Source organism: Alosa sapidissima, chromosome 23, assembly GCF_018492685.1.
Source record: "Alosa sapidissima isolate fAloSap1 chromosome 23, fAloSap1.pri, whole genome shotgun sequence".
NCBI classification, from domain to species: Eukaryota; Metazoa; Chordata; class Actinopteri; order Clupeiformes; family Clupeidae; genus Alosa; species Alosa sapidissima.
The window spans coordinates 3,927,932-3,978,564 of NC_055979.1; the positions used below are offsets into that span (position 1 = coordinate 3,927,932).

The 50,633-nt window shown below is 42.0% G+C and overlaps 1 protein-coding gene across 2 annotated transcripts; it reads right to left on the reverse strand.

Annotated features, from left to right (window-relative positions):
• Window positions 1–6,324: 6,324 nt before the first annotated feature.
• LOC121698998 (cholecystokinin receptor-like) lies at window positions 6,325–41,326 on the reverse strand. Of its 2 annotated transcripts, none has more exons than XM_042081583.1 (5): window positions 41,288–41,326; window positions 32,676–32,924; window positions 26,985–27,246; window positions 20,306–20,433; window positions 6,325–11,377 (listed from the first exon to the last, which is right to left on the reverse strand). In XM_042081583.1, exons 2-5 carry the CDS (start codon window positions 32,920–32,922, stop codon window positions 10,788–10,790), a joined length of 1,227 nt encoding a protein of 408 aa, XP_041937517.1. In that variant the 5' UTR covers window positions 32,923–32,924; window positions 41,288–41,326; the 3' UTR covers window positions 6,325–10,787. The 2 variants fall into 2 exon arrangements, with proteins under 2 accessions (XP_041937517.1, XP_041937516.1); XM_042081582.1 differs by lacking the exon at window positions 41,288–41,326 and adding an exon at window positions 37,471–37,909.
• Window positions 41,327–50,633: the final 9,307 nt, after the last annotated feature.

Sequence of the window (50,633 nt, forward strand, 5' to 3'; positions counted from 1 at the left end):
GCCTCAAGAGTGCTGCTGGCATGCGATCTAGTAGCCTGGGCTTTTAGCTCAATTGTCAGCATTTTGAGATTGTTGTTTTCGGTTGTTACTTTTGTATGCTCTTGGCTTTGAGACTGCTTAAAAGGTACACAATGCAAAATTTTCACCTTAATATAACCTTAAAGAGGCCAATTTTATGGTAAACAAACGTGTAATAGCATAGCTATACAGTATAGCCGTAGTGAGTCACTAACGAGAGATCCAGCCATGCAACTTCAAGAATAGTCAACCCTAGACATCATGAAACATTACCTTCTCAGTAGATATAGGTCTTTGGAGATAGTTTTTCACTGTTCGCCTCCACAATAAAAGCATTTCCATTGTGTACAGGGTGAACAAGCCAGGAGAAGTAGGCTATTTACAACAGCAGAATATAAATAATAATTAAATATAAATATATTGCGACTCTAGGGCAAGCTCTACAGTCGCCAAAAATACCTGAAACTGCATAGTATACATTTAAAGATTTTCAGTTGACTGGTGTGAAGACACAAATACAGAAACCCTGCATCTAGCTCCAACATTAGGGAAGATTTATTACACATCCAGAACAGGCAAAGTTAGAGAATTAAACTGGACATTCTCTGCAAACCATTACCCTGGGGAAAAAAACTGAAGGAGCAGCATCGGAGGATTCAAGAACATTGCTGTAAAAAAAAAAAGATGCTATTAAAGGAATGTTTGGTCTAACAACAACTTGGGGTCTATTTTTAGATCATAGCAAGTAGGGATGGGCATCGTAAGAAATTATCGATATTGATTCCAATGGATCGGAACGTTTTGGAACCGGTTCCCAAGCCTAATAGCAAGTGTAAACTGTTGTTGTGGATGTTAACAACGTTGATCGGAGTAGTTTTGAGTATGACTAGAATATTCCTTTGCAATGAAATAGCATGTAGCGAGCATTGGGGGCAAGCTCACTGTGCCAAAGTATGCATACCGCACAAACTATCCTATTTGTTAATGAATGCAAATAGGAGGAGAGTTCATAGAAATAGCCAGTTACTTAGCTAGTATGACATTATCATCGGGGGCAGCCGTGGCCTACTGGTTAGCACTTCAGACCTGTAACCGGAGGGTTGCCGGTTCGCACCCTGACCAGTAGGCACGGCCGAAGTGCCCTTGAGCAAGGCACCGAACCCCTCACTGCTCCCTGAGCGCCGCTGTTGATGCAGGCAGCTCACTGTGCCGGGATTAGTGTGTGCTTCACCTCACTGTGTGTACACTGTGTGCTGTGTGTGTTTCACTAATTCATGGATTGGGATAGACTAAATTTCCCTCACGGGATCAAAAGAGTATACTTACTTATACTTATAGGTGAGAGTGACATGGAATATGAAAAAGTGCCCCGAACACTCAAAACCCATAATCTAACGGTGTCACACTGAAATCACGTGTGGTTAGCCTGGCTAACGCCAAACCTCATCTCATTGACGTGGTTTACGAATGCCCAGAGCCATTTATTGGGCGCTATGAATGTCTATCAAATGCGTCTGTACGTAGCTCATAACAGCTTTGATGTGTCGTCATTGTCTTGCTGTCCCCCCTCCATTCTGTGATTGGTTCCTTCGTTGAGGTGAAAACGAAGTCCATGGAATCCAGGCTGTCTAGCAGCGTGAATAAAACGCGTGCGTAAGGCAGCATGGGAATACCCAGGCTAACGTGTGGCACTGTTACTGGAAAACATATCTGCACATGTGAATGAAGAGCATTATGGAAGACGACTCATCACAGCGTATTTATTCGCAGACTCCCGCAGCAATGGCCGTGTACTTGCCAGAATCTGAATGTGCCGACGAGCCATTTGAGTTTGATGGCCGTCCGTATTTATTTGAATCTGCCAGAGTACACGGATGAAGAGCTGCAGGAGTGTGAGGAGGACAGGAAAATAGACAGAGAAGAGCAACTGGAGGATGGGTACACAGGTACAGGCAGGTACACAGCCACGCAGCTCAGTACAGGGGACTGGTGCTGTTCCTGTGGGCACTGTAAGCCCCTGCCCACAAGGGAAGAAGTATGTGTTGCCAGGAGTGGGACCTTCTACTCCATGGTCTAGACATGTCAAGGGATAACACACAATGTGTGACAAAGACTGATGATTTTCCTTACCTGACTAACCGGGCTGTCCTTGAGACATTTTTTGTAGGCGGAAAAGACCAGGGGGATCTAGTGGAGAGTTATCCACAGAGTAAGTATACTACAAGTTAACTTTTTTACATGGATGTGATTGCTTTTTATATAAATACATCAGCAGTATTGGGTTTTGATGTGTATGAGATAGGTCACTTGGCCATAGAGTAGCCTAAATGACCATATACCATTGACCTACGTCCTTTTCCCTCCCCCAGCCAGTGCAGACTAGTGGCCTACCATGTGGTGCTGGAGTGGGCACTAAATGGAGAGTGCCTTAAGGGTAGGGCTGGGCGATATGGACCAAAAGTCATATCCCGATATATTTAGGTTGAATATCGGTATACGATATATATCCCGATATTGTTTCCACAAAGTTAGAGCTGTAAAATGAAATGTTCAGTCAAGTATGAGTAGTTTTATTGAAAACTCACTACTCAAATAACAATAAAATGTAAACATAAAACTGGAGTGCCTTTTTTTAAAATCAAAGCTCCGCAAGGTGCACATTTAAATAAAAAAAATATCTTAAATAAAAATAGCCTATAAAATAAAATAAGCCAATCTTTTTCTGAAATAAATATATTTATATGAGAAAAGTAGCGTGCAGTTTCACAGCAGTGCAGAGAGGGGAGCAGTGCAGAGAGCGCCGGTCAGCGGCTTGCGTGGAGCAAGGATCACGGCGCAAATTTGAACTATATATCAATGTATGCGATATGGTATAATTCCATATCGCATTTTAAAATATATCGATATATCTTTTATATCAATATATCGCCCAGCCCTACTTAAAGGGCCTATCACTTTGTACACGGTATGCGCTGCGCTCGCCGCTAGGTTGCTCTTGGTTTAGGTAATGTGCCAAAGATTTTTGTTGTGCTTGCCGCTGGGCTCAGTGCAAAATACCAACGACTCCGGTCAAAGTTCAACCCGATTGAACTTTGACCGCAGCACGCGCAAGAGCGGCAAAGCAGCAAAATGCTTTTCTCAGCGCAGTGGCAGACCAGTTCTTTCGAGCGCAAGCCATTGACAATAATGCATTTCATAGCGCATGCCGCGTGTAATATGACGGGCCCTTTAGAAAGGGTAATATAGGACTACTACCAAGCTGTGTGTAGTAGCAGCCATCAAGGAGAAGTGCCCCTTCAACAGCAGAACCTACTGTACAGGAGGTCTCCAGGAAGCTGACAAGATTTTCAGAATCTTCTGACAATCCTAACAGCCAAACAGTTTCAAATTTGTTGAACATGTTATATTTTTGTATATTCTGCAACATGGTCATATTACACAATTGCTCAGTGTGAGAGACCGAGGCGACCACCCCACGTTTAGGGAGGTGCGCCACTGGATTAGGTGGTGTCGAGGGAAGGCAGGAGACAGCAGTTCCATACAAAAATATAATTTATTTAGTCCATAGACAAGCAGGCAGATCCAGGAAGCACAATTTAGAGTCCAAACATGAAATCCGGGGATCTTCAGTAGACAAACAAACATGTACCGTGCCATTAAACTAGGCACCAGGAACCTAACCTTTCTAGACTCCCTGTCCAAGCAAGGCGACCTTGCAACTTTGGACCTACTTTCCCCTTGCCTCATAACAAGCAAGGGTTAACTTTACATGAAAACAAACAAACATTTAACTTCCCTGGCCCTGGCCCTGGATCTGGATCTGGATCTGGATCTGGCCCTGGCCCTGGCTCTCTGGCTCTCTGGCTCTCTGGCTCTCTGGCTCTCTGGCTCTCTGGCTCTCTGGCTCTCCCATGTGTCCTCCTGTTTCTCCAGTCTATTGTGTCTCTCTCCCGTGTGAAATAAGCCTGCCTTTAAATAGGCTAGGCAATTACCCAATTAGGTCTGGGCTAAACCATTATAGGGAATGCGGGGGTGGTGGTGGTCTGTACCATTAACCCAATCACAGTTAAAATCTCCCGGTATAAAGACATACATACACCTACATACACAGGACATAAACAGCAATAAAACAAACTGAGTGCAGGTGAGTGTGTTTGGCTGCAGTCCATGCAGGTGTGGCACAAGGCAGTTTTTCAAATGTTTGTCGTAGGGGAAAAGGAGAGGACTCCTTTTTCACACTCAGGGAAACAAGGTATGTAATAACAATATAAAGAAATACTAGAGTGTTGGTCTTTTTATATATAAAGTTAAATGAGTGTTTGTCACACAATATACATATTTGTATCTTTATTATAATATACAGAGCACTGTTGCATGCAAAATGTGCTTATGAAGCAAGATGGTCATATTTGCTTCACAACTACTTTGAAACATGACATTGCTTGTGCCACCAATTCTGTCTTGTCAGGCAATGAGCAGGAGCTATGTTATGCAATCATTACCACTGACACAGTGGAGAATTAGGCTATGGTCATCCCTCATCTTCAAAACTGTGAGGTCCTGTCATAGATGGACTTGGTCACCCATTGATGGCTTTGTTTATAGCACTCAAATATGATGAAGCAACAATGGCCATTGACACACACTATACTGAAGAAGAATTACTACTGTTTTGTTTTAACTAATGTTTTGTTTTATTTATCTTTTTTTATTTTGTTTTATGGTGTAAGTAATGGACAATTCCATGGAAAATTATGTTTTTTGTAACATCCATAACGCCAATAAAATGTGATTGTATGGTTAGGTATGATGTGAATGATTAAATATAATTTGAGCATTTGCTATTTTTGGCTGAAGAATGTACATGAGAAAAAATGCACAACAAATTAATGTTATCATTCACATCATACAAATGCCAAGGCATTTCACTGGCGTTATGGATGTGACAAAAAGTCAATTTTCCGTGGAATTGCCCTAATTTATTTAACTATAGGGCTCCAGACACTCCTGTATTTTATTCATTTGTATTTTATTCTGTCCTCTGTGTAGATGTCTTGTGCTATGTACGCTGTCTTACTGTATGTTTTGTCTGTCTGTACTGTATGAGCCTAAGCACTAAACCAAAGTCCAGGCGATGTTCCATCGCACTGGCAATAAAGCATTGACTTGACTTGACTTGACTTGAATATTTATGAGTAAAAAGTAAAGTTTATGAAAGAACCCTTAAGTTGTTTAGTGTCTGGCACTATATTTTATTGCCTGTGGCAAATTGTTTTACAATCTACAGTAACATGGTCTTCTTCCAAACGTAACTGATAATAACAAACTACTGAATTTCATTGTTAGCCCTTCGGTTGAGGATCTTTGCAAAAACTACAAACGTAAAAAATGACAGTTATTACGCACAGTTCCCTCATTAAATTGAATGTAGGGGCAACCTTGTGTCCATTGCAACCACGGCTTACTGGCTCAGCACCATGGACAGCAGACAGAGGTTATTTGGCCAATGTTTTGGGGCAGAAGGCAGTAGAGTGGCTCTGATAACTGCTGATAGTACGTGCTATGACTCAATGAAATGGCAGACCAATAATTTGGTGTCAGTTACTGCCCAGTTCTATGAAGGTATTATTGTAGCAAAAGTCTTTAGCACATGTAACTGCAGATTTTGCATGCGTACACTAAAGTCACAAATGTGTAACAGTAAATTTGAAGTTGTACATATTTTATACCTTGTAAACACAAAATAGGGGCTACGGGTGCACAAATCCTGCACTATACTACAAATTAAACATTTCCTTGTGGTCTCATTTTTGCTTTGGAGTCTTCCTGGCAAAACTTTCGCTGAGGTTTCCATTACTGTCTGTAACTTTCCATTTCATCAGCAGATGATGTAAGTCATGGACTCGTTCTGTGTGTTGTTTATGTTGGAGGGAGGGAGAATGTTTGATGGAGGACAGGCCTTGGAGGGGTCAAGGACTATCTTCCATAAGATTTCCAGGCACAGAGCCAAATGGGAGTTATGGGCACTCTCTCTGCTCCCTGAAGTCTTGTTGGCTCTACAATCTTGAAACTGACACCATTGCTCTCTCTAAACACTTGCATTAGACTGGTATTCTCATCCAATCGTTTCATGAGTAGAAAACGTTTTGGGTGATAAGAAAGCTGGAGTGTTTTTCCTACATTTCAATGGGTTTATTGAATCTACTTTCAACTTTTCACACACATTGAATAACTGTACATTCTAGTTTGAACCCCATTCAATCTCTTTTCAAAGTACATATGAAAAAATTCATGCCATCATCCATGTCACGAACAAAGCTTTATTCAGTGTGAACCTCGTTGGTCTGCCAGGCAGACTTCCACAGACACAGTTTCACATACATATATATTTACATGTATGGCAGAGACAATGCACCCACCCCACCCCGCTACTATGTACTGTACACACTCTTCGAGGAAGCCTACACATGTCTACATTACAATCCCCATCACTCCTCTGGTGTGTACACACAAGGTAAACCTTAAGTTGACCACTCACTGACACACTGTTCCAACTGTTATACTCGTAACAAGAGGCAAAGGTAAATGTTTGTCTCATTGCTTTTAATACCAAGCTATGAATCACCATATTTGTCAGCAGGCTGTAATCGTAAATGTACCAGATCACGATAAAGGCACACAATCCTCCTTTTAACCAAGGTGGGAGAGGAAGAAGCTGTAAAAGGAGCTTGCTGTTTATGATTGCAGATAAGAACTTGCCGTTGTAAGAACTGCTGATGACTTTCACAAAGACTTTCTAGCGCAGTCGCGAGCACACACCTAAATAATCACAGAAGTGATGTTAAAAGGGTTCACAGTGGCCACTGAGAGGGTGCGTGCACAGATAACGACTCAGTGACTCAGCCAGCACCACATAGAGATGTTCCGGCAAGATGATTTGGCAAGCTAACAGCTATTCCTCACCTAAATGGTGTCCTTTCAAAGAGCTTTAATTCATATAATCACTGAATCATAAATAACAGAAATATGGGCTCTGGCGTTTCATTTTGTTTTCTTTTTTGTGGAACAAGAGGCACGGTAAATGAGGATCAGTTCGATCATCTCATAATACAAAACAATATAAATGACAAAGCGGCCCATTTTTCTACAGTGATTGAACAGGTATCTCTGAAGTTAAAGTACAAACAATACCCCGTTGCCCCAGGGTGGCCAGCTCAGGATCTATAATCCAAAATCACATACACAAATACGCACACACACACACACACACACAGTGCTACATGCACACTGCACACATGCACACATACTCTCTCTCTCTCTCTCTCTCTCTGTTAAGGCTATGGTGGCCTTGAGACTGTGATGTTAAAAAGTTCTTCCTTTCACATTCTCTAGTTAGTGTTTTCTGTCGGAGCTATCAATGCTTATACAGTGGAAAAAAATTTTTCACAAATATTTATATAACATGGCAAGTTTGCTTTGTCTTTGGAGGGCGAGGGTTGGAAATTATTATCCATAATATCTACACACAGACACACTGACATTGCTTTGAGACGCACGGTATCTAATAATCAGCACTGCATAATATTTTCCTAATACATAGAGACTGCCACTTAAGAGAGCAATATATCTTGGCACAACACATTACATTTAAACATATATAACACACTGGCTATGATACAGTTGAATATAGTTCACAGTTAACAACAAAACATATTCTTCGCAGGCTGCTAATATTTAATAATTCTTTCTTTAGAGAGGCGCATTCCATGGACAGTTAATAAACCGGAGATTCTATATAGCCCACTGTCTCGCCTTAAAGTGTTATTCTCAGTCATATTGTTGGTCTAATAATGCAGCCTGTGTTGCATCTCCCTCTTGAGAGAGCTCAAGCTGTCCATTCTAGAGCCCATAACCGGGGCTAAAAACAGCCATTCTCAATTTGAAAGCAATGAAAGGGGAGACAGAGGGGTCCTTTGTGGCCAACAGGTAATTAGGGGGCTTCTAAACAAGAAAATATTGTTTACCGTCGTTGCTTGAAGTCAACACAGAGGAACAAGGGCTCGTCTGTTATTCCTATTGTCTTTGGTGGTTATGAAAGAAATTTCAATTAAACATAAGTCACCCCAGCTGATATTAGGCTCATGGATCAAAGCAGAGCTTGATTGAATGGAGCGGATAAAAGCCTTGTTAAAAGTGTCCCTGGAAACTTTGGTGTCTCAGACAGTTCCTCTTGTGTCTGGCTAGACTCTGATTGAGGGGGGCTGTCAAGACAGTAAAAGCACAGTTACAACCAGGATTATTGCTAGGATAGGAGCCAATTTAAGGTTCACTGTAAAGGAGTCCAGGAACTCGCCTTGTTCAAAAACAAAGATTGATCCAAACCTGACAACTTCCATTTCTTCACTTCCAAAGTTATCACTTCAAAAGAGTGACTTGAAAGACACACTGACACGCAAGCGAATGCAAGCACAAATACTTACACACATAGAGACACAAGAGGTGAGAAAACATTTTTAAAGAATGTGCAAGCAGTGTGTGTGTGTGTGTGTGTGAGAGAGAGAATATGCATTTGCTAATGCATGCAGTGACATATCAGTGGTGTTTTCAGGCAGATGAGAGAAGAGATAGCAGGATGAAGGAGAAAGGAGTAGAAGACAAATAAGAAGAAAGTCCCTATGGGCATGGCATGGGAAATACCATATCTAATGGAACACACACACACACACACACACACACACACACTAACACATGAGTCTATGGGCTTTAGGGGTATATTGACTTTCAGGCAGGCAAAGGTAAACAGGGGGTGGGGGCTCTAATAGTGTCTGACAGCTGTGTGTTCGAGGCGACAATTTCTCTCCTTACATCAGCAGTGTACACAGCTCAGGAACCACCAGCAGCAATACACCATTAAAACTGCATGACTGTTCAGCTAACAGATTATAGCCATCCATCTTGTGGTGTAGCACAACATTACACTTTTGTTGGCTCCATTCACGATAGCCAAAAGCATAACTCCAGCAAAAACAAAACACTATCAATTCACATCTGTCCTGGTCATCTCACTTCGACTGTGGGTGCCACTTCGTTTCACGTCTGATTCATTCACCGCTATTCTGTAACGCCACAGAGAGCAACAGATTAATACATTGTGTTGGTGGAGAGAAATTCGTTTAAAGGAACTGGAATTTTGGACAGGGGCCCAGTGTGAAGTGGACTCATTGAGTGTGTCTGCTATCGTCAGCTTCAGAGATGGAGAGTTAGAATCACTTTGTCTAGATCTCCGAGAAGTCCTTTTTACAGGTGTAATATACTTGATGTAACACAAGCCATTACAGTACTTTTATATGGTCTTCTCTGAGGCAAAGGAAATGAGCTTGAATAGCAAAGCAGCATATTGATTTGCAGGTTATTACCAGAGAGAAGGAGGGTATACAGCAGAGGTGAAGCTGAGGTAGACGACTGATCACAATGTGAAAATGAACAAGAAAGCCTATTTTGATGAAAGATTACTCTGTTTAAGTCCATGCCCCTTTTTTATCCATAGACATGCTGTGGTTTTCTGATGGATGCCAGGTCGAATAAATGGAGTATGTACAGGTAACCAGCCCTCTTAAAAATGATAGGTTGGCTGGATAGGAACATCTGATGAAATCACAAAACAAAATAAAAAAACAAGAATATTTTGATGTGATATACGTTATAGTATATGGTGAATGAAAAAAGGTCAGAGTAGTGACTGATTAGTGATATAATGTCACAGATTAGTGACATAATTCACTTTAAGCAATAGTGCACGCACACAGTACCTGTCTGGCTTACGTAAATGCCATGCCTTCTAGTAAGAAAATATCATTGTAACACAAGTTCCACAGTTGTCATGGTGAAGGGTGAAACCATTTTAGTTCAATGTTCAATGGTTCAATGTTTTTGTTCCTCAATAAATGCTTCGTCCTTGATTGCCAAAGTGAAAAACTGTCTGCTTTCACATTAGACAATTTCCACACAAGGCCAGTGTACTGCTGTGCAGTGTTGTGCAGAGGGACCGTGCACATAGACATTAGAAATGCACACGCTGGCAGGACAAATGAGATCAGAGTGAATGGAACAGAGTGCTGCCCCCGCCAGCAGCTCCATCTGTAGTCCAGCACAGCGAGAGGGAGAGCTTGCTCTGTGTGGTCAAGCCTGTCCATGCAAAATGGTCATGAAGTCGTGATGTCCATAAGAATTATACAGCTCAATAGGTAAAAGTATATATTTAGGGCTTGTAAATCTGTATTGATGTGAATATAGAACTGTTTTTTTCTGGTTAGATGGTGGATTAAACATTATTTATACAGCAGAAATAAACTTAAAATGCACAGAATCCACAAAAATCCTGTAGCTGTTAGTTTTAGCACAGAGATCACAACATTAATACAAGAATATTGAACAGCAGAATCAGACGACTAAAAGCCAACTCTCCACAGGTTGAATTTGTCACACAAAATAGGAGAAACTAGCAGCAGAAGCAAATAGAAAAGAGGACAGTTCAAAACCCTCATCAACAACCATTTAACACATTCATTTAGACTGAAACACATTGAAGAAAGAAAAGACAAAGCCAAGACCATAGTCAACTATCTTATCAGAAGTCTGACATGAGAAATGCTGACTAGAAAAATGCAGTGACAGCCAATCGAATAAATAAACAAACTAAAATAAACCACTCTTGAGGAGTCATTGGGGACAAACAGTTATTTTTTCACTCCCTCCACCGCCCATGCCTTCTAGGGTGGAATCACCGTGCTGACCGACATGTAGCTGACCTTGGACATGCCTGTGGTCATGACAGTGACGTCATCGTCGGGCCCACGGCCCTTCCTGCCGGCGCCATGGCCCGGGCACGGCAACGCCCGGCGGCACAGGCACCCGGCACAGGTGCTGAGCAGCGCCTTGCGGAAGCGCTTGTTCATGAAGCAGTAGATGATGGGGTTGACACAGGCCGAGGTGTACGAGAGCAGGTGGATGAGCGAGATGGGGGCGCCCGAGAGGGCGCGGTGGGCCGAGCGCAAGTCAAACGCCTTCCACGTGTTGACCGAGTACAGCGGCATCCAGCAGATGAAGAACATGGCCACGATGACCAGCAGCATGCGAATGACGCGCTTCTTGGCCAGCAGCTTGGCCTCGGACGTGTTGGAGCGTGGCCGCTCGGGCGCACGGGGCGGAGCGGTCAGAGGCGACAGCTTCATGGAGTTGCCGGCCACCGCCGCGCCCTTCTTGGGCACCTGGATGTAGCAGCCGTCGCTTTCGTCACTGCCAGTGCCGCCACTGCCACTGCCACTTGGAGAGACGACACCATTCAGGCCATTTTTCATCCCTAAGCCAGGAAGAGGAAGCAGAGAAGAGGAGGGACATCTGTGATATATCTGACAATCACAGACCATTAGAAATATACCACCTGGGTGTGTGCGCCTGGAAAGGAAATAAGAAATCACTATCTAATGAGAATGTTTATTTTTAAACATCCTCTTGCACTGTTAAAATGTCATCTTTATTCTTTTAAATATAATGAACTTTTATTATGTAAATACAAGACCAAGTCCTTTGTCAAAGCTGCCAGCGCTCGTATCAAAACTCTATCCATCAGAGCCCTTGTGTTTTCATCCCTGACATATTCCTCTGCACAAAGCAGTAGCTAGTCCCTCTCCCGTCGGGGATGAGTGGGTTATGTAAAATACACCCCCCATCTTGATCTGGCCCCATAGATGTCCACCTCCCCTCCACCCCCATGCTCAGCCCTGTCTGGACTCCAGGGGACTGGGGGGGGGGGGGTGGGGCAGCCCTGCACGCTTCACAATGGCACGGCCCTTAAAGCCAAGCCCAGGCTTGTGTACACGTCCCTCAGGACGGAGATGGGAAGTGTAAAGTCGTGTACAAATCAGACTGGAGAGCCAAAGGGGATGGCCTCCAGGGTGTCTCTCTCTCTCTCTCTATCGTTCTCCCTCTCTTTCCCTTCTCTCCCCTCACACAAATCTCTCTCTCTCTTCTCTTGTGTAGGGCTACACAGAACACACACACACACACACACACACACACACACACACACACAAACACACACACGCACACAGTCTTGCTCACTCCAACATACACAAATACATATCAGCAGGGCTTCTGCCCTTCTGCCCCCTCTGCATGGAAACTAGTACAATAGCCAATCAGAAAGGCTTCCTGGGTCCCCAGACTCCTTTCCCTTCTGACAGGCAACTGGGAGCTGTCAGTCACGAGGGCACTAAGTAGTGTAGGGGAATTCTAAAAGCTCCATCAATACATGATGCATAGTTTGCCATGCTTCTGCTGGTTTAAGAGAGGTGTATTAATTTAATCATAAAAACATTTAAAATCATAAAATCATAAACACATTTAATCAGGATTTGGGAAGAAGCTCCGCTGGGAAGAAGCTTCCTCTGAACCTGCTGGTTTTGGTGCGGAGAGACCTATATCCTGTATGTATCTAGTGATGAAATGAGCTAGCTTGTAGTTGAGGTAGCTAAACAAGGAACTTCACTCAAAGAAGACATGTCTGCTCTAATTCAGAAGGTGACTGCATTGCTCCAATCCTCTGTGAATACACTTACAGACACTGTTACTCGTTTCCAGGCATGGTTGAGTGCAACCGGATCTAGGAGATGTCTTCAATGTGTTACACACACATGTGTTACACACAGCTGATAGAAAGATTAAACCACAGCTTTAAATTGCGGAAATCTCAGGTGCTCTCTACCGTCCTCAACAGTTTTACAAGAGTGCTGTGGAGTCCATCCTCACAGAGTGCATTACATCCTGGTGGGGCAGCTTCACTGCACGGGACAATAAAGCCCTACAAACGCTGGTTAAAACAGCACAGGACATCTACAGTACATCACAGCACAAAGACTTATGGGCACACAGCTCCCTGCAATGCAGGACATCTACAGTACATCACAGGCGGCCTCAGGAAAAGCAGGCGCATCATGAAACACTCTAGGCACCCTGCACTGGCACTGGTCTCCTCACTGGTAAACGGCTCAGGGCTATCCGCATGGACACAATGAGATTCAGTGACAATCAGGGATGTAGTGGAGGCTAAATGCAAGTAAATGCAGTTCATCCACCTCTGACATGTATGAGTTTATCCACATCTTACAGTGTTTCCCACATAATTGAATTCTATTTGTGGTGGTAGGTTTGCAGAATTAACTTGAATGCAACAGTTTTTAACAAATTAGCGCAGCGTGGTTATGATGCTAACAGATTTAAGCACAATTTAGCCAGTTTGCTTCTATGCCTTGCAGGACTGTTAATGTTTACTTTAAACAGGCTTGTAGGTTATTTTAGAGACAGAGACAAGGAGAGGCTGTACGAAGGTGCACATAGCTCTACAATGAACAAATTCCATCCAATTTAAATAGTACAACATGGAAAATCATTATGTGGTGGTCAATGTTGATATTGTGGTGGGCCGCCACAAATGAGTCAATGTATGGGAAACACTGTCTTATTAGAATCTGTCAAAAGAGTGTATTCACCAATTTCAACTTTTAACATTCAAAAACTACACTGCAGGCTCGGACTGGTAATCTGTACAACCGGTGGGCCGGTCCACATGTGGGCCGGTGACCTCCGGGATTTTTTTAATTTTTTTAAGTTATTTAGCCTATTTGCGGGCCGTCATGTAGGCCTAGGCCTAGCCTATAAATGCAGTTGCATCCATTTGGCTTGGGGGGTGACAGGTCAATAATTTTGGCCTCTTAATGACAGGTTCAGTGTGTGTTACGATCGCGCCCTACTGCCCCACCCCTCAAGTGGATTTGTCCAAGCAGCCGCTAGTTCGAGTGCATGGTAGCCTAGGCACTATAAGTGCCCTCCGCTAGCTGATGTTAACAGTAGGCCTATTTTAGTTTAACCGTAAACAGCAATCAGAGGTCTAGTTTTATTCCATAAATATATTGTTTTTATAGACGTTAGTTGCACACGCTACCAAGAGCTCATTTAGGCTACTGCACCTACTATAGTGCGGTTCTGTCAACATAAAAAAAAACTACGGATAGCCTACAATTTTCGCACAACTTGGTGGAAAAGTGTAGCGCATTCATTTTTGGAGCTGATACTACTCAAAAGGAACTTCAAAGTATTTCCCATATAGTAGGCCTATCCTTTTAGCTCACAACGAAAGTGAAACTTGGAAAGTGGTCTCTCCACCGAGTGTTACATTAGATGCACAATCAATCGCCACTCGATGCAGGTAAAAAGTAGGCTATCAACTGGTAGGTTAGTAACGAAGATATTGCAAAATGTGATGACGGCACAGAAACTAGGGCAAAAACGTTTAGTATAGCCTACACTTGTGGTGATAGCCTACAGTTAATGTGAATCGCGGACTATAACCAAAGTAAAGGAGAAGATTTGCACCAAATAAAGGCTGTGTTTGTGTTTCTACAACATGTTGGCACAAAACGTAATTTCTGTCAACTATGACGATGTCTATGTTCAGTAGCCTATATTTTTCATTTAGTCAAGCAGTGACATGTGGTTTAATGCATGGGGTAACATGACGTGAGACAGACAGAAGATGAGCCTGTCTTTAGCCTATCCCTGAATCCTGTCCCTCTCAATTTCAAATTACTTTAAAACGGTGTGATTAGCAACCAGAATTGTTTTTTTAAATCCCGGAGAGAGACACCCCCGGTCCGGACCCCTGTGTTATTGTGATTAGGCTATAGGTCCAAATCTAAATGTTTGGGTTCAGTTTATGAAGTGTTGCTACAGCATAATACTGTGTGTTTGTTATTTATGGGGGGGGGGGGGGGGGGGGGTGTCGGTCCAGTGGTGGGCCGGTCCAGGAGAAAACTGCCAGGGTCGAATTTTGCTCCCAGTCCGACCCTGCTACACTGTATTATCCACATTCACAATATGTACACTCACCATCAACCATTTAATACCACTGGTATTCTGAATGCCTTTCTTAAAAATCTGATACCGCAAGACGCAGTACACCTGACCGTGATAATAGAATTCATAGTTTACGGTGGGTATTACGGAAGGCATGGCATTTTACCACTACACCCCTGGCAGGGCCGGCCCGAGGCATAAGCGAACTAAGCGGCTGCTTGGGGCCCGGGGGCCCCCAATCGAGTTTCTTTTTTTTTTTTACATAATAAATAACGTAAACAAGTGACATCAATGAATGAATAAATGAAACAATTAATAATTCAAAACAAGAAAATTCTGATTTCATGATAAACATGCCTGCCTACCTCTACTGTGTCTGCCAGCCTTTGAGTCACGCGCATAAACTAGACACCTCGGGTGCATAGACAATTCGTGCAGACACTGCATCAAGTTCAAAAATCGGAAGAGACGGCAATGTTAAGACAAGTCACAAAAACGACGTATCCCTCTGGTGCCGAAAACAGAAAGAAGAAAATGACAGAGGAGGAGAAAAACGAGCAAGATACAGGTATGTTTGCATGATTATTTACAGTATGTTTTGTGCTTGAGGTAGCTAGCTAGCTGTCATGATCTAATATAAGCCATCACCAGAGCTAAATCCCCGCCATCAACAGAGAAATGTCTCCCATTAATATACATTTATCTAGGTGTATTTTAGATGTCAAGGATATTGGGATTGTTTTGGATGTTCAATCAAGCATGTTCCCTAGCCAAAGGTGGGCTTATGTTGTAAATTGAAGTTAGCTAGCTGACTGAAGTGGACATTAGCACAGTAGCTACATGAAAACGTAGCTGAAGGCAAATTTACCACAGAGGGATTGTTTCTGATTTCGCACTTGAAAGTGTTGATAGTTTATTACTGTTCTATAATATGTGACATAGTGGTAAGTCTGATAGCAACAGCAGGCTAAGCACAGGCTCCCAGTCCCAGTCCCAACCCCAACCCACTGACTAGCGCGACTCTGGGCATCGGTAACGTTCCAGCTTCATAGGCAAAGATGGAACAGTACGCTCTGCTCGATCTTTGGAGAGAGATGGTAGTGTTTGAGAAAATATACCATGTTGGGTGGGGAGACTTCTGTGATGAAAATAGACTTTTTGATTAAGATAGTGGCAAGTGATGTAGCGGTGCTACCCTAATATTTAGGCTGCAGTAGATCACCATGTTAAGCGTTCACTATACGGCAATTATGCCTCATTTGCCAATAGAATATGAATTGTTAGATGTGGAATTGCTTGTTGATGAGTGTAAGTAATGATAGCAAAATCAACTCATTCTGCTCGATCAAATATGCACTTATGCAATATTTTAATTTTTTTCATCAAGTGTCTGCCTCCATGGCTGATGACACAGAAGGTGAGGTTTTCTTGATGGCAAATGGTTACATAGCCTGTTAATATGACATGACACATTTAACATAGTTTTTTTTATTTATTTATGTATTTATTTAATCATTGCAGATTCGTCCACTGCAGAGTTGCAGATGCCTGAAAGCCAGGAACGAAGTAGGAATAAGTATCTATTTTTTGGGACATTTTATTTTTTATTATTATTGTTTGTCTATTTTGGTTTTATTTTGTAGTTGAAGATTGCTCATTTAATGCACATTTGCGGATTTATTCTGCAAATCTGTTGAAAAACAAGTCATTAAACTGATGTACTTGTTTACAACAAATACAAATGCTGTTGTATTTTGTTATTTGTCAATTCAACTTCAGTAAACCACCCTTAGTGCTTCACTTTGAATATGAATGTTTCAAATAAATCTGTGATTTTAGTACCCTCTAAGATTAAAAGGTGACAGGGTTGGTGTAAATAACAACTATATTAATACATTGGTTTACCAAGCACATGGGGCCAGAAGTCTAGAGCGGAGCCCCAAAACATTTTTGGCATGTGAGCAAGGATGGATTACTGAATGAGCCTACCGAGTCCTTATGCATCTGTGTCCAGGGGGACAGTAGTTCATAATCAGTCACTGTATTAATACATAACTGTATTAATTCAGGGCTTAAATTTCACTGCGGGATTGCGGGTATTGCGCATAATTTGTTCAAGTCCCGCAACTCTAGCCATCATAATGCGAGAAATTCCCGCATACACTTTTACAGCCTGTCTGATGACGTTAATATAGCCTAATCATTAAGTGGCGTGAATGCGGTGCTATTGACCGGACTGATCAACTACCGAGTTGAATTGAACATAGCCTCATGCAGACGCACACACACACGGAGAGAGAGAGAGAGAACCACTTTGCGTTTACGCAAATAGGCTACGCTACCATGGCAAACTTTTACATCTGGAAAGAGCTCCTTGGTAATTATCCTGCTAGCTCAGTCAGGTCACGTCAACACTTGATCCCAGAAAGATGGTCTTCGACATGTTAGTTTTTTCAACATTTATTGTATCTAATGACATAGAAAACATAATGATTTGCATACACATACCGCACTGTGCACAACTTTTATTCACTAGCGACTATAGCCTAAAACCGTCAGGTTGAAGGGGGGCTAATTACTCCATAGAATTACTCTCACGTATTTTCTTAAAGTGACAGGCACTCAATTACACCTACTCATCAGCAATGTGCACTCAATTGGACCTACACACCACATTAAAGATATGCCTAAGTGTTATAGGTTAAACGTCAATATGAGGCATTCAAATTACTAAATATGTTTAGCTACTAGTAATTACTAGTAAAATGCTATACTTTAAAAAAATGCATTATTAAATAAATACACTCTATATGAATTCAAAAATATATGATAGAAACATATCACATAAGCTATCATTTTCAGTGTGTGTTTGTGTGTGTGGAGAGAGTCAAGCAGAATCTAGGATGTCCACTGTTGTGAATGATCCCACTACAGTATATATTACTGATGACGTCAGGGTGGTGGGGGCCCCAAAATCAAACACTTTTTTAAAAAAAGTATCGAAGTATTGAAATCGCAATTCTTGACTTGGTATCAGAATCGACCCCCCCCCCCCCCCCCCCCAAATTGTGTAAATCCCCCCTACATTAATAACCTAAGGGGGGAATTCCCCCCCATTTTGAAAAATGAATTTTAAGCCCTGTTAATTTATAATATGACATTATAGTGTGAAGTTGTCAATTATCGCCAAGCACAGGTGACTCTGCGTTGTGGGAGGGGGCCCCCAAATCAAATTCTGCTTAGGGCCCCCAAAAGGCTCGGGCCGGCACTGCTAAATGTGGTACATTCTCCAGCATCTGGGAGCACGCAGAGCAGGTATTCGACAGAATCGTGTCTTTTCTGTGTTGGGTATAGGTTTGGGTTTGGTCCACAATTTGGTTATTGGGTTTGACTACTGCATTCATCTCGAAAAGCAGCAGTAGTCACTAATAGATTTTGTTCACAACATTTATCCAGAGGAACACATCAGGGTTGCCCTTTCAGTCCACTGCTGTTTGTTTTTCCACTGCTGTTTGTCCACTGTCAATAAAGCTTAGAACCACACAATCAATATATGGTACAGTAATAGCAGGATGGGGATGGAATATACAATTTCTTTGTATGCTGACTGTCTCTTAATTTATATAACAGAACCAGTTTATATAACTGTACAAACTGTTTTTGCATTGCAACTGCATTTCAGACCACACTTCTGATACGTATTAAGATGGACCAGCCTCTGACTGTTTCAGCTGTTTCGTTTGTAAAACTGAATGGTGGCTCTCAAGACAACTTGTCGTTTTTGATCCCTAAAGACATTACATGTACACAGACATGTACACAGACATGAAAAAAACATCAATCCTACAGTGAAAGCTGATGGTTTGTGTCGGAAGATGTAGTTTATATAACAAGAACAGATAATGTGAACAAAGTGGCACATTTGACACTGACATCAGCCAGTACACTTTTATTTGCTTTCACCTTTTTTTCTGGCAGTTTTAGGATTGTTGTTTGCAAACATGGCGCTCATAGGTGCTCTAAGCGATGTAACGTCATTTCTGTTGACATTCAAACAAAACAGAGAGCTAGCTCCGCCCTCCCTCCTCCTCCTTCATGTGCAACTGAAACTCTCCTGAACGCTCATCTCATTGGTGAATAGCTGAAAATGTTTATGTTTTGTGGTCCAGACTGCATCAGGCTGCTTTTGTTGCCGTTTTTGGAGCCTGGGCTGTCTACAGAGACCACATTTTTACAGTGTATTCAGGGGACAGGCAGCTAGTGGATTGTGGGGACATGTTTGCTGTATGTGACAAAAAATGTTTAAGCTGAGAAACCACATAACATCGCTTAGAGCACCTTCAACTGGTCAAATAGCCTGTGGTATATTGTGTAAAACTCAGGAATTCTCAGCTAAACGTCCTATCAAATCTGCCACCCTTGAACGAAATGACCTTTCAAACGCCATCGCAATGCCCTCCATGAAAATGACAGCCTCGAAGTGCCTCAACATGATTGCGAAGATCTACACTGGGGTTTTTGCTGTTATCACAGTCAATACAGGCAATCCAGCTTTGCAGGGCCTGTTGTTTGGAGATGGATGGGTCTCATTAGAGGTGCAATTTAACTCAGCGAGATGGTGCCTGCACTCCGCCCCTAAGATCGGCGACGGACCTGTCCACAGGCAGAGAGACAGATCGGCCTCTCCAGACACAGACTGCCCTTGAAGTAGGCATTTATTCTCACGTTTGGCACCACGGTGCGATGGGCAATAACCCTCCACAGCCCGACATAAAGTATCAGAAGGCTGGCCCAAGGGATGGTAGAAAGGCAGAGATTGGCTGCCCGTCCAGCCCCAGGCAGAACAGCCTACATCAGGGCCATCCACAGCCGGTTCCAACCAAACAATCATACAGGGCGGGACAGGAAAGCATCGACTGCATGGTGATCACTTTTGTAGTTGGCTGTTGAGAAGGGCAACCAGAGGGCATCGTTGGGCGCACCTGCCATTCAAATTCAAGTTTGGTTTATTGTCATATGTATTTAGTAGGCCTAGTAGGCAGCCATCTGCTGCTCTTGATTCAGCAGTGGAAGTCACTACTGGCACATAGTTTGTGTTTGTGGGTCATTAGTCTACAAATTCATTCTGTGACCATTTGGAAAATGATCAAAATCAGGAAGAGAATTGCCAGAAGAATGTCTCCACGGAAATTCTAATTCTATCTATTCTAGTTGTATCTAATCTAGTTATCTTGTAATCTTTTCCAGTGTCCTCTGAAAGATTCAATTTATACTTTATTTGCATGAATAATATTTCCTAATACACCAAAACTATTAAAGACATTTCTGAAAAATCATGACCGCTGACACAGAACTGAATATGTGTTCAGATTCTTACCAGAGGCCTCATTCTTCTGCTCCAGCTCGAACTGGATGCCCCGGTAGAGCTCCCGGGAGATGAGGCCGTAGGCGATCATCATCACCACTCCAGGGATCAGGAACAGCACCAGCAGAAGCAGGATGTACCTGCCACAACACCAGGACCAGGAACACATGCTTAGTGTACTTTATTGATTTGACTTCTACTTAATGTACAACTTCCTCAGTTTGAGTTTCAATTCCTTTTTTTCTTACTTCTTGATATAAAGATGGAATGAGATTTTTGTGAATCACATATTAATGATTTCACATTTATTTCCTTTTATAAGAGTTTTAAAAAGTGGGAACATACTGTACATATCAAATGGTTTTAGGGAACATCTGCTGAAAGTGTATGTATATTTTCGACTTACACACACTTACATACTCTTCACTAACAGCTAAAGTGGAAGCAGAAAGATACAAAGCACACAACCCATACAAATTAAAATGAGCTGCATAAAAAACATGTAAAAATATCACACGCACACACACACACACACTCACACACACACACACCCTTGCCCCTGTGTTGATGTGAGGACAGTGTGGCGCTGTGAAGCGTGCCCCACCCTCCAGCTGGGAGCGTTCATTACGCATCAGCCTCGTTTTCGCACCCTGGCCCCTGACGCCACTCTCATGGTCTGCGTGGGTGTGTGCCCCACTAATAGGGACGCCTCTGCACCCCCTCTGTCATTGACCCCCCCCCCCCCCCCCCCTCGGATCGCTCCTTCCAAAGTGACCTCTTTTTCATCTTCCCTGCTCTTTCGCTTTTTTCCTCTGGGGTCTGAGATGCGTGAGGAGGAGGAGAGGGGGGGAGAGAGTGTGCATGCGTATTAAACCGTTTCATCTTTGCCATCTCTTATGGCTTTCAAGTTGGTCCCTAACAAAAAAGGGGAAGCCAATCAAAGCCAAAGCACACACACACACCCAAGGGACACCGCTGGGTCCAAAGAGAAAGAGAAACACAGAGATGGAGAAAGGAAGGAAAAAAGAAATACAATGAGAGGAACTGTTGATGAGAGATTATACAAACAAATACACTGGGGTCTCTCTCTCTCTGTGTGTGTGTGTGTGTGTACGTGTGTGTGTGTGTGTGTGTGTTCACCTCCAACACCAGCTCATATCAGGGGCGGGCTGCAGTGGGTTGAATTTATTTCGGGCTGTAGAGAAGCTCTTTGATTCCTTGTGTGTGTGTGTGGGGTGGGGGGGGGTGTGATGCTGTAGAGAAGCTCTCTGATTCCCTGAGCAGATGGTTCCTCATTTTGCCACCATAGCACCTTCACCTCCGTCACTACGCTAGAACACAGATCAAAGCAAAGGTGCCCCTCACCTGCCGAGTGTTTCCGTCGCCATGAATGACGTCTCTGACACACCTTGCAGCTGCCTCGGGGAGCTGTCACAAGATCTACAGCAATTAGTCTGTATTCACACTCCATCTGCTGCCAGGCCTGTGGAGGATAGCTCAACTACCATATATTGAAGTCTTCTGTATATCTATGTGTAGGTGTGTGTCTGCAAAAGTGTGGTAAGCACAACAGTCTGTAAGAATCTCTCTCTCTCTCTCTCTCTCTCTCTTTCTCTCTGTCTGTGTGTGTGTGTGTGTGTTTTCTCCCTTCTTTCATTCTCTTGTTTGCTGTATTTGTTCTCTCTGCCTGTGAAAGCCCCCACAGGACATATCCAGTAATATCACACCCTAGCATGGACGTTAAGTGTGCATTCGAGGAAGTGAGTGTGAATGTGTGTGTGAGTATGCCAGCAGTTTAATTGCTCAAAACTATTAACAGTATAAAAATCCCAGTAGAGTTCCTCATTCTCCTTTGTTAGCCCAACAGACAATGGGCAATTACTCACACACACATACACACACACAAGCACTGAAAGCTTAGAGACCAACATGACAGTTTATGGGTACAGCTTAACATTCAGGAATGAGATTTTCCCGTCTGGAGAACTGACTAAATAGCTCTGTATCTCCTCTTGAGGCAATGCCCTTCTAACGCCTCTCTTTAAGGTCCACTGAACACTGAACAGGCTTAACTAAACCATCCTTTCTTTCCGTCTGACTTTGGAAGAGCAACTTGTCATGTATTGCTGCTTTGGGTTAACATGTGAACAATGGAAGAGTGATGTTGGAGTGCTGTGACACTGGCTGACGTTGATTGAAGGACTCTTTCAAAGGGCTGTCTGCCTGACATTCAAAGGCTTCCCTCCCTACCTCAGTTTCACTATTCTAAGGGCAAAGCTATAACCGTGCATGACAGGAAATGAGTTCTACCCACAAGAACACTTAGATACAAGAGGAGGAGGTGGACTAAGTGATACAAATGAAACTAGATGTAGTTTGCAAGTTGCCTCTTTTAGCTCATTTGAAGCTGTGACTTTTCAATTTGCGCACTGGGTTAGCTTTTATTGTCTGCGGTATACATTTACAGAGCTATGCTCAGTGGAACCTACAACACAGGTCTGTTTATTGAGGTCTTAAATGATATGCGCATTATATAGCTATACTCAAGGGTGCTTACAAGTGTTTAAGGCCTAATACATGTGCAAAGTGGAGTTTGTTTAAGATAAAGAGACTACTAACGTAAAATGATTCCACAACATGGAATCTTCTTTCTGGAGAATCCCCTAATTGTTTCAAACTCTGCCAAAGTCATCTTTTCCTGTCTCTCATGGAAGTAGTCGGCATTAGCCTTAATAGGTGTCGTTTAGCGAGCCTAATGATATTCAAACATCAACAGAAATAACCATGTGAGGCCTTTTCTTAAATAGAATACATCAGACATTGCATACATCACCACTCATAATCATTCCAACATTTTGACATTTAGGATGAAAACACTGGTCTCTGTAGGCTAAAAATATTTTTGTTATGGTCAATTGGCTTGAAATGGTCTACTCACTGATTTCCAATAAGAGTATCAGTCTGGGTCTATTGCATATGCATATAATCATATGAAGAGTTCAGATGCAAAACCCTCTAAATCCGTCTGACCACTTTTCTTTTAAATGAGCATTTAAATTCAGGCTCCTATAGGTTTTTGCCTATAAATCAATATTTCAGACCAGGAAGAGAGTGGTATTTAGTGGGTTTAGAATTTAAATTATTTGATTAGCGTATACTATGTGTGGAGAGCATCCCCTCACCATTTTTATCTCATTTTTGACATAGGTGGCATTTAGAGGCTTTTGCATCTGAACCCTTCATATATCACTACCTTTGTATGTTGTGTGTGTGGTGGTGGTGGTGGGAGGGGGCAAGAGAGGTCATGATGAGGTCAGGGGGGTGTGCATTCAAAAAGAGTTAAGACCCACAGAAGAGTCTGGCATAGTCACCATCTCCACCACCAGCCAAACATGGATCCAGCGTGATACAGGACAGGAACAAAATGTTGCCTGTCAGAACCAGTCAACTGGAGCCAGTGACTCTTGTGTGCTGAAAAGCTCAGCTCATACTGTATCTCCCCTTCACAGCAGTTACAATTCATGTGTGTGTGTGTGTGTGTGTGTGTGTGTGTGTGTGTGTGTGTGTGCGTGTGTGTGAGCATCTCTGGACAATTGTCAATTCATAGTGCCGAAGCGAAAGAAAGGCCCCTGCCGTCCTGCACACACACACACACACACACACACACACACACACACACACACACCAGTAGGACACCTCCACACTAGCTGTGTGTGCTTCCTAAGGCCTAGCCTGCCAGCCGTGCTTCTCTCCTGAACTCCACAGCACGTCCACAGGGCTGCCTTAATTGCCCTGTTCCTCTACTGGACTCAGTAGAAAAGCCCAAAGACTCATCAGACTCCACAGAGAAGCCTCTGTTCAAGGAATGCCAAGCAGGCAGAGCTGACCAGCCACCTGGACTGCTTTAAGGCTGGGGAGGAGCACTGATTCAACACATAGCACACAATTAGCAGGAACATTGGGATAATATAAAAATAAAAATAAAAGTTGGCAAAAAGCAAAAACTGGCTAATATTTAACAGATGTTTTAATCCAAAGCATCACCACCAAATATAATAACTTAATAAATATAAATAGATCATACGTTATATATATATAGTGTAAAATGTCTAATAATGCATTTCAACCATTTACTTCTTATTTGTCTCGGGGATGAATATTAAAGCACCTGAAGTCTGATGAGAAATGAATACTTTCAGAGGGCTGATTGAAGTCCGCTGTCTGCATTTCAAAGGGTTATTTACAACCTCGGTTTGTATTCAGTTATTCTAAGGAGGCAGCTGGCTCTGCCATAACACAGGCTTTATACACTCTCTCTCATAAGTGGCTCCTCTGTTGTATGCTTGTTAAGAACCCAAAAGGAGTTGTTTTGAACACTTTAGCCCCCTTTAATCATCCACAACTGATTTCCAAGCAAGTAAATTCTTGAAGGGTTCTTCAAACCCTAATAAACATGTACAAACAAATAATTTTCCCCATGAATAATTTACTCCGTCCAGAGTTATCAGAGACCGTACCGGAAATGCGATTACATCAACGTTTTTTGGTATATCCAGTTTTTAATATTTTTTTTCCGAAGTGTTTACAACTTAGTGTTAACTAATAATTGTTGCAAACTGGTACTACGAACAAAATATTAGTGCATTCCTGGATCTACATCCTTATGCATGCTTCCTGCCTGGACTTTTACAGGCTTTTCCCAAATCACGGAAGTAACGTCGACGCAGTGGTATAGTAGCATCCATCAGGCAAGTGTTATTTAAATAAACTCCTGGTGTATTTACAAACTTTTCAATGCCTCGTTTTATGAGTAAAGAACATAGTTGTATTACTGTAGAAGTTTCGTTCCATTCAGGGCATTATTAGTGGGGTAATTTACGAGATAAAAGTTTGTACCATTACGACTGCAGAAACGTATTCGTTTCTGACAGCGCTACTCGACCATGGTTCGACCAAGGGAAAACAGGTTCTTGGAGGGTGTTTGGCTCGGGGTCATGGTGCAAAGGACCCTAGGGTGAAATTACTCCGAACCATCACTTTAAGGATGCACAGTATATAATTGGGAGATATGGCAGCTCAGAATGAGCCTTAAAGGCCGTGTTGCAGGGTTCATTTCCCAACGAATTTGCACAATTTGCTTGTTGGTAATAAACATTTAAACTGTTATCCATTGTATTTGATGTTGTTGGGTATCACAAAACGGAATATAATACGAAAAAGCAGGTACTGTTTCACAGCATTTGAAGTGATTCTCCTTTCCCCCACAATGCATTGCATTACGTCACCTTGGGGAGGCTACAGACCAAAGCCCACCTTGAGACCCTTGAGAGTAACGAGAGAGGAGTAAAGAGAGACGAGTAAGGGATTGTTCAGCAGTAGCACCTGCAAAACTGCGACTTGCCTATATTATCTCCCTCTTTGGTAAGCCGTACCCTGACGATGTCAATGGCAATCAATCACGAGCAGTAGTTATCGAAAATATTCATGCTGAAGACACGACCAGCCTAATCGGCGGCGGCTAGAAGCTAAGTTTGCAACAACTGGGGTGGCTCACAGGTGGGACTAAAAAGTTAGCCCATAGCTAGCTATCATGATGCTTTATATTCTGATCTTCTGACTAAGTTTGCCTGGTAGCCTACTTATCTGAACTAACAACATGATCACTATCACTAGATATAAAGAAAATGTTGACTTTCACTCGGTGCTGTTCACTGACAGTAACAAAAAAAGTGTCGTAACGTTATAAGCATAATGCATTAAACTGAATAGGTGCATTATGTAGCCTCATAACGAGGCCTCTCAAATTCAGAAATTTGCATTAAACTAAAATCGGAAGACATTGTTATCTTTGTTAGACCATAGGGTCGTTGTCATATAAATGCTGTAACGAAATTCGAAGTGTAAATATACAAACTTTATGTTGAAAGTGTAACCGCGAACGTTTCCCATAGGAATGAATGTAAAACATACCCTCCAAAACGAGACCTCCTGAAATTCAGAAAAAAATAATAAATTGATATCAAGCACCGTTATTACCATTGGTAGACCATAGGGTAGCTGTGATATAAATGCTGTGACGAAATTCAAAGTGTAAATATACAAACTTTATGTTGAAAGTGTAACCGCGATGTCCATTGAAATGCATTGAAATGAATGAAGCGCAGATCATTTAGTCCCCAAAGTGACGTCATCACCGAATTGCGTAAAAAAAAAAATGCTAATGCTAAAAACAACAAAAACTGGCATTTAACACCATTTGGAGACATTTTTAAAAATGATATACATATATTGAGTGCTTTATGTACCCATTAATCAACAGTGGTGGTTAACCTGCAACACAGGCTTTAACACTTACAGTCTATTGACACATTGCTTCAAGGACACATAAGGGAGGGGTCTTACTGATCAAACATCAAAAACCTTTCACAGAAAGGGCAAACACAATACTCTAAAGGACAGTCCCGCACATGAGCCTAGTCCTCAACTAAAAGCTTTTCTTTTACAGTAAGTGATCTTTTTAGTCTAGTCTAGACTCACTGGGGTTTATCATTAGTTCATTATCACTAGTCCGAGACTAAACGTTTTTTCTTGATGTTTGTTTTAGTTGAGGACTAGGCTTAATCCACATACAGAGCAGTGGCCTCATGGGTTTGGGCAGGGTTAAGGTTAAGCTTCTCTGAGTGCTGCTCACCAGGTCTGCTCCACGTGCCCTCTGGGCCAGTCCAGTCGACACATGTGGCCCGTGGAGTTGTTGGCTTTGCGGAATGGCACCAGCTGACTGAACACCGGATACGGAACCATGATGATCACAGAGACGACCCAGGTTGCCGCGATGACCTTGTAGGCATGGGAACGTGTCTGCCAGGAGCGCGACTTGAGCGGGTTGCAGATGGCACTGTACCTCTCGATCGCTATGGCGACCAGGCTGAAGGTAGAGATACTGACGGAAATACCTGAAGAGAGACCGAGGAAGCGAGAGGGAGAGAGAAAGTGAGAGAAATAAAGGATGAGAGAGAATGAAGTGTGAGAGAGAGAGTGTGAAAGAATCAGAGAGAAAGTGTAAGTGATTTCATTAATGCTTTAACAGTAATGAATAAAAAAGAAAATCCTCCCCTTTCACAGGAGCTGCTGCTTAATGAGTGTGACGGCAGCAGAGTGAATGAAACACATTGTCATAGACTGGCATGAGTTAAGTGATGGAAATTGCGAAGGAGGCTGATGCTGCTTGGGAAAAAACAGGCCTAGAAAAGCACATTAGGGAAAATGAGAGTAGAACTACCAGAGAGAAATAAATGAATTAATGTAAAATTCATAAAGGCGAAACTCAAAACAGCAATTGTGGCATTGTTTGCATACATGAATATGTATTTAATGTGGTAGTGGTTTTTGGCATGAAAAGCAAACAGAATTGACTGCAAAAAGAAGAAAACATTCCCACCTCCACCAATTAAGTAAAGTAGCCGTGTTCACGACTGACAAGCTCCTTTTTAATCCTTTCCCCTCAGTAATTTCCTGCCCAAAACTGCTGCCTGTCATTCTGAGTTAGTACATGATGCACCAAACATGATCCACAAACTCCTCTGATGAATTATTCAAGTCAGATACTGCTATTTCAGAAGGTTCAGCTCTTTCTAGAAACCTCCCGCTCACAGCTCCATGCTTTGGTGCAAGAGGTCTTTTGTAGTAAGTCAGGGGAAGGAGCACACTCTCACTCTCCTGAGTGAATGCTTTATTAGTTCACCTGCTTCTGGAACTTTTATGAAATCATGCTTTTTACCACAAAGTAACTTTAACGGTCTTGTCTTTGCTTTGCTGCAAATATATAACTGAATTTGTTGTCTGTGCAGTAAGCACAGAAGTTACATTTGTTGTGAAAATAATTGGTCCATATTTGTAACTTTTATGGTTCAAAGGTCCCTGTAAGAAACTGCCTGCTAGATGCTGCTGTTCCGACTCTTGTTTGGGAGGCTGTCTGAGTGTAAACACAAGAGAACTGACCCAGGTCAAAGACAAAGGAGCACCCAGCCTTTTACGGCTGCATCCTGATCACTTCACTAGTCACACGGTGCCTGTTACCATGGTGTCATAAAACTTTCCTTTTTCTTGCACTGATGAGATGTCCAGCTTTTTTTGATCAAACTCATCAATTTACACAAAAAAGGAAAATCTAGACTCGCTAGATTAGTAGTCGGCTCAGTCTACCACTGGGTATAAATAACAAGCAAAACAAACAAGCAGCTTCCTCACAACTGGCAGTGAAGTTAAAACACAAGATGTAAATAAATAATGATGAACGTGTTGTGAGGTCAGCACACTGAATTTGTTCATTGGATAAAAAGTAGGGGTTGGATCAACTACACTAAACTTAGTATAGAGAGCTTTTTGTTATGAGGGAAGATATATTTTTTTTAGCTTTGCTGTTTGGATATTAAAATGTATTTGCTTATTAAAATGTATGTCTAGCACTACAGTCATCTGCATGAAACTTTCAGCAAATGCTGTAAATGTAAAAAATACAGATTTTTTTAACTTAGAGTCTTCTTTTTATGTTGCATCATCCCCGGGCCTCAGTTTAAATTATTCACAATATCGATATTTTGCTTGTGGACAAACACATCTTTTGAATAAACACTTAAAATGGTTGACACAAAATGAATAAACACAACAAAGTAGTGACTGAACAGAGTTCCAGTATTGCTAGACTTGTTAATAGCTTACATGTTGTCCGTACAAACAATTCCAGAAAAACACAAATAAATGTATGGATATTTACATATCACCTAAATCATTATACTGCTATAGGATTCCCTACTGTAAAACCACAGTGCTTGCAGTTTAGCGTCCTGAAGTGACCTGGAATCAGCTTCACCCTCACTCTTCAGCCCAAACAGCCCTCTGTGTGTACAGAATGGCCGAATCCTTAGCCTGCAAACAGCCCTGCACAGATTATGTAAACACCCTCCCCATCACAAATCACTTACACTGCTAACCTCCGCTTCTTGGAAACCAGGGGTCGGTGTATACGCCATGCGCCACAAGCTGAGACCCATGTATGATCTATGTGACTTTAGATAATAACTTAATTTTCACAGAACCATGACATCCAGTGGTAATTTGCACAGCTAACATCAGGCATCATTAGATCCTATGAAACCCTCTCTCTCATTGGCCTACTGTATGTGTACACACACACCAGGCTGTACACCCGGCTACATTGAGGACCACTCACATATACGTATATACATCTCAATTATTGAAATAATATGATTTTCAACAAATGTGCTTTCTAGTTTAACTGCTTTATAACTTTATAGTTTAACTGTTTAATTGCTTCAATCCTATGACTATTCTGCTAGATGAACTCTGACCACAGCCTACACAACCTGCTACCAGGCTCAAAAACACTGTAAATACTTCAGTTAGTCATCTGCAATGACCTAATGCTTGGTCAACCAGTAAAGCATAGCTGCAACCTTAATCACACACACCTGAGACTCACATTCAGATAGCAGGCATTAAGTCTGTGACTAAGCCTGGCAGGGGTGGTGCTGAGCAGAAGTCAGATCCCCTGGTGAGCCCTTTAGCTCATGTGTTCTTATGTGTGTTCTTATACCTGCTGCGTCATCCATTTGTATTTCTATTTTGATCCTTCTCCTATTCCAGACTGATTCTATCTCCAAGAGACGCAAAGTGATGGGTGCAACGCGGATGACGTATGTGTCAGTGAGGAGGCGTTGCCATGGTGCCTAGTGCATCATGCGCGTGCCCATAAACCAGAGAAGTGGCTGCCCAAGAGATCCCGCAGTTATGAAAGGAATCAGAGAATGGTGACAGAACTCAGAAGAGAAAGAAGCACAAAAGGCAAGAGAACAAACCAGACCAAACTCAGAAAAAGTCATTAAAAATCTAACTACTGATTGAGGATGTTCCCGTCTTACGATGACATTACACATCAAAGTGTGTAAAGTCTGTGTGAACTTGATGAACTTTCTTGTTTACTATTTCAAATTATGTAAAGGAATTTCCCCTAGGGATTAGTGGCTGGTGACTTTACAGACGACACGTAAGACCCTGCTAATGAACCATCAATCTTTTTTGCAGTATCCAACAGACAATGCAAACATGACAAATGTAGGATTTTACAGTAACATCTTATACATAACATATAGAACACATAGGACCATGCCATTGTGGTGATCCATTTCTGAGTGTTATGTTGATTTACTGCCATGTCACATACCTCGCCTTTATCATTTCAACTAGAATTCACTTCTGTGTATTAGATTCACATCAAGTTACAGGTCCATAGGAAATGTTATCCTTACTTCTGCAAAGGACGATAAAATGTTCCAAATCACTAGGGGGCTGTGTTCATGGGTGAGTGTATGACCAGACACTTTACAACACCAGCAACCAATGTGAATGTGAGTGTGTTTATCGTGTGTGTGTGTGTGTGTGTGTGTGTGTGTGTGTGTGTTTGTGTGTGTGCGTGCATGTGCGTGCATGCGTGTGTGTGTGTGTGTGTGTGTGTATGTGTGTGTGTGTGCGCGTGTGTGTGTGTGTGTGCGTGTGTGTGTGTGTGCATGTGTGTGTGTGTGTGTGCGCGCGAGTGTATGTGTGTGTGTGTGTGCATTGAAGAAACTGACTCCCCATTATCCTAGACTTGTGATGGTTCTGACTGGTCTCTCCTGCTCTATTCAATCCACTTTCAGGGTAAGGGCCAAAGCTGCCTTTTGTCAAATAAAGTCTGATCAAGTCGAAGAGGCAAATCCTGCAAATCCCCATGGACCAAGACAGACACAGAGTGTCGGAGGAAATGGAAATTTTCAGAAATCACTTAAATTTCAGAAGGGAAAAAAAGGATTTGGGGAAAGGAAGGCCAGAGTATATACTGTATGTAAGAGTGAAAGATAGAGAAAAGAGGGAGGAGCAAAACAGACAGAGAAATGGAAAGGGGGATTGGGGATTTGGGGAACATAAAGAGTCACAAAGGTCTACTGAGTTACACCAGAGGTCAAGACCGCTGATTCAAATGTGTGTGCCATATACATTCAACTGCATCTGCAACTGTGTTGTATGAGGTACATTTCCTGTAAGATAGAGATGACTGGCATATATTCACACATACACACAAGCAAGAAAAAAAGAGTAATGAGTTACAGTAAGGCTTGCCACTGCTTTTGCATTATCTATGGGAAATGAATGCTCTAGGCATGAGCGAATGGTGTGTGAAAGAATGTGTGGGTGTGTGCTTGTATGAAACTGTAGATGCTTAGTGTGTGTGTGTGTGTGTGTGTGTGTGTGTGTGTGTGCGTGTGAGTGTGTGTGTGTGTGTGTGCTGTCACACACCAACAGAGATCCGAGCATTGAAGCATTTCTCACTTGTGGGGGAGGCATGCTTTTCCTCTGAGTCAGGGTGACCATGAGGCTCTGTGAGGCTGGTGATATCCAGGGAGAGCTCACAAATTTAAACAAACTCAAAGCCAACTGCTCAAACCCATTACAGGAACTCTCTAATGACTTGAAAAAATGGCTTATGTGTCCTATGGGAAAAAGCAGCAAGCAATGCCCATCCTTCATTATGGCGTTATCCTTGTCCCTCTTCACCCATAAAGTAGATGACAGTCTCACCCAATTAACCAAGACTCGCATGACAACTTGGACCCCAGAGCATGCTTGACCATGGCTCTAATTATAATAATAACATTTTGTTCTAGTGATTTTGTTTTTGTTCAGTAAGGAGATGCCTGGCCTTTGAAAAGACTCCTCCAACCCACTTTTACACCCAGTTCCATGCTCTACTACACTAGTGGCTCTCGGCCCGGCCTCTGGCCCCTCCTCTCTAGGTTTCCATCTCACCTAACTGAACTCATTGTGATACTACTTGGGATTAGCTCCACACATTTGACTGATGTGGCTGGGTTCGTCAAGAGAAAGATCATTTCACTGATTTCAACCAGCGTCCCTGAGAACAGGGACAGATAGAAAATACACAGGGCAGGAGCATGCATGCAACTCTCCAGAAAAGTGCTAATTTCCCCTATGGTCTGGGACATCACAGAAAAGAGGGTAAAATGATCAAATGAAGAGTTTGGTTCCAAAACGCTATATCTCCATTTTTAAACAAAAGATTCATATAATTTATTTGTGTATTTCAGGTAATATCAATACAATTGCAATTGTGTCGTTTTGATTGAGTAAAGATAAATCAAACAACGATACCCAATTACAGTTCTACTGAAATTACCTGGAAAACAAAATAAAAAAAAAAGCTTCATGAAAATTCATTAAAATGGAAGATATAGCATTTTGGAACCAAACTCTTCAAATATTACTCTTTAAGAACAGGTAACAATAGCAGTAGAGTGTCCAATGTCCATACCCATGAAGTAGGTGACGATCTTGCACATGGCAGCGCCGAAGATGAAGTCTTGGAGCAAGTTGGGGATGAGGGTGAAGGGCATGCAGAAGACGGCCAGCATGAGGTCACTGACGGCCAGCGAGAGCAGGAAGCAGTTGGTGACAGTGCGCATGCGCTTGTTGAGTGTCAGCACGGCGATGATGAGCAGGTTCCCGAAGACGCTGAGGAGGAAGATGAGCGTGTAGAGCAGGATGCGCACCGAGTCCATCTCTGAGGAGGAAGAGGGAGAGAGAGAGAGAGGGAAGGGAGAGAGGTGGAATGAAGGATGAATGGAGGTAGAGAGGGGAAAGGAGCAGGGCAGAAAGATAGGGGAGAAAAGAAAAGAGTAAAAGTAGAAACAAAGGAGGAGGGTGGAAGAAACAGGACTGAGAAGAGAGGTAAAGAGGAGAGAGAGAGAGATGGGTGTATGTGGAAGAAAAAGACGAGGACAAAAGGGATGAAGAGAAGGAGATAAGAGGAGAGCAGAGGAGATCAAAAGCAGAGGGATTGAGGGTAACACAAAGAAGACAAGAAAGAGCAAGAGGAAGAGGGAAGGCAAGAGAGAGGGGGGGGGAGGGAAATAAATAGAAATTATTGATGAACACATTTGTTCCAACATGAATCTTGTTTAATTGATACACTTGTCAGCAGGAAGGATTACAAGAAGAAGGAGGTGGTCTCATATCTTCAGTCCAATTAGTCTCAGCCTCTGTGACCAACAACCATGTGTCTACACCGAGATTAATACATCATTGACTAGGACCACCTTGGAGAGATCAATGCAACATTGAGGTGTCACTTTTCCATCCGATAAATGAAAAATAAGGTTTCAGTGATGGGAATGCTTCTGCTTGATTTGCAGGAGTGCTGGTGCCGTTGGTGTCATCTCCTATTGTGACATAACATAGCCAAGAATGTGTCTCGCAGGATCCCATTGGACTTGCTGTCCATTCAAATCTGTTTGTCGGTCTGTCTGAAACTCATAATATTGCAAAGATCATCTATAAACAAAAACACACTATGCCCACTGATTCTTTGCCACCGGAAGGCAGCATCACAGGTCAAAACAGCTGTCACAATGCTGTAGACACATTAGGCTTTTAAGGGAAGTACGGCGTGGTCCTCCCCCTTCATGTCTTCTCAACCTAGACCTGCAGAAAAGCTGTGACTCTGAGCTGCCACTCGGGGCTGTCTGTTCATGTCTGTTCTCTCTCTCTCTCTCTCTCTCTCTCTCTCTCTGTATGTGTGTGTGTGGCTGGAGGAAGGGGTCTGTGAATGAGCCTAAGCCATCCTGACAGCAGGTGGACAGAAGTCTCCCTTCATTGTCAATGCTATGTGTCCTACCTGAGGGTGAAACAGTGCAGACACACACACACATGCATAACCACCCATGCACAAGCTGACACAAATACTACCACTCCTTATCTTCACTCAGACATACAGTACAGATTGTGACTCCCATACATCACAGTATACAGTAGCACACATCAGAACACATCAAACTCAACATCAAACAAATATACACTGCCCCTCACACTGCAAATGCAACCAAACACACACACACACACACACACACACACACACACACGGACACACACTGGCAGATCAGCAAAAAGCTTCCTAACAACCATAGAGTGATTACTGAGGGTTTAAATCTCTGGACTGTGGCGGTAGCTGCCAATCAGACCTCTGCTTCCTCACAGGCTCGCCACCCAGACACACCAACTGTGGCTGTGATTAATGACCGTATCTCTGTGTTCTGGACTAAACAAACGAGTGCCATGTCTAACCGACTTCCGTGACTTCGCCAACAGCCTCATTAATCTAAGCTGATATGTTTACGAATCTCTGTTCCACGCAAGTGACAGGTGACAGAGATCTCAGTGAAAACAGAGTCTGAGCCAATTAAGTGCTACTTTATTTTAGAAGCTTTATTTTGACAGTGGGTGCAGTGCAGGTTGGAACTTTCTTCTTTGACTGTTTAAGTGTTTCGGTTCATTTAATATAATATAAAGGGGAAGGGGGTGGGCCTGTGAGGAAATTGGCACTCTGCATTTTACCCGTCCAGGTGTAGTGTGCACACATTCCTACACACACACACACACACACACACTTGGAGCAGTGAGCTGATCTTGATCTGCAATGGACAACAACCTTAGTATAGTGCACTGTTATGAGTATATGTTTAACAGTATTGCGTGCCACATAATAAACTAAGTATTTATAAAATACTATTTTTTGCTTTCCTGCAGGCTGCATGTCTCCTGTGGGTTCAGTCTGGTCACATTACCCATGATAAAACCGTCTGTTTACTGCTTGATCCCACACAGGAGGGTCATAATTAGAGGCCAAAGACAAGGTAATGCCTCCAGCAGCACATCCATGTGATCCATCAAGTCACAGGCAAATGTATGGCACGGCATGACAGAAAGTATCAGTAAGCACCCATGAACCATGTCTTGGGGATGACAAAGTGCTCCACACCAGTGTCATTTGGAGGCTAAAATAGACTTATGGCATGGATATTGCTGCTTGCTTTCTACAAATCTGACAGCAGGGTCATAGATGAAGATGTTGGCATATATAGTTCTTCACATTCCCCAAAGATATTTATGACAGCACTGCACAGGAAGGAATAGAGAGAATAAAATAAAGGGAGAGAAATAGAGAGAGTGAGAACAAGAGATGTATAGATGGGGAAACCAACAGCTTCTGGCTTCAAGGCACACCAACAGACCTTTATTACTCCAAGAGACGTGGACCTTCTCACCAAAGAGACTCATTTTTCTAAAAACTCAATTTTTTCCCTATAACCTCTTGCACACGAGCAAACAATATAATGGAACCCTACCAGCAGCATCAAGGGATCAGTGGCCGGAATATGGACAGTTGAAACAAAGCAAAAATAGACTACTGGTGGTGGCTTTAGTGTTTTGAAGTTGACTGATATGGAGAGAAAATAGTCTTGTCCGTCTACAAAAACGCTTTTTCTCCGAAACGTGCAGCCATAGCCTACCTAAAGAGGATCTGGCCTGCAAGTCTGACAGGAAAAAAACGTCTTCTGGTCGGATAACGAAATCGACACTCTGGACCAAAGTCCGTCGGTCCGTAGTTGTTTCGTTTCACTGGACGCAAAATTACAACAGGGGACAGAGGGGGTTTGCGATAGTGTGTCCTATTCCCACAGCGCGTGGCATTTGCAGTCTCTTGTCATACAAATACAAAAACTCCGGCAGGGCTTCGAAGCTTCTGGGGAAGGCTCTGCACAGTTTAATCACTAAGGAGGAAAACTTTAAAGATTAACCTCGGAGAGTAGGCTATAGATTAATTTAGTGATAACATTTAATCTGACTCTGCCATGTCATAAGCGAACTTCAAAGTTTTTTTTATTATCTAAAAGATTGTTCAGTCCACATATTTTCCATATTTTAGCTCATCCATTTTGCCATGTAGACGATGCATTTTCGAATATGGGAAGGTAGAAACGAAAGCTGAAATCATACTGGAAAAAAAAACTGAGCTGTAAGAATTTTGATGAAGGATTAAGGAAACAATTCATGCTAAACCAAATGTACCCTTAACTGCAAGGGAAAGTCTCTTATTATGTAGAGGATACCTAAGGTAAATGCAAAATAGGCTAAAGCTTAGAAAATGAAGTTGAAGTTTGCTCTAACACTTTTATTTATTTAATTTATTATCAATGGAAAGGACACATGTACAAGATGGGCAAATTCAAACACACTCAATATTACTGGCTGCAAACAGAAACTAAAAGACTTATTTCACTTTTTAAGTATTAGTGAATTCTACTTAAATATAGCTAAATCATTTATATGATCCGATAGTACAAACATTATTGCTGATGTTTTTATATATTTATACATGTAAACAGGGTATATTGTCAATTTCTGTAACCTTCGCAATTTAACATCAGTAATTGCTTTGCTTCAAACTGTAGGAGTTAGATATATAATTGTTTGTTTTATTCCTTTATTAGTGAAACAATGGACCTATGTGTCATCTTTCTTTCTAGCTTCTGTAGTAATAGATGTTTTCATTCTGGTTCCTCAGGTGTGGAACACAAATAATGCGTCCAAACCAAGAGACGATGTAAGATGCACAACGTGCTGGGTGTGCTACGTTTCAGCAATGTAGCCTATACTCTTTCGGTTCGATCTAACTGCCTCAATTCACGAACATCTTCAGTTAAAATACATGCTTAACAATCACAGGTTGCAAGTCTTGGGTATGGCATTCCAACAATAAAATGGGCATGTGGCATATCATTTTGAAGTCTGGTGGCATAGGTTATATTTTTAGCCAGGGGTATAATCAAGAGAAATAAATAATTATGAATACATAATTAAGCATTTCTTATGTTCAGCGCCCTTGATAGTGCTTTTATTAACCACTGTGTTCATCAAGCAAAGCATATTAAAGTTTTAATTATCCGCAATTCTCTGTACATTGCGCATCTTTACGCACGTAACGTCTATGGGGTGCATTCGTTTATTGTCTAACATACTATTTGTGTTATGAGCTCACAATAAATCGGATTTCGGGGAGCAACAAAGACGCTCTCTACTATGGCCCTAAACTCATGCTGCGAACTAATGATGATGCACGCATCCATCGCACTGAGATCCGCCACTACAGGCTACAGTTCCTCCTGTGTCCATGCAAAACAAAAACGACGACGAGGACAACACATGCTTTATAAATGAAATCGCATACTTCAGTAATTCACACAGCCAACTGTATTTTCCACAAAACTCACCTTTCTGCCCTGCTCGGGGACGCGGGATGAGCGATGCATTGCAACAGGTAGCGTTGTTAACTTCCACTGATGCCTTTATGGCTTGTTCAGAGCCATTGATTGGGGTTTTGATAAACTCCAGTAGTGTTGATACAGTTACGTTTAACTGTAGAAAATCCATTTTACAATGCACCCTGGATGACCTCGGGATATTAGGTTACACTGAACAGAAACACTGACCTATCATTTTGAAACAGGATGCAGGCAAACAGCGCTGCGTGATGCAGAAAGATGAATGCATTAAAACCTCATAACATTGCTCACTCAAAGATGAAAGAATTACTTCAGCTAATTGCTACACCTAGTTGGACAGAGTCCCCATAAACAGCCCCGGCGTTGGCTAATTGTGTCTCCTGTCAGAAACACTGTACTGCTGAAGTATGCACGCACACTAGTCCGAACTAAAGATCCAGTCACTGGCATTCACGAGCAAAAACAGGGCTTTTAAACTCCTCTTCTCTTTCGGTTGTGGTCCTCCTCTTACCAGACCCAGCTCTGACTTTTAGGGAACTCCACCGCCCCCCGGTGGAGAAATTGTGTTCCAGCCAAATTGATGTTGATGTTTTATAATTTCCACAATTTCCAGCCCAGACACATTTCCTTTATGCATTTTTCAAAACTGTCTACCTACCAAAACACCTACCAATTTTCAAACTATGTTCACTAACCGAGCGGACTCTTGCAATATTAAACAACTGCCTCAAAACAGTTTAATCTGTGCTCAAAATTAAATAGTGTTGTCAGATCTTAGCCTATTTGGCCAAACCACTCAAAATAGTGTTTCCAACTATTGACAGGCCAATCCCAGAGTCTATAGGAGATTTTCTATAGTGTAGGGTTTTGCTAATATACCTTTCACCACCCTGCAGAAGAAGTGGTGGAAGGCAAACGTTTATGAATCACTGTTAGAGCCACTGCAGTATCATGATACAGTGAAAACTGACATCTCAAACTGACAGGATGCTCTGCCTGGTATTGAGCCTGCCCAAACATATCCACAGTGACCTGTTGGCTAAGTATGTTCTGGCCTTTCCTTTTCTTCTTTGTCAGCTTGAACCCATCTTCATCCACAAAAGTTTACATCTATGGGTCTTTCCATAGCATCCAATGTAAACACTCCACATGTATGAAACATGTAGTTTTGTCAGTGTTACAGAAAGAAAGGTCTGTGCTGAAGAGGGTATGCACTCCTGATTTTATATATGACATTGTAATGCAGCTTTGCATTAGTATGGCACAGCACTGTCTGTTTGAATGAAAAGTTACGTACTTGCACACACAGAAATAATTGACCTTTGACCCTTTCTTAGTTGTGCTGAAAGGATAACCTGTACACTTGCTTAACGTGCAACTATTAAGGGCACGGACAATGGTGGAAAGGCTGACACTGTTGATGCCTTCAAAATTTGCATTGTCTTCAACAACTTTGAAGGAGCACGTCAACTATGACAGCCCCATGCTGTAAGGGGAACATTGGAGACCTTCTGCTCTCATGTGGCAGTCTCGCAATTCTACAAAAGGGAATAAGCACTTTAAAATGATACAACAGTTAGTTCCGGTCAAACATTGTATTCATATCTGATTGGACAAGAGGCACTCTATGAATGGCAACAATATGCCAGGACATCCTCAAGCAGCCTACAGCCCAACTACAGCCTTGGGTATCATTTACCAACCCAACTGGCACTCATGGCAAATTGCTTTCACCAAGTGATTCATTTCCTCTCAAGTCTCATATGGGCAAAGTGATATATGGCAGGGCCGTAGTCACCATACAATATTCAAATATGACCAAAATGTAGCCTATTCTCGCAATGATAGCGAAAGTGAAACATAGCGCCCTTTTGAAACTTTGAATGATGAATTTGTGCAAGCCTGTGTCATTCTGATTCATTTCTTTTGCGTCTTACAACATAAATAATGCATTCATATGCTAGTAATACTGTCAGAAATGACCCTGTTTATAGGCCTCTTAGAAATGGTTGTTGCATCTTACGTGTTATTTAGATGCGCACTCAATCGCGCATCCATGCAGGCAAAACGTAGGAATCAAATGTGGCGATGGCACACAAGTTGGAAAAAACGTTTACAATGCACTGGCGGTGATAGCCTACAGTTAATGTGAATCACGGACAATGACCAAAGAAAGGAAATTGCACCTCCATTCACCAATTAAAGGCTGTAGTAGGCCTAGTGTTTCTACATGTTGGCACAAAACGTCATTTCTGTCAGAAACCAGTCTATAATACATGGGGTAAGGTGAGTCAGATAGAAGAGGGGCAGTCTTAGTAGCCTATTCCTGAATCATGTCCCTTTCAAACCATGTTAAAATTGTGTGATTGGCCGCCAGCATAATAAAATCTAAATTAAAAGAAAAAATCTTATTAGGCTAAAAGGTCTATGAGTCTAAGCCATAGTTTTAAAAAAAATCTTCAGGTGTAAGTAATAAGTCAACGAACCACTGCATTCTGTGTAATATAGAGATTAACAAAGATACTCTAGTTTGTAATTTATTTTAAAATATAACCGCAAGCGGTGATTTACGGGGTCCGAGCAAAACGAACATGAGGTAGCATAGCTTTTTAGTTTTACATATGCTTTGATTGTTTGGGCACAATTGTTCAAAAGAAACGTGATCGGATTTCGGTTATCGGATTTCAGTTACCGGATTTCGGCTATCGGATTGGATCAAATCTTGAAAATGGGTTGTTCAAAGGGAAACAAGGATCCTGAAATTGGATTAGATCACGTAATCTATTCTTGGTTTTGATCTGGATAAAACCTTCACTTTGTGTTGTTCAAAACTTTTGAGTTGGATTGGAATAAATTTGATGCATAAAATTAGGATTACCCTGTGCTGTAACATTATAGTGTGCTAACCTCCACAACCTAATAGTATTCTAACAATACCCTATTCTAGTGTGCTAACCTCCACAACCCAACAGTATTCTAACAGTAGTATTCTAGTGCGCTAATCTCCACAACTCAATAGTATTCTAACAATACTCTATTCTACAGGACTATGCATTTGTCATGGGTAAAATGAAGGGTCTGATAATGGAAGGCAGTGTTTCCCACAGAATGGAATTGTATTTGTGGTGGTAGGTGAAGGGGGGTGGGGGTGGGTTCTGTGTTGGAGTCAAGATGAACAGCCTATAATTATGCAGTTATACTTGCCTTGCACGACAAGTCCTGACTAGTAGCTGTAACGTTGTAGTGTGCTAACCTCCACAACCCAACAGTATTCTTAACAGTATTCTATTCTAGTATGCCAACCTCCACAACCCAACTGAAGGAACTGTAGGGGGCGATGTGGGTCAAGGTAGAGTGAGTGTGTGGCGAGCAGGCAGAGCCTCGGTCAGAAGGCTCAATGGTATGGAGTGATGACACGGAGATGGCAGGTTTCAGTGCAACACAAGTTAACTTTATTTGAGTTTCAATTCATCTGTTCTTTACTTGTATGTGTGCTGCATCAAAGAGGAAACAAACAGAAAATGGAGTAATCAGTGAAATGGAGTAAATCAGTACAGATCCCAACTCACAAACAAACCAATTGACATTTGAACAATAAACTGAAATCATATGGCTATATAAGGTACAACTAAACAATACTTGACATCCCAAGTCAACCAACATCACCTAATCATCTCTCACATGGGACTCCAACACACCAAACCAACAAACAAAGACCTTAACTTTACACATGATGGCAGAGCTACTCTACAAACTGATAAACATCACAAAAGTCATAGTGAGGGTCATTAAAGTGATGACTTACGTTAATTCAAAGACGCACACAGAGCAGGACACACTGGAGTGCTGGGTTGAGATGAACAAAAGAGTGAACTGAGGGGGAGCAAACAATTTATCCTGATCTGAGCCCCTGCTCTGGAGCTACAGGGTTTCCCAGCAGGTAAACTGGGTGTGGTTAGGTGGCAGAGCCAAACAATCCTGCAATTTCTCCATAGCACTTTCACCTCAAGCCCTCCTTACACTGACAGACTTTGGAAAGATTTGCAAAGATTTGGAAAAGATTTTTGAAAGACTACAGTCTCAGACCCTCTCACATCTAAAGACAAGTAGTAGAGTTTTAAGTCACAGACTATGATTTTGCAATGACCAGGGATCTTGCAGGGTCACTATTTACAAGACTGCAACACGATTCCTTTAAATTATTACCCATTGTGCAATAGATAAACAGGAACTGAAAATTATAACCTACTAAACTCAAAGTCGTATTTTCGTGTTTCTGCAGCATTGTTTTGAGGTCAAAAATATCCAGGCAACACTCAGGTGTGAGGAACCACTGCAGGTTTATTCACGATACCGGGAGCAGGTCACTAGCAACAGCATGTTCCAGTAACACTACTCAAAGTTCTCTAGGGCGAAGCCCCATCTTATACATGTTAATTACATTGGTAATACAAATCACATGAGTACAATGGTCTTTTCCAAAGATCCTCATACATGCAGAAATACAACAATACATATACACTTCTTGGACATAGCATGTGATCCATGCACCATACGCAAGTCATGTGGCTACTCCAAGTAAGTAGATAATTGGTCAATACAATACATATACATCCTTCAGCATTCTCTTGCCATAGTCTAGTTCCTGTCGGGATATTCCTAATATTACTGCCTCAGGCAGAATACCCTTAACTCGTGACAAAGGGGGTCGCATGACCTTTAATAGAAAATCATGACATGGAGAGAGCAAATGACAGACAAAGCAAAGTTGATGCACAGTATTGAATGTATAGAAAGCATATACAGAATATAAAAAAATGTTAGTAATCCAAAATTTCTCCTTCAGTTTCATGCGTGACATCCTTAACCGATATAGAGTTGTTCTGTCAAGTGGAAGAGCCGACTAAATATGTATAAGAAATGACAAATATTATAAGAATAACAAATAATTATAGGCTACAGCTGTGTCGGAGTCAATAAGATAAACAGCCTATAATTATACAGTAATACTTGCCTTGCACTACAAGTCCATATTGACCCCTAAAAATTCTGAGCGATAACTTTTGTGAGGCTTGGTCTAAACATTGTCTGTGAGAATTTTGGTGAAGATTTGATATTTTTTGAAGCCTGTGGAACTTTTTATGATGTTTGGCTTTTCTCTGAAATTGTGGCAAAAGTAAACATTTTTAGAGCATAAGACCAGAGTGAAAAAGATGCATCTGAATGTAGAGATTAATATGATGAAAGAATTTTGAGTTTAGGTCAATCTGGTAAGGAGAAATTAGCATAATTAACTTTTTTTTCCAATAGCGCCACCTTTGGGTGCAGTACCCCAAATTTTGGGTTATGGGCAGAGGGGGGTACTGGTAACCATACCTGAAAATTTGAAGAGTTTTGGAGTTACGGTTTAGGCTGCAGTATGACTTTTACAGAATTTTAGCCAAAAATGAACGGTACAGAAACAATAGGGGTCCTGCAGCTACGCTGCTCGGACCCCTAAAAATTCTGAGCGATAACTTTTGTGAGGCTTGGTCTAAACATTGTCTGTGAGAATTTTGGTGAAGATTTGATTATTTTTGAAGAGTGTGAAACTTTTTATAATGTTTGGCTTTTCCATGAAATTGTGTCAAAAGTAAACATTTTTAGACCATAAGACCAGGGCCAAAAAGATGCATCTGAGTTTAGGGATTAATATTATGAAAGAATTTTGAGTCTAGGTCAATCTGGTAAGGAGAAATTAGCATAATTAACTTTTTTTTCCAATAGCGCCACCTTTGGGTGCAGTACCCCAAATTTTGGGTTATGGGCAGAGGGGGGTACTGGTAACAGGGTCGGACTGGGAACAAAATTCGGCCCTGGCAATTTTCTCCTGGACCGGCCCACTACTGGACCGACGACCCCCCCCCACACACACACAAGCCCACCGATACCAAAATCCCCCCCTGATTCCCCCCCATAAATAACAAACACACAGTATCATGCTGTAGCAACACTTCATAAACTGAACCCAAACATTTAGATTTGGACCTATAGGTTATTATATAATCAGTATCGTAATTTCTGTCAACTATGACGATATCCATGCATGTTCAGTAGCCTATATTTTTCATTTAGTCAAGCAGTGACATGTGGTTTAATCAGTGTTGGGCAAGTTACTTCAAAATCGTAATATATTATGTATTACTTATTACTGTCATTTCAAAGTAATTCATTACATTATAATATTACTGTCTCTGAATTGTAAGGCATTACATTACTATTGTATTACTTTTAAGTTACTTTTACCAAAATATCTGGAAATATGGATTTGGAATTCTAAATGCAGTTTATTATGCTCAATGCTGCTCATTGCACTTCTAATGGAGGGTGATGTGGTACAACATAATGACTGGGCTAGGCTTAAGGCTAACAACAGTAGAATGCAATAGGTGCAGTGATGGCTCATGATGCAATACAAGGAACAATCATAGCCAGAATTTTGTTTAAAGAAGACAAAAGGTCAAAGTCTGGTCAATTGTGATAGAAATGCTGTAACTTTAGGCTTAGGCCTACTCATTAAAATCAACAGAGAGCCCACTACCTGCATATTGTAACCCAAAACTTATATATATTATATATGGCCAACTATAAAGATGTAATCTGCCTGTTCCCAGGGATGGGTAGTATTTCTGAAACATGTAATATGTGTTTCAAATGCAAAATAGTAATTTTGTCATTTTAAAAATACTGCAAAATATGTGAAAAACACAAAAAAGTAGATACTACAGACAGGTGTAATGAATAATTAGTAATTAGGCAACAATGGTTTATGTTTATCGCAATCAGCTAATGTGAGAACAGCTGTGTTCAACAACACTTACAGCTTTTCAATGACAGCTATTGCTGAAGCATCAGCTCTGGTCTGAAGCACTGGTGTGAAGTCGTACGCAAGTAAAGATGAGCAAGTTGACCTGTGCAAGTTCACATAAGGACACTGACAAAGGCAACCATGTCCCATTGTCTCCATGCCAATCTTTAACAGAAAAATGTCAGATATCTCAACCACAATGACATTAATAGATGGTAAGGTGTTGAGTGTACCCAGATAGGTCAGTCACTTAGGCCTACCATATATCGTCACAGGTGACAAGCTAATCATCGCAAAGTGTTGTGCTAATGCTGGGAACAGGCAGGGATGGGCAAAAATACATCAGAATGTATTTCTAAATAAAATACCTCTAATACCCTCATTTTTTAAATGTATCAAAATAAACTACAAAATACAGTAGGCCTAACCATATTATGTATGTATCAAAATAAAATACTGTATTTTTGTATTTAGAAAATACTCAAAATACTTTTTTCAAGGAAGTATGGAAGCACTGCAAAAAAAGCTTTTTTTTTATCCCAAACATTTAGCCTATTAAAACTATATAGTAAAAAACTATACAATTTGGCCCCTGTCGTATACCATATGCAAGTTCACGTAGTGTGATCAAAATTAAGAATAATTCAAGAATTTACATTTACATTTAGTCATCTAGCTGATGCTTATCCAAATGACTGACAGAGCTTTCAATTAACCACATTATAATCAATAGGTCAAAATCATAATTGTGTATCTGTGCCAAAATTCGTAATTCAAGTCCAGTGCAGAACTGAATAAGAAAATCATACGGCTATGTATCTTGAAGTTCCAGTATGTGAGAGACTTGACGTGCCTTAATATCTCCTCAAGTTAACCTCAAGTATGCAGCTAATAAGGAAATAGAATTGTTATTTAATTAAACAAGGTGAACTTCTCCCCACTGTGGAATGCAGAAAAGGATGCTACAAGGAAGGGAATTCAAACACACTCAACACCTTACCATCTACTGATGTCATTGTGGTTGAGATATGACATTTTTCTGTTAAAGATTGGCATGGAGACAATGGGACATGGTTGCCTTTGTCAGTGTCCTTATGTGAACTTGCACAGGTCAACTTGCTCATCTTTACTTGCGTACCACTTCACACCAGTGCTTCAGACCAGGGCTGATGCTTCAGCAATAGCCGTCACTGAAAAGCTGTAAGTGTTGTTGAACACAGCTGTTCTCACATTAGCTGATTGCGATAAACATAAACCATTGTTGCCTAATTACCAATTATTCATTACACCTGTGTGTAGTATCTACTTTTTTTGTGTTTTTCACATTTAGTATTTTGCAGTATTTTTAAAATACAAAAATACACACCAATGAAGTATTTTGATACAAAATACAGAGCCATTTCCTTCAACCCAATAAAATACAAATGACAAAATACTATTTTGCATTTAAAACACATATTACATGTTTCAGAAATAATACCCATCCCTGGGAACAGGCAGATTACATCTTTATAGTTGGCCATATGATGACATACAGTACTTAGGTTAATACTGTATTTCACCAGTTAGAGCACCAAAATGGTCAGTAGCTGCACTGTGTAGCCTATCTTGACATGTCTTTAAGTTTTGGGTTACAATATACAGGTAGTGGGCTCTCTGTTGATTTTAATGAGTAGGCCTAAGCCTAAAGTTACAGCATTTCTATCACAATTGACCAGACTTTGACCTTTTGTCTTCTTTAAACAAAATTCTGGCTATGATTGTTCCTTGTATTGCATCATGAGCCATCACTGCACCTATTGCATTCTACGGTAGCCTTAAGCCTAGCTCAGTCATTATGTTGTACCACATCACCCTCCATTAGAAGTGCAATGAGCTGCATTGAGCATAATAAACTGCATTTAGAATTCCAAATCCATATTTCTAGATATTTTGGTAAAAGTAACTTAAAAGTAATACAATAGTAGTGTAATGCCTTACAATTCAGAGACAATAATATATTACGATTTTGAAGTAACTTGCCCAACACTGATTAAACCACATGTCACTGCTTGACTAAATGAAAAATATAGGCTACTGAACATGCATTGAGATCGTCATAGTTGACAGCAGGGCCGGCGCTAGCCATTTGGGTACCCTAAGCACAAATGCTTGGTGGTGCCCCCCCCCCCCCCCCCCACACACACACACACACACACACACACACACACACCCCAACCAACCAGTAGTTGGTGCAGTTTCACCAACAGATGTCGCCCTTGGCCTAGTATGAACCTCTTGTAAATGACCACATAGAACAACAACTAGTAAATTTATCTAAAGCTGTCTAATTTGGCAAAATCATATCATGTTCAGTTGCAGGGTTTTTCCAACGTTCACCTTACCAAGAGTTGTTCCCAATCATCATTTCATTACGTTGTGAAAGTGTCACTTGTAGCGTTACTTTTTCACTACACAATTAGATCGTTTGATCATAATAACAAACGCCAAAAAAAGCGTCCTGAAATGCAAAGCAAACTAGGCTAATAGGCTAACGTTACCTGACTATATCGCTGATGGCTCAAAGAAATAGCAAACCCAGATTAAGCATAATCAGAAATAGCATTGCTAGCTAGCAACCTGAGGAAGCATTGCTAGTCTTATGCACCGATTGCTAATGTTAAAGTAAAGTGTTGAATTGCATTCAATAACCCATAATCCATATCCATATCCACAACGTAAAATAACTAGCTAGCCAGCATCAAATCATTTGCAATGTAGGCCTAACACTTGAACATGAACATGGCTAGTAGGAGCTTACATTACAAAGTGTATTGACGGTAGTAGTATTACCTGGCATAAGCATAGGCATGCATACACACAAGGGCTACAAAACTCTTTTTTTTTTTTATTTATTTAAAACATTGTCTTAACTGCAAGTGAAGCGCGAGCATCATCCCGCTGTCTCTTCTTTTTCCTTTTTTCCGCCCCCGACTCTTAGTGCCTTTTCAAGGCGATGTCTACTGTCTGCCAAATTTGGGATTGAGGAATAATCGAACAGACCACTGGGACATGTTATGTTGCTTCCTAATGTCTTTATATAGACAATTCTATATTCGCACCAGAGCAACACTCACACGCTTTTGCTGGTTCACTCACTTCTTCTAGACTGGTTTATTATATACGAGAACTCAACCAATTACAGAACACTGATGCGCCCTAGTGGTCACTATTTATATAGCACAACATTTAGCTACATACATAACATTTCCTCCCCACTAAGATAGGTTGTCCCTTAACACAAAATATATTTTCTTTAACACAACCTAAATGATACACTTTTCCGTGCACAACATAAAAAGTACATTTGTACAGTTTTCTTTTTCTTTGTACAACAAAATAACAATGAGGAGTTATCTTACTTTCGGTATAACTATGTTGAAAACAATATGTCCCAAAACTCAAACTGTACTACAAACTTCTGTGAGCTAATCACTGTTCACTCATCACGGTAACGTACTGGTGGTTTTGTGATCCTCACAGGATAGCGTTTCACAGTCTCTGTTACCTGCGTATGTCCCGTAGGTGGTGGTTCAGGGGAATGGTGTGTATTTGATGGTTCGATGATCTCAGGAACTTGATCATCATTCTTTTCTGGTGGAGGTGTATACGGGTGCATTGTGGTACAACTATCACTCTGGGGTAGTAACACCTGTGGGATTACAGGAAGGTTCCCCGCAGTCTGCTGAGGCTCGGGCTCCGGGCGTGTCAGCATCTGGTCCACATGACGTTTCCATACCCCTGGTGATCCCACATTTACCTTGTACGACACCGGTCCTGTCTTTTCTATAACAACACCTTGTGCCCACTTTTCCTCCCCTTTCCTATAATCACGCACAAGGACTGGCTCCCCAACATCAAACTGTCTGGCCCTAGAGTGACGTTGGCGGCGTTGTTGTTGGGCATCCTGTGACCTGTGAACTGCTCCAGCAACACTGGGTTTCAGGAAATCCAGTCGAGAACGCAGCCTGCGCCCGAGGAACAACATAGCCGGCGTTTCTTTCGTTGTTGCGTGAGGGGTGTTTCGGTAAGTCAGTAGAAACGCATCAAGTCGCTGACGCACACGTGCTATGCCTTTGGATGCTTTTAAGGCATGTTTGAACGTCTGCACAAAGCGTTCGGCCAAGCCATTGGTGGCAGGATGGTATGGCGCTGAGCGGATGTGCTTGACTCCATTGGACTTCAGGAACACACTGAATTCTTCAGCACAGAACTGTGGTCCGTTGTCACTCACAAGAATGTGTGGAATGCCATAGCGACTAAAAAGGCCCCTGAGCACTTGAATGGTCATGCTGGCAGTGGTGCTGTCCATGATGTGCACCTCAGGCCACTTAGAATGTGCATCCACAGCGACCAAGTACATATGTCCTTCAAATGGACCTGCAAAGTCCACATGTATCCTTTCCCAAGGACTGGAGGGCCACATCCAAGGGTGTAGAGGTGCTAGCCCAGGCTCTTTTTGTACGCTCTGACAGGAGTGGCAAGATTTGGCCTTGAGCTCAATTTGAGAGTCTATGCCAGGCCACCAAACATAACTGCGTGCCAAGCTCTTCATCCTCACTACACCTGGATGTGCTAAGTGTAGCTCTTCCAGAACCCGGGGGTGCAGTTTAGGTGGCACGACCACTCTCACACCCCACATAAGGCATCCCTGTTGTATTGTGAGATCATGACGGCGCAACAGATAGGGCGACATCTCTTCACCTGCTCCCTTTGCAGCTGGAAAACGACCAGTTGAGACCATTTCTAAGACACGAGACAAGGTGGGGTCAGACAAGGTGTCACATCTGATCTCGGTACTACTGACTGGTAATGTGTCCAACTGAGATGTGTAGAATACCTCTACTGCGCCCCGCTTCTCTTTATGAGTGTAGGAGAGTGGTAACCGTGACAGTCCATCGGCATTTGCATGTAATGTACCTTTCCGGTATTGAATGGTATAATCATGCGCTGACAGGAGGAGCGCCCAGCGCTGCATTCGGGCGGCAGCCATTGACGGTGTACTTTTCAATGGACTCAGGATGGAGGTCAGCGGGCGATGGTCAGTGAGTAGGGTGAACTTGTTACCATAGAGGTACTGGTGGAACTTGCGTACTCCAAAGACTATCGCTAGCGCCTCCTTCTCGATCTGGGCGTAGTTTTGTTCCGCCTTGCTGAGCGTTCGAGATGCATAGGCTACTGGTCTTTCCTCACCATCAGGCATGACGTGCGAGAGCACAGCTCCGACCCCATAAGGCGAAGCATCACACGCGAGGCGGAGCGGCAGCTTAGGATTGTAGTGGGTCAATACCTCCTGTGATACAAGTAGTGCTTTAGATGTCTGGAATGCTGACTCACAGGCTGACGTCCACTGCCATTTCTTCCCTTTATTTAACAGTTCATTCAGTGGTTTCATGACAGTGGCTAAGTCGGGAATGAAACGTCCGTAATAGTTCAGCATCCCTAGGAACGAACGTAGCTGACTGAGATCACCTGGTGCAGGTGCTTCCACAATGGCACGTACCTTCTCTGGTGATTTGTGGAGTCCAGCTGCGTCAATGATATGGCCCAAGTATTCCACGGACTCCTGGAAAAACAGGCACTTCTCTGACTTGAGATGCAGACCCTGTTCCTCTAGCCTGCCCAGGACTGCATCCAGAGTTTTTAGGTGAGCCTGTTCGTCAGGACCACTGATCAGGATGTCGTCCAGGTAACAGTGCGTGTACGGCAGTCCGAGAAGCACTTGGTCCATAGCCTTCTGAAATAAAGCGGGCGATGATGCTACTCCAAACGGTAAGCGGTTAAAACGAAATAGCCCTTTTTGTGTAGAGATAGTCAGCAGCTCCCTAGACTTCTCTTCTACCTCCATCTGTAGATAGGCATTTGATAAGTCTAACTTACTGAAGCGTTGACCTCCTGCTAGAGAGGCAAAAAGGTCTTCAATACGTGGAATTGGATACTTATCCACGCACAGAGCTGGGTTGAGGGTGACCTTGAAATCTCCACAAAGTCTCACTGTGCCATCCTTTTTGCTGACAGGCACCACGGGCGTGGCCCAATCACTATGCTCCACTGGTGAGATCACCCCAAGCTCAGTCAGTCGTTTTAGTTCGGCCTCAATTCGAGGTCGAAGAGCATATGGCACGTTACGTGGTGGACAGAATTTGGGTACACTGTTAGGTCTAATAGTCAATGTGGCCTTAATTCCCTTCATTGTGCCTAGCTTTTTAGAGAAAACAGCTGAGTGTCTCTTTAACACCGTCTCCAAGTTGTCTTTCTCTCTCTG

Coding starts and splice junctions, on each gene's coding strand:
- LOC121698998 (XM_042081582.1), bottom strand. CDS start 37,630: ATGGATTTTCTACAGTTAAACGTAACTGTATCAACACTACTGGAGTTT. Junction 32,925..37,470: donor TCCCCGAGCAGGGCAGAAAG/GTGAGTTTTGTG, acceptor CTTCCTCCTCAG/AGATGGACTCGGTGCGCATC. Junction 27,247..32,675: donor GATCGTCACCTACTTCATGG/GTATGGACATTG, acceptor GTCTCTCTTCAG/GTATTTCCGTCAGTATCTCT.